The sequence below is a fragment of the Tupaia chinensis genome, unplaced genomic scaffold (assembly GCF_000334495.1).
Source record: "Tupaia chinensis unplaced genomic scaffold, TupChi_1.0 Scaffold000425_1, whole genome shotgun sequence".
In the NCBI taxonomy this organism is placed as follows: domain Eukaryota; kingdom Metazoa; phylum Chordata; class Mammalia; order Scandentia; family Tupaiidae; genus Tupaia; species Tupaia belangeri.
In genome coordinates this window covers 1,081,112-1,153,200 of record NW_006159930.1, presented here as the reverse complement: position 1 = coordinate 1,153,200, position 72,089 = coordinate 1,081,112, and the positions used below count along the sequence as shown (strand labels likewise).

At 37.0% G+C, this 72,089-nt stretch overlaps 1 protein-coding gene and 1 pseudogene across 6 annotated transcripts; both read left to right on the top strand.

Annotated features, from left to right (window-relative positions):
• Window positions 1-3,131: 3,131 nt before the first annotated feature.
• LOC102496438 (elongation factor 1-alpha 1 pseudogene) lies at window positions 3,132-4,597 on the top strand (annotated as a pseudogene).
• Window positions 4,598-14,744: 10,147 nt separating this feature from the next.
• Window positions 14,745-65,094, top strand: MYSM1 (Myb like, SWIRM and MPN domains 1). Of its 6 annotated transcripts, XM_027774365.1 has the most exons (21): window positions 14,745-14,837; window positions 18,670-18,748; window positions 20,869-20,939; window positions 23,664-23,741; window positions 23,832-23,855; window positions 25,095-25,173; window positions 28,207-28,305; window positions 34,464-35,230; window positions 42,090-42,220; window positions 43,537-43,640; window positions 46,033-46,110; window positions 48,487-48,575; window positions 51,626-51,680; window positions 51,916-51,966; window positions 52,786-52,860; window positions 53,619-53,807; window positions 54,998-55,130; window positions 58,905-59,010; window positions 59,189-59,246; window positions 60,285-60,453; window positions 64,355-65,094. In XM_027774365.1, the coding sequence occupies exons 1-20, from the start codon at window positions 14,761-14,763 to the stop codon at window positions 60,441-60,443; spliced, it is 2,502 nt and encodes an 833-aa protein (XP_027630166.1). In that variant the 5' UTR covers window positions 14,745-14,760; the 3' UTR covers window positions 60,444-60,453; window positions 64,355-65,094. The 6 variants fall into 6 exon arrangements, with proteins under 6 accessions (XP_027630166.1, XP_027630169.1, XP_027630167.1 ...); XM_027774368.1 differs by lacking the exon at window positions 60,285-60,453; XM_027774366.1 differs by having other exon boundaries at window positions 59,192-59,246; window positions 60,285-64,726.
• The last annotated feature ends 6,995 nt before the right edge of the window (window positions 65,095-72,089 follow it).

Sequence of the window (72,089 nt, the reverse complement as noted above, 5' to 3'; positions counted from 1 at the left end):
CCAAGGGAAAGGGGGAAGGGAGCCCTTGCTCTGGGGCTAATGAGGTGTAACCACTGCACCCCAGGCACTGGAGCCTTCCAAGGTCTCCGGCTCCTTTTATGCCAGGTCCAGACTAAGGCTGAAAAATCCTCATGGTCATAGTATATTTTCAAAGGCTTAGGAGGATCAGCAAGAAGAATGCCCTGGACTCTTCACTAATGCAGGGAGGTCTGTTTCCAAGACATGGGGCTTAGAAGCCAAGAATCTTACTGAATATCATCTGGGCTGCTTAACAGAGGAAAATCACAGCAAGTTCAAGGTGTCGGTGACTGTGATGGAAATGGGCTTCAGTGAGCATGAAATTAAATCAAATAAAAGCGTGGAAAACCTTGAAAAATCCCTTCCTGTCTTAAATGAAAACCACAGAAATGTATGTGAATAATTCCTTGATGTCCATTTTTTTTTTTCTTCCCAAGTAGATCCTTTAAAAGGGTTAGAATAGTTAAGGACAGCTTGTGGCCTTCCAAACACACCCTCACATGTAAATAATTAAAGTAGTTTCTAAATTATTTTTACTACCACATTTACTTAAACAATTTTTTTAAGAAGTTCTGGCTTTCTTACAAATGCAATGAAGTACAATCCATGGCATGCAAATATACATAAAACACTTTGTGGAAGATCTTCACACACTTTAAGTTCCCAGGTCGGTATGAACAGAAAGATAGTAATGGGAAATGTTTGTTGATGCTGACTATTGGTTGGTCTGTTTTCTTTTTAAGAGAGTATTCAAAAAGTTCATGAAAAATGTATATTATAAAAAACCATGCACGAATTAAAAAAAATTTGTTGCACTCAAATAAACTCATATTTTGAATCCATTTTTCCATCAACTCAATCCTCTCTCACAAATACATAATTAATTTATTATATCTATTGTTTAATTTCTTCCCCCTCTGCCAGCAGGTGAATTTCACCAGAGTAGGGAACTTTGTCTTTTTAACTTGTTGGTGCATCCTAGGCATCCAGGACAGCATCTGACACATAGTAGGTGTTCAGTAAACACTTGCTAAATTGAGTATCTTGAAGTTCTGGAGAGAACACTGCATTCCACAATCTAAAGGACATGTCATGGATCCATTTCGCAAACATTGATTGGACACTGACAAAGAGCCAGTTGTAGATAATATAGTCACTGTCCTTAATGTGCTTCCAGGCTAGTGTAGACACAGGGCCACAGATGACCACAGCCGGAGTGATGAGCACTCTGACACAAGCAAGCACGAGGGCCACAGGGTCGCATAGGAGGGAAGTAGTGGAGACAACATGAAAGCTGACTTTTCATGTGGAAAAGGACTTGCAAAGACAACAAAAAGTAGGAAACCGGTTTAGGTTTTGGGCACACACCATCTATCCTGTGTCAGCTATAGAAATGGAGTCAGCAAAGGCTTATCGTAGGTCTTTGAAAATCCTTTAGTTTCAGTACAGAATGAACTGCTTTTCTAAGTAGAGATACTAGCCTTTTGCTTCCATTCTTTCTTCTCTAAAGTACAGGTTAAATAAATAGGCCGACAGTAGAACTTCATGGCCTCTCCTTTGGTAATGAGAAGGAACTCTGGGACACTATGTAGGTTTATGATTTTTCCCTTCTCTATCAGATTATTATTTTTTTTTTGGTCAAAGTAACACTCAGTTGCTTAAAATCCATATAACTTAAATTTGCCATCTTCACCACTTAAAGTATGCAGTTCAGTCGTATTAAGTACATCAGATTGGGATGCTACCATCCACCCTCAAAACTCTTTTCATCTTACAAAACTGAACCCTGTACCTGTTAAATATTAACTCTCCTTTTCTCTTTTCTACAGCCCCTGGAAAACCACCATTCTCTTTTCTGTCTCCAGGAATTTATGAGTATGGATACCCTATATAAGAGGAATCATACAGTATTTTCCCTTTTGTGACTAATTTATTTCACTTAGGATGATCTAATCAAGGACAGATACCAGAATTTCCTTCCCCTTTATTTATTTTTTTAAAATTTTCTACAGGATGTATATACACGTGCTGAAGAGAAACAGAGAGAGAGAGAGAGAGAGAGGGAAACCGAGAAAGCATCCCCTAAGGGAGATGACCATGCTACAATCCTGTTTTCATTCCCCTCTTGGAATTGAGGGCACATACCAAAATGTACCCAGGAAGTTTCTCGAGCCACTGCATCAAGACTCAAGTTTCAGTCAGCCCTGTGGGATCCAGCCCCCTTAACCACCATGCCATCTGCTGGCCCATCCTTCCTTTTTAAAATTGAGTAATATTCCATTGTACAGGGGGACTTGAAAAAGTTCATGGGAAATGAAATTAACATACGAATTCACTTTGGTGCAAAAATATTTTGAAATCCATGTATCAGGTTTTCATAATATGCACCTTTCCATGAATTTTTGAAGAGTTTTCATATGCATATACCATATTTTGTTTATCCATTCATCTATTAATGGACACTTGGTTGCTTCCACCTTTTGGGTATTGTGGATACCACCGCTAGGAATATTGTATACAAAGTTCCTAATTTCAGTTCTTTTGAGTTTATACCCAGAGGTAGAATTACTGAAACATGTGGCAATTCTATTTTAATTTTTTTTGAGAAACTGCCATGCCGTTTGTCATAGCAGCCACAACATTTTACTTCCCCACATAAGAGTTCCAAATTCTTCTCATCCTTATGAACACTTGTTATTTTTCATTTCTTTCTGTCTTTCTCCATTCCTTTATACCAGAGGGAATGTGTGTGCAATAGAGAAAAGAGAGACAGAGAGAGAAAGTGACTCCCAATGGGACCCAGTAATGCTGCAATCTCTTCCTTCATTTCTCCTTCTTGTCAGGATCCTAGGAACATGTACACATGTCCCTAAACTGTTTTTCAACCCCCCAGGGCTGTGATTGGAACCGTGATGGACCATGTAGGACCCAGCTCCTGTTGCAGAGTGTTTAATCATTGCACTACAGAGCTGGCCCCTCGTTATATATTTTTTTCTAAGTAGCCATTTTAATAGTTGCGAGGTGTCAATTACACATATATATCTCTATATCTATATTAAACTATCCATTGGGCTTCTTTTTTGCAATGGATATGCTGCCAGAGCACAGGTGTCATGAAAACCACCACTAAATCAAAGCCAAAATGGGAAAGGGGAAGACACATCAGCATTGTTGTCATTAGACACCTGGATTCCGGCAAGTCCACCACTACCGGCCATCTGAATGACAAATGTGGGATCGACAAAAGAACCATTGAAAAATTTGAGAAGGAGGCTGCTGAGATGGGAAAGAGCTCCTTCAAGTATGCCTGGGTCTTAGATAAACTGAAAGCTGAATGTGAGTGTGGTAACACCACTGATATCTCCCTGTGGAAATTTGAGACCAGCAAGTATGTCACTATCATTGATAGCCGAGGACACAGAGACTTTATCAAAAACATGATTACTGGCACATCTCAGGCCACCTGTGCTGTCCTGATTGTTGCTGCTAGTGATGGTGAATTTGAAGTTGATATCCTCAAGAACGGGCAGACCCAGGAACATGCCCTTCTGGCTTACACACTGGGTGTGAAACAACTAATTGTTGGTGTTAACAAAATGAATTCTACTAAGCCACCCTACAGTCAGAAGAGATATGAGGAAATTGTTAAGGAACTCAGCACCTACATTAATAAAATTAGCTAAAATCTCAGCACAGTAGTATTTGTGCCTATTTCTGGTTGGGATGGTGACAACATGTTGGAACCAAGTGCTAATATGCCATGGTTCAAGATATGGAAAGTCACCCATAAAATGGCAATGCCAGTGGAACTACACTGCTTAAAGTTCTGGATTGCATCCTACCACCAACTTTTCCAACTGACAAGCCCTTATATCTGCCTTTCCAGGATGTGTACAAAATTGGTGGCATCAGCACTGTCCCACAGGCTGAGTGGAGACTGGTGTGCTTAAACCTGGTATGATGACAACTGAAGTAAAGTTGAAATGTACTATGAAGTTTTCAGTGAAGCACTTCCTAGGGACAGTGTGGGCTCCAGTGTCAAGAACGTGTCTGTCAAAGATGTTTAGCATAGCAATGTTGCTGGTGACAGCAAAAATGACCCACCAATGGAAGCAGCTGGCTTCACTGCTCAGGTGATTATCCTGAACCATCCTGGCCAAATCAGTGCTGGCTGTGCCCCTGTACTAGATTGTCACACAGCTCACATTGCTTATAAATTTGCTGAGCTGAAGGAAAGGATTGATTGCCGTTCTGGTAAAAAGCTGGAAGATGGCCCTAAATTCTTGAAATCTGGTGAAGTTGCCATTGTTGACATGGTTCTTGGCAAGGCCGTGTGTGTTGGGAGCATCTCTGACTATCTGCTGAGTTGTTTTGCTATTCGTGATTTGAGACAGACTGTTGGCATGGATGTCATCAAAGCCATGGGCAAGAAGGCTGCTGGAGCTGGCAAGGTCACAAGTCTGCCCAGAAAACTCAGAAGCCTAAACGACTATCCCTAATTTCTGCCACCACAGTTTTAATCAGTAGTGGAAAAACAGTCTCAGAACTGTCTCAATCGGCCATTTCAGTTTCACAGTAAAAAACTAGTTAATGATAATAATTCATCATAAAACCTTCAGAAGGAAAGGAAAATATTTTGTAGACTATTTTTTATGTGTAACAGTTCTAAGTTATTTGTTTTGAAAATTAGTACTTTTTGATGGAAACAACTTGACCAAAAGTCTGTCACAGAATTTTGAGACGTAAATTTGATACAGAATTTCCTCATAAAACAAAGTTTAATGAGGATAAAAAAAAGCATATATATATATGGTCATATGTTTTGGTCGTATGTTTTCAAGTTTCCTATTCTTGATTTTTTTTTAATATTTAATTTTATTTATTTATTTTTTTAATTTGCTATAGGGCATGTGTGCTCATCAGAGAGAGAGAAAGAGAAAGAAAATGAGAAAGCAAGCTGCCAGGTCCAAGCATCTTAACCACTGTGTGGGAGTCAAGCACCTTAACCACTATGCCACCCGATGGCCCCCATCATTCATTTTTGAAAGTCTGACCTTATTCTTTCCAATTGATTCAGTCCTTCATTCAAGAGACAATTATTAATTACCTACTACATACCAGTTATTGTACAAATGCTGAATATGAAGAAGAGAGGCATATTCCTTGCCCTTAAGAAGCTTATGACAGTGGGACAGGTGGACATGCCAGCAAACCAGATCACTCTGGAATTATTACATGTCGGATAAGGAAAGGATGCAGGCCAAGAGTCACAACCTGCCGGTCAGAGGCAGCCCACATAAGTGCTTGTTTAAGTCATTATGGCTTATTGTTATTATTATTAGAATTAATTTTTAGTAATTAAGCTCAATTTCTGCCTTCTCTCACAAGAAAAAATGAGAGAGCTAGCAACTTTGAGTCAGAGTTCCAGGATGGCAACAGTAGGCCAGAACTGAGTCAGGCCAACTTTTTAAGAAGGAAGGAAAAAGCCAAAGTCCACCTGAGAATGTGAACAGGCTGGGAGTGGGGGGAAAAGGCATGGCTTCCAGGCAGATGGAGTATTTTCATTGTAGTGCATGTTTTCATAACCAGCCAGCTATACATGAACCATGTAAACTTCCACATACCTATCCCCTTGTTTTGCCTATAATAATGTTCAATAAATGTCTATAACATGATTAAATAATTTTATCCTTGGAAGAAATTATTTTATAGATCATTTAACCATCTTCATTTCATGAATGAGGAAGTAGTAGCCTGCCAAGGTTGAATAATTTACTGATGTAAGACTAACATGAGTTGGTGGTAGTTAACAGCGTTAGCTAAAATTCAGGGGAACAGGATTACAACACAAAACAGTGTAGTGAGCATTGGTTATTTTGCCTTCCCAGACACCTTTACCATCTCTCTGAAAATGGCACCCTTATTTTGCTTGGGGAGCCATCACTCCTCTTCTTTTTTTTTTTTTTTTTTTTGGAGAGATTTTTGCTATAGGGCACGTGCGCTCGCCAGACAGACAGAGAGAGACATTAGAGACAGAAAGCAAGAAATCACCCCCCCAGGGGGGATGGTCACGCCGCAATCCCTTCTCCTCCATTTTACTCTCGGGATCTTGGGCACGCATGCACATGCGCCCAACGTGAGTTTTAAGCCACCGGGTCCGGGACGCGAACCGCAGTCGACTATGTGGGAGTCCAGCGCCATAGCCATTACGCTAACTGCTGGTTCCCACTCCTCTTCATTCTATATTGTTAGTGGAACTGAACTCACTTGAGATCAGGAATGGCATGTGACCCAGACCTGGCTAACTACATCCATCCTCCTGGAGCTATTGCGAAAGAGGTAACATCTTTCCTCCTGGGGTTGCGGAGAAGAAAAGATGTAAGTTCAAATAACACTATTGGTATCTAACATAAGATGGCATAATCAAATGAGAAGAAAAGCTTCATTTCCTTGGGTAAGTTCCTTAACTAATCTGAGCCTGGTTTGCCAGATCTATAAACAAAAACAATTCCTAACTAAAAGGACTGTTGTCTGGTATAAAGAAATTGTGTATGTAAAATACCTGGCACATAGTAGGAGCTCATTAATGCTGGCATCTTCCTTTTCCTTCTGAATAATGTCAGATGGATGTAGCATTACTGTCATTAAAATGTAAGAAGCGTATTGGCAGACTTTCCTTACAACATATTGAGAACAGCTTTTTCAGTAGCTACCTTATGTGATTTCAGGGAATTGGGAAGGGAAAGGAAAATAAAATGCAGCTCTCTTTCCTGGAACAATTCAAGTCACATCCAACGCCTGCCAAGTGTAGCCCATAAGCCTATGTCTGCAGCCACCTATTATCTCACCTCTATATAGATAAAGTGGTTTTCTTCCCTGCTCACTAGCTTTTTTTTTCCCCCCTCAAGTGGGAAGTCTTTTGAATCTCTGGCAATCATTTCACAGACAGTTTGGATCATAACATAATAATAATATTAGGAGAAGGTGTATGACACTTTCTGCACTTTAAAGGACTTTACAAATCTGAGCTAATTAACATGGATGTTAACATGCCAGCTTTTTATGGATTAATATTGTAATTATACTTTGCTTTTTTCCAACTAAAATACAGTGATCTCTTTTTACTAGAAATGGGAAGAAACAATAAGTGGGTAAGCTGCCCCCCCCAAAGTATTCAAACACAATGTAGTTGCAATATGAGGCACTTTATTGACTGTCTGTTCTTCTACAAACTTCCATGAGGAGGGCCTGTAAGTGGCATGGTGGTCGAGGGTGCTGGACTCTCACATGGCTGACAGCAGTTTGAGTCCTGGACCTGGCATCTTGCTTTCTCGCTTTCTCGCTTTCTCTTGCTCTCTCACTGTCCCTCTCTGGCCAAAGTAAAAATAAATAAATAAATAAATAAATCTATATAAAACTAATTATTTTTTAAAAATACTTCCATGAGGATTTACAGCTATGGCATCTTCTGCTAATTTTTTTTTTTTTTTTTTTAGAATTAATGAATGAATTAGAGTATATTGATGGTGACTGAAAAGGAATTTGTAAATTGAAGACAAGAGTCCAATCTTCAAAATATACTTTCTACTCATTTCTAGACACATTTTCTCCAGAAAATTAAAACAAAAACATGTCCTCCATAATATAACCAGATATCTATAATACTTCAACTTCCTTTTCCTTGGACATTGCTTTGAAGGCACTGACAGCCTGTATTACTGCAAACTTAAGTGAGTGAGTTTGTTCAGGTCCAAATGTCCTTCCAGTTTTTTGTTTGTTTGTTTGTTTGTTTTTGAGAGTTTTTTTGCTCTGAGGTATGTGCGCTCACCAGAGAGACAGAAAGCAAGAAATCACTCCCCAAAGGGGATGGCCACACCGCAATCCCCTCTTCTCCATTCTCCTCTCCACACGTGCCCCCTTCCAGTTTTTTTTTAAGTGTACCTAGATATCTCTGCTCTGATGAGATAATCCCACTACTTAATTCTCAAGACAATCTGATGCTCTTTATTCACAGGTCTTTGAGAGTCAACTCTCTATAACTCTAGAAACTGAAAATGTGTGTGTGTTGGAACCAGCAGTTGGTGTAATGGCTATGTCGTTGGACTCCCATGTAGCTGACCACGGTTCGAGTCCCAAACCCAGTGGCTTAAACTCACACTGGGCACGTGTGCATGTGTGCCCAAGATCCCATAAGGAGGATGGAGGACAGGGGATCATGGCATGGCCATCATCCCTGGGGCGATGATTTCTTGCTTTCTGTTTCTCTTTCTCTGTCTCTTTGGCGAGCACATGTACCCTATAGCAATAAAACCTTTCCAAAAAGAAAAAAAAAGAAAAATATAATGTGTGTGTGTGTGTGTGTGTGTGTGTGTGTGGTGTATGTGTGTGTGTGGTTTATGTGTGTGTGTGTGTGTGTGTGTGTGGTGTATGTGTGTGTGTGTGTTTCAATTTGAATAATGGTCTATCTTCCAGCCCTTCATGTTTTGGAATTTGGGCTCAGTGGGTGATGACTAAATATGCCCCAGAAATTCATGTATTGGAACTTAATTGTATGGATTGTATTGTAAAAGTGTTAGGTAAAAACTTAATTCCTGGGAACCAGCAGTTAGCATAATGGCTATGTCGCTGGATTCCCCCGTAGTCGACTGTGGTTTGCGTCCCGGACCCGGTGACTTAGAACTCACGCTGGGCACATGTGCGTGTGTGCCCAAGATCCAGAGAGGAGAATGGAGGAGAAGGGATTGCAGTGTGACCATCCCCCCTGGGTGGTGATTTCTCGCTTTCTGTCTCTATGCCTCTATCTGTCTGGCGAGCACACACGCCCTATAGCAAAAACCTAAAAAAAAAAAAAAAACTTAATTCCTTCATGGGGTCCCAAAGTGAGCCTTTAGGTATGATAGTGTCATTAGTATGAGGCCTCCATGTTTGAGTTTAGGTGGGCTCTATAACAGAAGTGAGGCCAGAATGGCAGAGAGAAAAAAGCACATGATACAGACCATGCTCTGTTCTACCTTCCACCATTTGTGAAGCCTTTGGACTTCCCAGTCACCAGAAACATGAGTCAAAATGAAGCCTCTTAAATTCACCCAGTCTCAGATATTTCTGTTAGCAGTGCAATAATGGACTATGGTAGTGTGAATATACGGGGGAGGGAGTCTTCCAAAAATTCATGGAAACTGCTTATTATGAATAAACTATGTGTGGATTTCAAGAGTTCTAGCACCAAAATTAACTCACACTTTAATTCCATTTCTCAATGAACTTAATGAAGTACCCTTATATATATATATATATATTAGAAAGACAGTCTGGCATGGAAAAAAAAATAACATTTGCTATGAAGTTGGCTTTGATTTGAATTCTTGCTCCATTAATTCCTTGTTCTATGTCCTTCACCAAGTTAGCAAGCCATTCGGATTAGCTGCTTTAAAAAATACTTCAAGTTAGGACCAGCAGTCCGCATAATGGCTATGTTGCTTGACTCCCATGTAGTCGACCGTGGTTCAAGTCCCGGACCGGGTGGCTTAAACTTAGCTAAGGTGTGTACATATGTGCCCAAGATCCCAAGAGGAGAATGGAGGAGAAGGGACTGTGGCATGGCCATCCTCCCTGGGGGGTGATTTCTCTCTTTCTTTCTCTCTGCCTCTCTGGGGAGAGCACACACCCAATAGCAAAAAAAAAAAAAAAAAAAAAAACAAAAACAAAACTCTCCCCCCAAAAATACCTCAAGTAATATATTAATTTTTTTATTGTTAACATTAAAATACTTTTGTTATTTTAGTGATTGAATTAAGGTATATATACTATTGGGTTGTTAGAAAAGTCATGATACATCTTTTCTATGTTTTCCTAAGGTTATTTATTTATATAAAGAACAAAGTTCACTCAATAATGTATTGCCCATTTTGCTTAATCATCTTTTGCCGTCTTTCAGTGTGCTTCATAATTTCTCATTCATAGAAGGATCTGTTTTTGTCGGTGAAAAACTGAACAAGGTGCTGATTTACAACCTCATCTGAATTGAATGTTATACCATATTTGAAGAAAGTGAAACAGGGCACATGCATTTGCCAGAAAGATAGATACAGACAGAGAGACAGAAAGCAAGAAATCACTCCTCAGAGGGGATAGCCATGCTGCAATCCCTTCTTCTCCATTCTCCTCTTGGGATCCTGGGCACGCACGCACATGCGCCTGGCATAAGTTTAAGTCACCAGGTCTGGGATTCTAACTGCGATCGACAACAGGGGAGTCCAGTGACATAGCCATTACGCCAACTGCTGGTCCCCAAGCTCCAATAATTTTGACAGGTGATCGAACCTGTGTATTGTCTTGCATTGTCGTGATAGAACAATCAATGAACTCTGGACATTTCTGGATAATGGATTCATTTAAACCATCCAATTGCTGACAGTGTACATTTGAATAGATTGTTTGGTTCCTTGGTAGGAGCTCAAAAAACATGACACATTTAAAACCCCACACACTGAGAGCATAAATTTTCTCTGATGAATGTCCACTTTTGATGTCGTCTGGGGTGAATCATCAAGTCAGGACCAAGACTGCTCACCACATTGCTGTAAACAAATCCACTTCTCACCAGGTTATCAGTAGCTTCTAGAAAGGATCATTGTTCTCACACATAATGAGCATATGTCCGATGTTTACATGCACCATCACATGAACTTCTTTGAATTCATGAGGAACCCAAATATCAAGCTTGCTTATGTATCCCAGTTTCTTCAGGTGACAGTGAACGCTTGAATAATGGACGTTCAATGTTTCAATGGGTTGGAGCCTCCCTGACTGAGGAGCATCGAGATCAAAACCACCAGCATAGAATTTCATGAGCCAGTGTTGGCAAAGACCTTCTTGTAAAGCATTATCACTGCAAACTTCATGAAACATTTCACAAGCTTGTCATGCATTCTTTCCTTTACGGAAGTAAAACAATAAAATATGGTGAAAATGTACAGTTTGGTTTTCCATCTTCAACTTGTAAAATCTTCAAAATTCAACCAAATCACTTAAGTTTTTTTTTCAAGCTAGAACTGTCAGCTGTCAAATGACATAGCAATAACATAGAGGCAAATGACTCTAGTACTTCCAAAAATGAACTAGCACCATCTGTTGCAAAAATGTGTCATGAGTTTTCCAACAACTCAATATACATCTTTAACATATAATAGTAATAGCATATTCAAGTAATGTTATAGAACTTCTCATGTAGTATAAGAACCTTACATATTGTACTTGCATTTCTTCCTTCCTGGATTTTACGTTATCATATATTTTACACAAACATACACACACACACACATATTTTACATACATATACACTACACACACACACAAATATTTTACATACATACACACACACACACACACACACATATATATATATACATATATACTACCTTACTTGTTTTTATCAATTCTTTTTGAAACAGCTTTAAATACTAAGAAGAAAGCCTTATATATGTGCTCATGTATCAACAGTTACCATTCCTTGTGTTATTTTTTTCATGTAGATTCAGACTTCCACTTCATGAAATTTTCTTCTGCTTGGAAGATGTTCTTTAAATGTTTTTTATAGTATAGTTAGGTTGGTAATTTCTTTTTTCAGATTCTGTATACCTTTAAAAAAATCTTTATTTTGCCTTTCTTTTTCAAAGACATTTGTAGTAGTACAGAATTATAGCTATTTATGATTTAGCTATTTATGATTGGTTTTTCTTTCGAAACTTTAAAAGATGTTGCTCTACCATCTTCTTGTATCTCTTGTTACCAACAAGAAATTTGCTATACTTTCTACCTCTGTCCCTTGGCAGGGTACATGTTTTACCCCCTCTGGCAAGGATTTCTCTTTATTACTGTTTTTGAGTAATTTAATTATGAGAAACCTTAGTATATTCTTCTTTATGTATCTTCTGCTCAGGGTTCCTTGAGTTATATGGATCTGTGAGTTTTTAACTTTCCTCAAAGTTTGAACATTTTTTTGTAGTCATTATGTCTTTAAATATTTTTCCTGACTCCCCCATCCTCTACTTTTCCAGTTGCACATATATTAGAAAGCTTATAATTGCCCTACAGTTCAATGATTCTCTGTTCATTTGTAAAATTTTTTTTTCTGTGTTTCATTTTTGTGGTGGTCATGTTCAAGTTCATTAATCCTTCTTTATGCTGTATTTAGTCTGCCTTAATCCCCTCTAAGATAATTTTTCATCTCTGGGATTGTAGTTTTCATCTCTAGACATTTAACTTCATTCAAAAAAATGTTTTCCATGTCCCTACTTAACTTTTCAACATATAAAATACAGTCATAATGACTGTTTTAAAGTGACAATTTTTTTTAAATTTTGTCAGAGGGTATGTGCACAATAGGTTACAAAAACTATTTAAAACTCAAGGAGAAAGAGATGCACAAAGAGAGGGAGAAAGCATCCCACAATGGGGTGTGTTTAAGTGGAAATCCCTTCTCTATTTGGGGCATTCATGCACACATGTCCAGTGAGTTTTTCAAGCAGTTGAGTCTGGGATTCAAACCATGCAGCTGGCCATATGAGATCAAGCTCCCTTAATCAAAAGGTCATGGGGCTGGCCCAACAGAGTGATAATTCTAACATTTGTGTCAGTACTTAGATGTGCTTCAGTCAATTGATTTCTTTTTTCCTTCTTACGAGTTGTATTTTCCTACTTCTTTTTATGTCTGGTAATTAGATTCTAGATATTGTGGATTTTGTTGGTACTGGATATTTTAAAATATTTATACATATTCTTGGGCTTTCACATGGGATACAGTTGATAAAAATAGTTTGATCATTTTAGATCTTGTCTTTAAGATTCGTTGCGCAATACCAGAGCAAGATACCACCTAGAGCTAACCATTCTCCACCATTTAGGTATTACCCTTCAGAATGTCTACCCAATGCTTCATGAATCATGAAATTTTATTGTCTATGAAAGGCACATCAAGTCTACCTTTCTTTTGAATATCTGGCCTATGTACACCTTTCTAGCATATACTATCCTTGCTCTAAATTAAAATCAACAGACATCTTAAAATTCCTACTCTGTGCCAGGCTTGGTTTTACCATCAGGACTGGTCACTGGATAACTCCTTTGGAACACAAGCAGCAACCCCAGAGTAGCCTGAGAATGAACCCTCATAGTATTCAGTTATGGTACACTATGCTCGCCCTCTTTACAAATATCTCCCCCATCTTTTGCCATCACATTCATAGTACATTCCATCTTATACTCTGAGAACAAATGGAGGCAAAATGGGACAAATTGAGAATAGTGTGGGAAGTTAGCTCATTGTATTCACTGCTTGCTTCTACTAGAGAGCCTTTAATAACAATGACTACTCACATTAGTATAATTAATATTTATTGAGCTCCTACTATATAACAGACAACATACTGAATGTTAGTATTAATAGTATATTGGTAGGGGCTGGCAGGTGGCATGGTGGTTAAGAGCACTGGACTCCCAACTGTGGTTCAAATCCCGGACCTGGCGGCTTGCTCTCTCACTTTCTCTCACTCTGTCCCTCTCTGGTCAAATGAAAATAAAGTTAAATAAAATACTTCTTTAAAAAATAGTATATTGGTAGTATAAGGGCTAACAGCCTTTGTTCTTGAGGAAGTCACAGTCCAGCCAGGGGAGCCAGACAAGCAAATAAACAATGACAACATGTAATAGATGTTAATGTAAAGGAATGCATAAGGCAATATCTAATTTCTTGAGAAGCCATAAAGTCTTTGACAGAACCAGTATTTATTCTTCACAGTTCCTAACAACATAACTTGTAGGTAGTGAATACTCAATAGCCTCACAAAGGCTTAGATTCTCTTCTTAGCTGTCTTTAAAGGTATGTGCCCTGGGACAGTCATCTCGCTTTCTAAGCCTAAGTTTCCACAACTGTAAGGTATAACATAATATCTGTCCTGCCCACCTCACTGGGTTATTGTACAAACTAATGGTCACTAGAGTGATTTTTTTAATTGTAAAGATATCTACAGAACAAATTACAAAATCATGTTACTTTGCTTTTTTTTTTCCCTTTACATAAATTAATCCATTTACTGCAGGCCATTAATATCCCAAATGTCTGTGAAGCCTCTACTGGTCTTTCAACTCCTTCAGTTTTACAACGAAAGCCTTCACTGCGACAGGTGCAGTGGTGGTGTAGGTTCAAGCACCACAAACTACCATTTTCATGCAGGAACCACAACGACAGTTCCTACAGCTCCTCTCTTTATCTTGGTTTCACTACAGAAAGAGCAAGTACTCGGCCAGCTGGTTGATTACCATTTTCTTCACCATTTTCCGTAAGGTATGCACCGCGGCCGGCGAGTCCGTATTTACTAGGATTCCGACCTTCTCGGTGCGTTTGGCCAGGTCGACACGAAAGAGGTCCGAGTCCAGAGAACCGTTATATTCTTAAAGAGTTCTTAAATTTCTAAAATTAAAGCAGTAAGGCGCCAAGTAATTTGTCCAAGAGCATCACCTCTTATAAGCCCAGGACTAGATCACTCACTTTCAAAGGCCTTTCCAAGTCAAATTCAAACGGACCTCGCCCCAGGCCTCTGCGGAAGCCTCTCCTACAAGCCCCGCCTCCCGGGCACCGGAGGGCTTGGAGAAGTTGCAACTCCGCCCAATGACGCATCAGCCCCGCCCCGGGCCCTCCACTTCTCGCGAGACTTCTCGGGAGGACTGAGGAGGTCAAGTTCCATCATGGCGGCTGAGGAAGCGGATGTGGATATCGAAGGAGACGTGGTGTTGGCGGCGGCGGCGGTGGCACCGCACAGCGGGTGAGGCGTAGTGACCAAGTCTCTCCGAGGCAGGGAGGGGCACGGATGCGAGGAGAGGGCCCTGGTCTAGCAAGCGACAGAGGAGTACAAGACTTTTCACGGGGCCGGGGTCCTGTCGGTCTGGGAGGCGCCCTGTCCGACCCGCCCTTTTGCTTGTCCTGAGCCCAAGCCCAATGGACGTGTACCTGGGGCGCAGGTACTCTAGAGCCAGGAGACTCTTTCTCTAGGATGCTAGAAGGCCGCCGGTTTCGCCTATCCCGTTGCACTTCCACCAACAATATAATCCTCCTTCCATTGCCTCCGCTCAGAATCACCCCAGCATGTACCTGTCAAGCTACTGGACGGGACCTGAATTCAGGGACCCTTTTTCCATCCCTCGCAAGCCCTTTGACCTTGTGCTAGTCGTTTCGTCTCGTGCACAAACGGATAATTTTGAAAAACTTTCTCTGAGAGTCAGTTTGACGTAAGGGGAAGGGACCGGCTTTTGGAATTGGAGAGTTCTGGGTTTTTCTTCAGTGTTTGCTGGCCCTGCCAGTGTGACCTTGGACAAGACTCCTAACTTGTCTGAGTCTCAGACTGCTTGTGTGTAACCTCAGAGTCATGATATCTTTTAAGGTTGTAGGGAGCAAATGAAATAATTATGGGATATACTTTAGCATATATTAAGTGCTCTGTAAATGAAGCTTATAACTGAACTATTTCGTTAGACTCTTTTGGGCTAAAGCATATGAAATTGCCAATATTTGACCATTTCTGACCTATAAAATAGCAATCCCATGAGATTCAACCCCAATGTTAGGGCCGCTGTGAACTGAGGAGAAGCACCAACCCTGCCATTAATAAGCACCAAGATAGTATGCTTAAAAATTAAAACTGCCTTGTAAAGCATTATAAAAATGTGAAGGGTCATTGAATTCATATAGTTATTCTCCCTTAAATCTTTAGGCGAAGTAGTCCAAAGTAGAGAGCCTTTAATAACGATAACTACTTACATTAGTATAACGTTTAAATACAGACCAAGTGCTTTTGCATGGTTTATTTATTTTTCACAGCAAGTCAATGAGATAGGTGGACAGGTGTACTTATTAGCAGTCCATAAAGTAATCAGTTGGCCTTGGAAATACTCTACTGAATATGCTAAAGGGCATTGGTTTTGTGCCTCTTTTATAGTTTTACTTTTTCTGATTGTGTTTATTTTTTTCTCCCATTTTCTTTCTTATTTCGCTTAATCTTTTGGTCTACTGTTGGTACTTGTGGTCATCTTAGTCTCATACAAGCAGGATTCCAAAGGTTATTGGTTCTTGATGGCCAGTCATTGCCTTACACTACTCCGTAGCAGCGTTAGCATTAAATGCTAGTAAATGGTGCCTCGTAGTGTGGGGGCTCCAATCTTAGGGAATTTATTGTGAAAGGTACTCCCCTGAAGTGTGTAGTTACAGTTGATGGTAGCATTTGTGGAACCCTTGAAGATTAATTAAAAAGATGTATTTTTTTAAATTTTTGCTATAGAGTGTGTGCATTCTCCAGAGGGAGACAGAGAGTCAATGAGAAATCACCCACCCCACCCCCCCAGGGGGGGGCTTGGCCACACTACAATCCCTTCTTCATTCTCCTCTCAGGCCATGGGGAATCCAATGCCTTAACCTCCACACCACTTTTTTTTCTTTTTTTTTTTTACATTTTTTTCTTTCAATATTTTATTTTTAAATTTTTTAAAATTAATTTACAGTCATTCACTGAGCATTGTCACAGCATACAAAATGTGATTTCCCATCCAGAATATGCTGTATAGTGACTTAATCATACATGTTATTGTCAATAATTTTCCATTTCTAGTTTCATATATATGTGCGTATATATATATTTTTTTGTCCAGCTATTTCTCACTCTCTGCCATTTCCCACCCTCCTCCCACACTATCTCAGGTGTCCACAGTTTTTATTCCTTTTTCCCCCCACATTTTATTGTTTCACAAAATTTCTTAAATAATCTACTTATTTTCAATAGCACTTTCAGTTTGAACCATATGAAATTTTGCCAATTTTCAATCACTTTTGACCTGTCTACAAAATGAGTTTCCAAAATTTAACCTAAATAATGCTAACTTCTCCAAATCTGTCACCAGCTCAAATATTCCTTTGTGTGCTTGAGATCCATTTATCCAGCTTTCTGAATCTGTCTGTATGCTTGGATGTCCCACAAGGACCTCATTCTCAGCTTACAAACTTTCGCCACCAAACCTGCCTCTCCAGTGTTTCCTAGTGGAATGAATGGCACTGACATTCTCCCAGTCACCTAAAGCACAGACCTCAACTTCATCCCTTTTCCTTACCTCCCTCATTCCACTGCCCCCATTTTATCATTTAAGGGCCTGTTGATTCTGTGTAAATATTCTCTCAAGTGTATTCATTTCTTCCTGTTGACAGTGCTCGTTTCCTAAGTGTAAGTTACTATCACATTTCTCTAGTATGTTGATAGTCACTCCCTCATTGCTGCTGCTTGTCTCCTTTGCCCTCTTCTGTTCTTCCCTGAAGTTAGAATAGACTTTAGATAGGGAACTATCTCCATTTACTGAGATAGGGAACAATGAAAGAGTAGCAGATTTGGGAAGAAAGGGGATATCAGGATTATATACTAATTTGTGGTACCTCTTTACAAGATTCACATAGGTACTGAGAGGAGAACACGAGAGTGTGGATGTTGCTATCATTGTAGAATACAAAAACGTGAAAAGATGTCTGCAGTGAACTTGAGGTGACAGTAGTTCCCCTTCCTGTATCTGTGGCAGACCTAGTTTTTTAACAGTTTCCCTTTTGCTGACGCAAGTCTCTGGATCCTTTATTCTTGGTATCCTCTTCCAGATCAGAGTTGACAGTTACTGAGTTTAAATGTGTTTGCCTCAACAATTGAGAGAAATTATTGCTTTTAGTTTGTTGTAGAGAATAGTCCATTAGTCCCACAGCTTATTGCAATCATTTCATTAATTAAAGATTCAGATGTATAAACCTATTGATAGATTTTGCAGTCTTAAAGGGACAAATTCTTACCACTGGGTTAGGTCTGGGGAAAGGTCACTTAACTGAAAAACTTTATAACTTCAAAAGCAAAATATTACATTTATTCATATCATGGATTGACCCTTTCCAAAGCTTAACTATTCAACCTTTTTGCACATGAAGTGAATGAACACCGTGATTTTAGAGAACTCATGTTAGGTCAGTGAAAGGAGTGAGAGAATTAACAAATTTGATCCCTCATGGACTCAGAAAATCTCCCAGATAAGCTACTGATACATTTTCTTAATTGCGTTATTAAAATATAACATTAAAAAAATCTCTTCACTGTACTGTCCTTCTGTTTTGGTTCTTCTATTTAGTTATTTCGGTTTGAGAGTGTTGCTGTTGATGGTATTTTTCGTGGTTTAGACATAGCTAAAAGACTTAATTGCAAAGTTGAATTCCTCTATATACTTTTATACGTTTTATATAATCAGCAGAAACCAAAGTCTTGGTCCATGGTCACAGAGCATTCTGTGGTTGTTGCTTTGAGGGTATTTTTTCCCTTATGAAGTTTTTTATTATTCAGAAATAAAAGAAGTTAGCAGTCAGACTCGATGTTTAGCAATTGAGATAGAGTAGTTATAAGCCTCTCTTTATTTTATAGGCCAAGGAGGTAGAGCAGGCATTTCTGCAGTGTTGAATCTGTTTGTTAAGGGGAGAATTGTAAACTAAATATTTGTTTAATACCTATAGCCTACCAGTAACTGTACTATATAGATTACATCCACTAAACGTTATAACAGCTTTTATACCTATTTTCTTAATTATTGTAGAAGCAATGAAAATACAGCATCAGTTTTACACCAAGATCACTATCTTGATTCATCTTGGAGAACTGAGAATGGCCTTATTGTAAGTATTTTATGAAAATATCAAATGCATTAGCTGTTTTCTCTTTGCTCCAGAGTTAATTTCTTCATGTAGCAGTTGTTTATTGAGTAGTTACTGTGTGCTGGACACTAGTCCAGGTTTGGAGAATGCACCTAGCCCAAGTGTATAATCAAGATAGACATGAGCCTGTTTTCAAGGATTTTATCATCTAAAGGGAAGCTGGGTGATATACAAGTATACTAACTAATTAGATTTTAAAAGAAATAAACAAGATATTGACTGAGAATACCAGGGTCAAGTTTCAGTGAGGGAAATTCTGAGAAAATGAATTTAAGTTGAAAAGTAGTGGATAGAAAGGGTAGATAATGTGCAAAGTTCTGGGGGGGTAAATTCTAAGCAGTAGTAATAGCAAGTGCAAAACTGGTTGAAAGCCAGTGTCAAGAATATAGTGAGTAAAGGGGGAATGGCAGCATGTCACAAGGTTGGAGAGCCAGACCAGGATGCATTATTCTAAAGGGCTTAAATTTTATTGTAAGTGAACTGAGAAATAATTGAAATATTTCATACAGATTGTGTGCAGGGGAAAATGAATATTTCATATAGATTTATATGGGGGAGGGAATGAATCTTTATACCAATTTTGGGAACTGTAGTGAAGATCAGATTGGAGGGAAGAAAGAGTGGAATTAATCTTGAAATGGTTATGATAATGAAATCAAGATTTGAAGATGATGAGTTGGTCTGAACAGAACAGATTCAAGTGAATAGATTTAAATTATATTTTGAAGGTAGAATTGTTCAGGAGATTGGATAGGGGTTGAGGGAACAGGTAAGAATCCACAATTATTGATGGGTTTGTAGATGGGCTAGTAGAGTAACTCTTACCAAGTTAGGAATGCAGGGGAAGAAGGAGGTAAAGACGTGTATTGGTGAGTTCTTTTTTGAACATACTAAGTTGAGAAGCCAATTAAATATCCAAGAGGAAATCTTGAGTAGGCGATTAAATATAATGATCTAGAGCAGCAGTCCTCAGACTTTTTGGCTTCAGAAACTGGTTTTGTAGAAGACAGTTTTTCCATGGATGGGGCTGCAGGGGTTGGAAATGGTTATGAGATGATTGAAGCACATTACATTTATTGTGCACTTGTATTTCTTTATTCCTATTATTACATTGGAATATGTAATAACATACAACTCTCCATAATGAAGTATTTGCTCCTACTCCCCCAGCACTGACATCACTGCCTCACTTCCACCTCAGATCATTAGGCATTAGATTCTCAAAAGGAACATGCAATCTAGATCTCTTGCATGTGCAGTTCACAATAGGGTTTGTGCTTCTATGGGAATCTGTTGCCTCCACTGATCTGACAGGAAGCAGAGCTGAGGCGGGAATGTGAGTGATGGAGAGTGGCTATAGCGATGAAGCTGCACTCACTTGTCCCCACTCACCAGCTGTGCAGCCCAGTTCCTAACAGGCCATGAACTGGTACTGGTCCAAGGCCCAGTGGTTGAGGACCCCTGGTCTAGAACTTGCAGATATGAGCTGAACATTTTAAAACTTTGAGAGTTGAAAATGAGTATGATCATCCCAAGAGTTGTGGCTAAGGAATAAAAGAGAATTATATTGAGTTATCAGAAAAGTCATGATGCATTTTTACATAGAAAAACAGAAAAATATGTCTTGACTTTTTCAACAAGCCAATAGTAAGTTCTGAAAATAGATTAAGTATCTTGCAAAATGCAAGATATCTAATAAATAATTCCTTGTGCATGAAACTGTTTTATGCTTCATAATGGGTAGAAACATGAACCTTGAAATCCAACAGACTTGAGAGTAGGGTCTTTCTCCTCCTTTAAAATGCTATCAGTGCTATGGTTTCATCTGTGAGGTATTTATGCCTATCATATTTTGTAGTTGTCAGAAAAGTCATGATGCATTTTTGCATTAAAAAAATAGAAAAATATGTCATAACTTTTCTGACAACCTAGTATGTTGGGTATAATGTTATGATGTCTGTATAATCAGTAAGTGGTAACTTATTTGTAATCATCATATCATTAAGTATTTTTATTTAGCAAATCATAGAATAGCAAAAAGCAGTAAATAAAAAGAAATATATTTTTCTCTTTTTTAATAGCCGTGGACTCTGGATAACACTATCAGCGAAGAGAACAGAGCTGTCATTGAGAAAATGTTGTTGGAAGAAGAGTATCCTTTAATGATCATGAGGAAAGTAAAGGTTTCAGGGTTAAAAACCTCTGAATTCAGGGCTGGATGGTGGTGTAATGGTAAAGCATAATGCTCTGTGAAGCAAACGCACATGGGAACATTCCTGGTTTAAAATACATGTAATTATATCATGGATTGGGCCCTCCAGAACTTAAACTTCTTTGCACATGAAGTATTCATGGAGAGAGAGAGTGAAATTGAGATCCCAGGGGAGATGCCAACTCCTCAATCCTTCTCTTCTATTAGTCTCTTGGGATTTTGGATGCACATACACGTGCCTCTTGTGTTTTTCAAACTGCCAGGTCTGGGACTTGAACCACATGGTCAGCCTTGTGGGATCCAGCATCTTAACTAACTCCATGCCTCCTGCTGTCCACTCATCAGCTTTTTTACTGCTGAGTTGTCTTCCGACTCTTCATGATATCTGAATATTGAGTAAAAATTAAAGAACATGTAAGTCAGAACCTTTAACCAGGTTTTCATTTTCAAAATTATGTAAGATAAAACCTAGAGATGTTAATCTTTCCAAAGACATAGAATTAGATGTGAAAATTCTTCTCACTTCTTACTCTACTAGTTTATAGGTATTATGGGGGAGGAATCTAAGTAAAATAATCAGAAAATACACACTATATGATGCAGATTTTATTTTTCCCCTTCAGAAGTTTTGGAGCGAGCCTAATCCATGATTCGTCCACTGGCTTCTTATTTCTTTTATTTCTGTGTGATGCTGGTGATTTAGCTTCTTGGGGACTTAATTTTCTTACATGTAACTTGAGAAAATTGAAGAAAATGGTTTCTGATGTTACAAGTTCAAATATTGCTAGTAATAGTCTAATAAGTTTGTGTTTTTCCCCCTCTTTTTAAGTTTTTGCCACTGGGTGCAAGTGCTCACCAGAGAGGAGAGAGATGGAGAGAGACAGTGAGAAGGAAAGTGAGAAATCACCCCCAGGGGACATGGCCATACCACAATCCCTTCTCTGTTCTCCTCCTGGGATTTTGGGCATGAGTACACATGCACTCAGTGTGATTTTCAAGCCTCCAGGTCTGGGACTCTAACCATAGTCATCCATGTGAAAGTCCAGCACCGTAACCACTGTACACCTGCTGGACCCAGTACTGGTTTTATTTTTTAATTAGATGAATTTCTTGGATTTCTATCTACTTTTGCAGTCAGAATTTCTTTTTTACCTCTGTTCCTAGTTATTGTTATGTTGGTTTTAGACTAGTGTCTCTATACCTTTAATTTTCATAGGTTATAATCATTTTAAACTTTCTTATTCTCTAATTCTTCTAAAACATTGCAGTTATAGCCTACATCATTGCTTTTCAATGAGAGTCACATATATTATAATTTAAAATTTTCCGGTAGCTTCATTTAAAGCTAACACAGGAGAATCAACTTTAATAATATTTTATTTAACCCAGTATTTAAAATATTGCCATTTTAATAAACTATTAATGAGATATTTTACATTCTTTGTTTTGTACTAAGTCTTTGAAATTCAATGTATAGTTTATACTTAAAGTACATCTCAGTTTGTATTAGCTATGTTTAAGTTCTCCAAAGTCATGCATGTGGCTATTGTCCCCTGTATTTATCAGTAAGTTGTAGACTAATGAACACTTCCATATTTGGAAATGAAAATAATGAGAATAATAGTTACACATAAGCATTTAGAGGACAAGGATAATATTTTCTTATATCTTTTTCTTTTTTATGCAGACGGTATGTGATGGGGATGTGAATGGAGAGAAAAAATACCTTCCTAACAATGCCTAGTCACACCACAGTCCTTTTTCCTCTAGTTATCCATTTCTCAGGATCCTGGGCATATATCATGTGCCCTGCATATATTTCAAGGCTATGGGGCATGAACTCAAAAGCTGTTTGGCTGTGGTTTCTGGCTTCCCCTGCCCAGTACCTAACTACCATGTTTTACATTTTTGTCCTCGGCACCTGGTACCCAGCATAGTGCCTGACATATGGTATAGTCAATAAATATTAGTTAAGACTATTTGAGACTAACAGTATTGCAGTAGGCTAGTTTCAAAAACTTTGAAAGGGAGACTCCATGGTAGGTTTGATTCAGGCGTTATTTTCATTTGGGTAGACAAGAAACTTGAACTCCTTTCTGTTATCTTAGAAATGTAGAAATAAGTATTCCCAGTAATATTGAGGATATATCTTCTCTTAACCACTTATAATATAGAAGATACAAGAATCTATCCTTTATGTGGCATGCATTTTGTATAAGTGCTATGTCATTGTATGATTTCACATGTAATTAACCTATATAACTACCCAATGAGACAATTATTTTTTTTAGAGAGGTTTTTGCTATAGGGCTCGTGTGCTCGCCAGAGAGACAGAGAGACAGAAAGCGAGAAATCACCTCCCAGGGGGGCTGGCCACGCCGCAGTCCCTTCCCCTCCGTTCTCCTCTCGGGATTTTGGGCACGCACGCACACGCGCCCGGTGTGAGTTTTAAGCCACCATGTCCGGGACACGAACCGCAGTTGACTACATGGGAGTCCAGCAACATAGCCATTACACTAACTGCTGGTCCCAGATGAGACAGTTTTATTGTAATTTTTGCAGACCTTGAAAGAGCGTGACTTTCATAAATCTGAGAGTGCCTATATGTCGTGTAAAAATTATGACTTTAATAATTGCTCAAAAATTTTCTTAATAATTACACAGATACTATTTATCTAAAAAACCACTTCCAGAAAAATTCTGGCTTGACCAAAAAGAAGATGATAAAAAATACATGAAGAGGTAAAATCAATTTATAATACTTTTAAAAGTCTGAATTGCATTTTTAGAAACTTCACAAGCTTCCTTATTTTCTTTTTTCATGTGGTGAAGTCTGCAGAAAACAACAAAAATCATGTATGTATTTATGCTTTATATTTTTAAAATCTTTTTTGATTAATTAAAACTTGTGGGAAAACTTTTTAAAAATTTCAGTTCACTGCCCTCCTGACTTTGGATTATAGAAAAACATAAATATAAAAAATGTTTTTTGGGGTCCAGCAGGTGGCATGGTGGTTGGGCTGTTGGACTCTGACATGGGTGGCCATGGTTCAAGTTATGGACCTGGTGGCTTGCTTTCTCACTTTCCTTCTCTCTCTCTCTGTCTCTCTCTGGTCAAATTAAAATAATAATAATAAAATTAAATAAATAGCTTTTCAAAACAAGTTTTTTTTGTATAGATGTTAGAATGCCACAAGTATAATTTTATGACATTATTTTTTTTGCCATAATTTCTTTTATGGCTCAGAATAGAGTTTTATCAGATTATAGAAAAGATGGTTTCCTGGAGGTTTATGGGAAAATTTTAAGATGCTCCTAGGAATTGACTTGATTTCTATTGTTCTTTCAATTGATTTTCAGTTATTTTCAACAAAACTTTAATTTGGATTTGTGGCTTTCAAAAATTATTTAGAGAAATTAACTTTTATAGGTATCCTTTTCTTATAGTTGAAAAAAATTTACCTTATTTAGCATTTATAAACTTACAAATTTATGATCTCTTAAGGATAAATTTATGTATTTGCAATTTTTCAAGAACTGAATTTTGAGGCAGCTATTGGCTTTTCTATTGGCTGTATGAACAATGACAAAAACAGAATGGAAATACTAATGGCTTGCCTAAACTAGTGCACTTCATCACTTTTATTTTTAATTTCTTAATATAGTGAATTTTAAAATCAATAAATGATCTTTCTGGCTTAATACATACATGTGTTTAAACAGAAGCACCAGAGATAGTTATTTGAACTCTTACATGCATTTTAGGATTTGGAAGCTTGCTGCTTTTGTATTCAGTCTAAGAAAGTCTATTTGTTACCACGTTGACTTCCTTTGATGTTTTTTAGTGTGATCCTCACTCAGACTTGAGGATTATGTCTTTTGGGGCTCTTATCATCATCCGGAGCTAGAGATTGGTGATAGGATAAATCCCCCCTCCCCCCCATGTAGAGGCTGCATCCTTCTTTTAAACAAAAAAAAAAAAACATCAACTCAAAGTATTGAACTTAGCCCATGGCTATCTATAACCTTTAGCTGCATAAATATGGAATGTTCCATTTCAGAAAATTTTTTTGCAATTCCTTTTTTTCCCCTCAGGATACACTCTCCTACAAAACCAGCCAGTTACTCAGTAAAGTGGACGGTAGAAGAAAAAGAGCTGTTTGAACAAGGGCTGGTAAATAGAGCAATTTTTAATTTATAGTAAAATAACTCTAGAAGCAAGTGTGTGATACAGTTGTAAGGTTAAATTAATTTGTAGAGACTGGCATTTTCTTTTTAATTATAGTCGTAATACTTTTAGTTTTCCTATTGAGTAATGATGTTTGTAGTGTAGTATAATGGAACTCCTTTTAACTTTCATCTAAGGTATTAAAATACTAAATAGATTTGGATTATATTTTGGATGCTTTTCACACTTTTTTCTTTTAGTATTCATAAAATCCAGGAAACTGAGCTATGCTGTATCTATAACCCAACTACCTGGATTAACAGGCAAACTTATTTAGTTGTCTGATGTTTTCTCTCCAAAAAACAAACAAACCGTTTGTGTATTTTGATAGTGGGTGAATAGTTAAGTTCTTTCTTATTCAGATATTTGGGATTGTGTACACAGTCTAATCATTTCAGTAGCTATAATTGAAGACCAGAATCATTTCTTTTGCATGGATGTTTCACTGAGTTCTATTTAAGTGTCCACAAATTACATAATGGAAAAAAATATTATTTGCCGGTTTCTAATTCTGAAAATATTTCTTAATATGAAAAAAAATTCAGGTTTTTGTTTTGTTTTGTTTTAACATTGAAAGTAGATTATATTAGTTCCTTTAAGGGTATATGTTACTAATATTGTACTGTTAATGTTGAAATTATATATATGTTCCATATATAGGATATAACATTTTTGTAAGATTCATGAGTATTAACTGAAATATTGTTAACATTTCTACAGATGATGACAAATAAAACCTTTTTTTTCCTAGTTAGTCATCCCTGATATGTCTGTACTTTGTGATATTTTTATTTAAACATACAAACTATTTCAACATTTTTATCTTTTGAGTTTTAACCTATACAGCAGATGATGTTTTTTTTTATATTGGTATTTCAGTATATTGTATGAGTATTATCTATATAACCTAATTATAGTCGATTAGTCATCAGTATTTAAGATTGCTGGCAACTTTGGTGTTTTGGCCCTTATCAAAGACTAGATATGGGGACCAGCAGATGGTGTAGCAATAATGTCACTGGACTCCCACATGGCCAACTATGGTTCAAGTCCTGGACCCGGTGACCTAAAACTCACACTGGGCGCTTATGCATGCATGCCTAAGATCCTGGGAAGAGAAGGGACTGCGATGTAGCCATCCCCCTCTGGGGATATTTTTTCCTCACTTGCCCTCTCACTGCCTTCTCTGTGTCTCCAGTGAGCACATATGCCCTATAGTAAAACTCTCTTAAAAAAAAAAAAAAAAGACTACCTATGTATATATGCTTACATATGCAAATGGACTGTGAATTTAAGGTTCACAATTAGGTTATTATTTTTCATATTGGTCGTAGTTATAGGGATTACGTTTGCATGGTTTAAAATTCAAAAGGTACCTAAAGTTAAAGAGTGTTAAGTCTCCTCTCTCCTGTCTTAGCCTTCAGTTTTCTCCCTGAGATAACCAATGTTATCTCTTCTTCGTGTATCCTTCCAGAAGTGTTTGTCTATATATACATGAATATATGTTTGTTTATTTAGAAAGATGTAGATATTTATCTAAGTTAAGAGATATTTTAAATTTATAATGTTTTACCACACAAAAAAAAAAACAGAATTATATTTTGTAATCCCAGTCTTGTTGTTTGTTTGTTTTCTGTGTTTCAGTTTTTGCTATAGGGCATGTACACCTGAGAGAGACATAAAGAGAAAGGGAGGAGGAGAGTGAGAAATCACCCCCTGGGGGATGGCCATACCACAGTCCCCTATCCATTCTCCTTATGGTTTGTTTTTTTTTGTTTTTTTTGTTTGTTTGTTTGTGTGTTTGTTTTTGAGAAGGTTTTGCTATAGGGCGCGTGTGCTCGCCAGAAAGGCAGAGAGAGACAGAGAGACAGAAAACGAGAAATCACCCCGCAGTGGGGCTGGCCATGCCGCAGTCCCTTCTCTATTCTCCTCTCGGGATCTTGGGCACACATGCACACGTGCCCGGTGTGAGTTTAAGTCACCGAGTCCAGGACTCGAACCGCTGTCAACTACATGGAAGTCCAGCGACATAGCCCTTATGCTAACTGCTGGTCCCTCCTCATGGGATTTTGAGCATGCATGCACATATGCCCAACATAATTTTCAAGCCACTAGATCCTGGACTTGAGCCAAGCAGTCAGCCATGTGGGACCTAGCTGCCTTAATTACCATGCCACCTGTTGGGCCCAATCCCAGCCTTGTCAACCCGTTGATATGCTCCGTGTACAGGCTGAATTCTTTCTGACTTAAGAGGAGGGTATTAAGTGGTATAAAATGATAAAGGAAGATTTTTTTCCTTTTCTTGCGCATAGTACTATTCCTTCATTCCCTTTTGAAGTTGGTGAGTGTTTACCTTTGGAGTCAATTCATTTTGATATCTCTGTAGAGTAAAATAAAAGGATCTGGTATAGGACATAACATTATAAAATATGAAATCTGGGTAAAAAATGTTGAAATTAATGCAAAACATTTAGTTGCTTCTCTTTTAGGCACTCATTTCTTGTAAAAAAATTATCTTAGATTTGGAACATCATAATATACGTTATAAATTCATACAGTTAAGTAATAGAAATAATTGATTTTGCTTTCTCCCTTTCTCTCTGTGTTGCTGGTGGTCACACATCCCTACTAGCTAAGAAAGAAAAAGAGAAAGGGAGAAACAAAGAGCGAGAGAAAGGAAGAAAGAAAGAAAGAAAGCTAAGAGAGAAAAAAAGAACAAATTGATCTTCCTTTAGATAGATACAAAGAAAAAATAACAAAATGAATTTCTCAGTCATTTTGGTCAGTTTTCAGGTGTTCCAAGTACCAAAAGAAAAATGTACACTTTGAGTTTTAAGAGCATAGTCACTTCATAATGTGCTTTAGAAAATAAATAGGAATGAGTTGTTCTTTTAGTTTTGATTATTATTGTAGCAGTAACTTGGAATGTTAATAAGTAAGTTAATGAAGAGCCATTTTTTTTTTCATTTGATAACACAGGCTAAATTTGGCCGAAGGTGGACCAAAATTGCAAAGCTGATTGGAAGTCGCACAGTTTTACAAGTGAAGAGTTACGCTAGACAGTACTTTAAAAATAAGGTAAGTAGGATATAAATACCTTAGTTAATAATAAAAAAAAATTAGTAAGCATAAATAGTTTTTTAAATTCATTCATTAAAGTCTTATTGCTAAAAGTTTTTATAGAGAAATTATTTTATACTTATAAAATACTATACATCTGTTTACCTTTAAAAACTAAAGAGCATTTCAGCTTTGAATGTTGCTATTAAATAGGTAGGTATCATATTAGTCCACTTAATTTCATATAGTTAAATAGAATGACAAATAATTATTGCTCAAAAACATCCTGTAAAGCAAATAGTATTCCAGTGAGAAAACCTTGGAGGTCTTATCTTACTGTAAATGATCCTTTCTTTTTTCTTTTCTTTTTTTTTTTTTAAGAGAGATTTTTGTTAGAGAACCTGTGCGCTTGCAGGGAGACAGAGACAGAGAGACAGAAAGTGAGAAATCACCCCTGGAGGGGGATGGCCACGCTGCAAACCCTTCTCCATTCGCCTCTCAGGATTTGGGGCATGTATTTACATGTGCCTGGCAAGTTTTAAAATCACTCGGTCCAGGGCTCAAACAGAAGCCAGCTAAGTGGGAGTCCAGCAATGTAACCATTATACCATCTGCTGGTCCTGATCTTTTATTTTTAAAATATTTGTAGTAGGGAAACTTTTAAAAATTATTAGACCTTAGGCCAGCATTGGCATGGTGGCTAAGGCATTAGACTCCAACATGCCAACTGCAGTTCAAGTCCCAGTCCTGGCAGCTTGCTTTCTCACTTTCCCTTTCTCTCTGTTTCTCTTGAAAATGCATGTGCTCTATAGTCAATTAAATAATAATGATAAATAAATTTTTTTAAAAAAATTAGTCATTAACAAATATGCTAACCTAATTCTGAAATCTGTTTAATAGCAATGACATTTTTACAATTGTAATGAAATATTGTCTGGGGGCTAGCAGGTAGCATAGTGGTTAAGGCACTGAACATGTCAGTTTGAGTCCTGAACCTGGTCAGTTGAGAATTGTGCCAGGTACATGTGTGCATGTACCTAAAATCTAAGGAGGAGAATAGAGAAGGGATTACAACATGACCATCTCCCCTAGAGGATGATTTTTTACTTGCCTTCTCACTGTCTCTTTCTCTGGTGAGCACACATGCCCTATGGCAAAAACCTTTATAAAAATAAAAAGAAGAAAAATATTGCCTGCAAATTGTTGTACGTTACAAGGTTCAGAAAGGTATGGTTATGGTCTAGTTCCTTGATCTTTGAAGTAACTTATGGTATCTTCAGTTGTGTATCTTTGATACTTAAATTTTTAAAATATGAACTCTAGAAATATAAATATACAAAATTTAAAAGTGTTTTAAAGTGAAATTTGATGTTTTCTTTTAATGTAAATCACAGGTTCTACCCTTTATACAAGATTTGTCCAATTTAGTGTTGACTGTGCATAAGTGATAAATAATGAACTGGATTCATCATTTACCAGTGCTTCCTCTTTTAACTGAATCTAAGCATTTTTCAAGGCAGTTTACCAAGATTGAGGTATTAAGGGGACGAGCAGATGGCATAATGGCTACATTGCTAGACAACCATGTAGTTGACCACGATTGGAACCCCAGACTCGGTGACTTAAACTCATGCTGGGCTTGTGCGCGTGTGTGCCCAAGATCCCAAGAGGAGAATGGAAGAGAAGGGGTTGCAGTGTGGCCATCCCCCGGGAGGTGATTTCTTGCTTTCTGTCTCTCTCTGGCTTTCTGGTGAGCACATGTGCCTTATAGCAAAAACTTCTCCAAAAAAAGACCAAGGTATTAAGGAACAGAATAAAAATATTGTTATTCTTATCCCTGTGTGTCACAAACTGTAGCATGTGGTTTATCACTCTCCAGCAACCACATGTGCCCTATAGCAAATTTGAAAAAAGACAGACCGACCCTGAGATAATCTGGGACAGTCCCATATTGGTCCAGTTGTGTTACCATGGCCACCATATAGCCCTTGTAAATAATCTTTTTTTTTATTATTATTTTTAAATTTTTACGGGTTTTTGCTATGGGTATGTGCCCTCACTGTAGAGAAGACAGAGACAGTAAGGGGGAAAGTGAGAAATCACCCTCCCCCCCAGGGGGAATGGCAGTGCCACAGTCTCTTCTCCATTCTCTTGAAATTTTAGGCATGCGCACACACACACACACACACACACAGTGTGATTTTCAAGCCACCAGGTCTGAGACTCAAACTGTGATTCACCATGTGGGAGTATAGCAATGTAACCACTACACCATCTGCTGGCCCCTCAGCAGATTTTAATGTGCAGGCAAGATGGAGAACTCTACCACACAGAGTTTGAGCGGCAGCTACTTCATAGAGAGCACCATGGCAGAGAAAGGAAGATTTTTTTCCTTTTCTTGCGCATAGTACTATTCCTTCATTCCCTTTTGAAGTTGGTGAGTGTTTACCTTTGGAGTCAATTCATTTTGATATCTCTGTAGAGTAAAATAAAAGGATCTGGTATAGGACATAACATTATAAAATATGAAATCTGGGTAAAAAATGTTGAAATTAATGCAAAACATTTAGTTGCTTCTCTTTTAGGCACTCATTTCTTGTAAAAAAATTATCTTAGATTTGGAACATCATAATATACGTTATAAATTCATACAGTTAAGTAATAGAAATAATTGATTTTGCTTTCTCCCTTTCTCTCTGTGTTGCTGGTGGTCACACATCCCTACTAGCTAAGAAAGAAAAAGAGAAAGGGAGAAACAAAGAGCGAGAGAAAGGAAGAAAGAAAGAAAGAAAGCTAAGAGAGAAAAAAAGAACAAATTGATCTTCCTTTAGATAGATACAAAGAAAAAATAACAAAATGAATTTCTCAGTCATTTTGGTCAGTTTTCAGGTGTTCCAAGTACCAAAAGAAAAATGTACACTTTGAGTTTTAAGAGCATAGTCACTTCATAATGTGCTTTAGAAAATAAATAGGAATGAGTTGTTCTTTTAGTTTTGATTATTATTGTAGCAGTAACTTGGAATGTTAATAAGTAAGTTAATGAAGAGCCTTTTTTTTTTTCATTTGATAACACAGGCTAAATTTGGCCGAAGGTGGACCAAAATTGCAAAGCTGATTGGAAGTCGCACAGTTTTACAAGTGAAGAGTTACGCTAGACAGTACTTTAAAAATAAGGTAAGTAGGATATAAATACCTTAGTTAATAATAAAAAAAAATTAGTAAGCATAAATAGTTTTTTAAATTCATTCATTAAAGTCTTATTGCTAAAAGTTTTTATAGAGAAATTATTTTATACTTATAAAATACTATACATCTGTTTACCTTTAAAAACTAAAGAGCATTTCAGCTTTGAATGTTGCTATTAAATAGGTAGGTATCATATTAGTCCACTTAATTTCATATAGTTAAATAGAATGACAAATAATTATTGCTCAAAAACATCCTGTAAAGCAAATAGTATTCCAGTGAGAAAACCTTGGAGGTCTTATCTTACTGTAAATGATCCTTTCTTTTTTCTTTCCTGTGCGCTTGCAGGGAGACAGAGACAGAGAGACAGAAAGTGAGAAATCACCCCTGGAGGGGGATGGCCACGCTGCAAAACCCTTCTCCATTCGCCTCTCAGGATTTGGGGCATGTATTTACATGTGCCTGGCAAGTTTTAAAATCACTCGGTCCAGGGCTCAAACAGAAGCCAGCTAAGTGGGAGTCCAGCAATGTAACCATTATACCATCTGCTGGTCCTGATCTTTTATTTTTAAAATATTTGTAGTAGGGAAACTTTTAAAAATTATTAGACCTTAGGCCAGCATTGGCATGGTGGCTAAGGCATTAGACTCCAACATGCCAACTGCAGTTCAAGTCCCAGTCCTGGCAGCTTGCTTTCTCACTTTCCCTTTCTCTCTGTTTCTCTTGAAAATGCATGTGCTCTATAGTCAATTAAATAATAATGATAAATAAATTTTTTTAAAAAAATTAGTCATTAACAAATATGCTAACCTAATTCTGAAATCTGTTTAATAGCAATGACATTTTTACAATTGTAATGAAATATTGTCTGGGGGCTAGCAGGTAGCATAGTGGTTAAGGCACTGAACATGTCAGTTTGAGTCCTGAACCTGGTCAGTTGAGAATTGTGCCAGGTACATGTGTGCATGTACCTAAAATCTAAGGAGGAGAATAGAGAAGGGATTACAACATGACCATCTCCCCTAGAGGATGATTTTTTACTTGCCTTCTCACTGTCTCTTTCTCTGGTGAGCACACATGCCCTATGGCAAAAACCTTTATAAAAATAAAAAGAAGAAAAATATTGCCTGCAAATTGTTGTACGTTACAAGGTTCAGAAAGGTATGGTTATGGTCTAGTTCCTTGATCTTTGAAGTAACTTATGGTATCTTCAGTTGTGTATCTTTGATACTTAAATTTTTAAAATATGAACTCTAGAAATATAAATATACAAAATTTAAAAGTGTTTTAAAGTGAAATTTGATGTTTTCTTTTAATGTAAATCACAGGTTCTACCCTTTATACAAGATTTGTCCAATTTAGTGTTGACTGTGCATAAGTGATAAATAATGAACTGGATTCATCATTTACCAGTGCTTCCTCTTTTAACTGAATCTAAGCATTTTTCAAGGCAGTTTACCAAGATTGAGGTATTAAGGGGACGAGCAGATGGCATAATGGCTACATTGCTAGACAACCATGTAGTTGACCACGATTGGAACCCCAGACTCGGTGACTTAAACTCATGCTGGGCTTGTGCGCGTGTGTGCCCAAGATCCCAAGAGGAGAATGGAAGAGAAGGGGTTGCAGTGTGGCCATCCCCCGGGAGGTGATTTCTTGCTTTCTGTCTCTCTCTGGCTTTCTGGTGAGCACATGTGCCTTATAGCAAAAACTTCTCCAAAAAAAGACCAAGGTATTAAGGAACAGAATAAAAATATTGTTATTCTTATCCCTGTGTGTCACAAACTGTAGCATGTGGTTTATCACTCTCCAGCAACCACATGTGCCCTATAGCAAATTTGAAAAAAGACAGACCGACCCTGAGATAATCTGGGACAGTCCCATATTGGTCCAGTTGTGTTACCATGGCCACCATATAGCCCTTGTAAATAATCTTTTTTTTTATTATTATTTTTAAATTTTTACGGGTTTTTGCTATGGGTATGTGCCCTCACTGTAGAGAAGACAGAGACAGTAAGGGGGAAAGTGAGAAATCACCCTCCCCCCCAGGGGGAATGGCAGTGCCACAGTCTCTTCTCCATTCTCTTGAAATTTTAGGCATGCGCACACACACACACACACACACACAGTGTGATTTTCAAGCCACCAGGTCTGAGACTCAAACTGTGATTCACCATGTGGGAGTATAGCAATGTAACCACTACACCATCTGCTGGCTTCCTAAATAATCTGTTTCTGAGGGCTGTCATATCCCTTCATAGGTATGTCAGTCATTTCAAGATTTTTAAAAAAAAACTTAGATTTTATTTTGTCACATTTACTCATTGACTTTTATTATTTTTTGTTATATTACCAGTTATTTATGCCCATAATAACATACACAGAAGATAATTTCATGCCTTAATATATAAAGTCTATAATATTGGAGCTGCACTAAATGAACCTATAGAAAAAAAAAAGCAGTTTACTTCTGCTGTCCATTTATTTAAGTAAAAGATTGTTTTTATTTATGTGAGATTCCTGTAAATAAAAGATTTTAGTATTATAAGAAACGATTAGCAGTGGTATCAACTGCCTAAGAAATAAACCTTTATTCTAAGAAATAAACCATATATTAGTGCCTTATAGAACACCTTAGTATGATAGTTATTGGCTCATTCTCTATTGTTGATCTGACCCAGCCCCCTACTTTAAACTTAATGTTGAAAAATTAGTAGTAGTTTTATATAGGTTAGAATTATTTGCTTAGCAAAAAAAAATCACCAGACCATAAATGAGTTATATTTATGGAAATTTAAAATGTTCATCTTTTACATTTCAAATGGAGTTGTAAACTGTTTAAAGAAAAGCATAATTAAAATGTAATGTACCATTAACATTCAGGTACTCAGTTCACTAGTGTTGTACTTATCATAGTTTTCATGCCAGTAATTAAATTTTAAGATTCTAATATTATGGAGATTGTTTCTGATTTTTTTTTTTTTAATAAGGTAAAATGGAGCCCAGAGAAAGAAACACCGAATCAGAAGAACTGCAGTGATCTTCAGATTAAAAATGAAGTTAAAGGGACAAAGGCATGGACACCATCATGTCTAAGAGGACGTGCTGATCCCAACTTAAATGCAGTAAAAATTGAAAAATTATCTGATGATGAAGAAGTAGATATCACAGATGAGATGGATGAATCAACTTCTCATAAACCTCAGAAGTTTAGTGGTGGTCAGTCTTTAGACATTCCTAATAGCAAAATGTGTGAAGCTGGTCAAGGAGAATTCATTGCTTCTGACAACCAAGTGGATCCCTTTTCAAAATCTTCTGTAGAATATCTTCAGAATATAAAGCAAAATGAAATGGAAACTATTTCGCGCTCGGAAATCACATTATGGACTGAAAAACACAGCAACAGTGACAAGAAATCAGTTGAATTAAATGATCAGGAATGTAATAACTTGATTAAAAACTGTAACATACATGATGGAAATAGAATAGTTGATAATGCCAGGCAGTTGCCTTCTCCAGAACCTTGTGAAAGTCAGAACGATTTGAGTGATAATGATATGCTTTTTCACTCTTCTTGCCAAATGGTAGAGGAAAGCCATGAAGAAGAAGAGCTTAAGCCACCAGAACAAGAAGTAGAAATAGATAGAAACGTCATTCAAGAAGAAGAAAAACAAGCAATTCCTGAATTTTTTGAAGGGCGCCAAGCTAAAACACCAGAACGCTATTTGAAAATTAGAAATTACATTTTGGATCAGTGGTAAGAAAGTATTTTAACTAGGCTGTGCAGAATTTAGAATTTTGCTAGCGATCCAGAGAGCTTTCACATGCATTATCATTTTAGTAGAACAATATTTAAAATTTCTCTTAGTGAAACTTTTTTGAAGTTTGTTTTCCACATGGTTGGTAAACATCCTATTGCCAGAATGTTTGGGCCTGGAGGAAATAAAAAGGGATAGATGATTGTTTTAAGAAGTAAGCCTGGCTGGCCTTATGGCCTAATATTTAAGGGAACTTGTTCCCTCATGGCCAACCAAGGTATGAATCCTGGTCCTGGTGGCTTGAACAACATGCCAGGCACATGTATGTGTATGCCCCCAGCCCTAACAGGATGGAGAAACAGAAGGAATTTGGCATGATCGTGTTCCCGTAAGTGTAGGGGTGGGGAGAGGTGTCTCTCTCTCTCTCTCTCTCTCTCTCTCTCTCTGCGAGCACATGCACTTTTTGGCAGTTCAAACAAACAAATAAAAAGAAATAACCTCTTGGAACAATATTGGCAAGATATAGCTAGAGACCACTACTACTATTCAGAAAGGGAAGGGTTTACATTCAGTATAAACAAAAGTTTGGTGACAGGAATAGTGTTATTAATTGTGGCTAGATTGTAGTAACTGTTCTCCTAAAGCTTTTAACTTTAAACTTATGGTATAAGGTGCTAATAATTTCTTCATTCAAGCTTCATCGGAATACAGGAATTTTCTGATGTTTATTCTCTTAAATTGTCAGTTTTTTTATTTGAACTATTTAATGAGTAGTGGGGGCAAACCAAAAAATTTCCTACCATGTTAACCCAAATACTCTAAGTAATTTGAATTTTTCTTAATGGCTTATCTAAGCCATCATTAAATATTCATAATTGCTACTAGTGTTTTAGGAACTATCAAACTGTATAGGGTCATCTTTGTAGAGTCTTCCACTTGCTTGAATAGGAATTCTGCTATGTTCCTTGTTTTTCTCTTCCCTTACTTTTCTCTCCTGTTGCATTAAAGGTCTTTCTATTCTGTTACAATACCTTTCTGCAATAACCTAGGGTGGTTACCAGAGAAAACATACTTGCTAAATCAATAGTCTTTTTACCCATACAATATTGTGGCTTTTAAATCACTATTTAGGCTAGCCAATGGTATGGTAAGTAGGTAGAACAGCTGGATCCCCACAGCCGACTAAGTAATTCAACTTCTGTCTCCATCCAGTGGCTTGAGAAACATGCTAGCTACTTGTGCGTGAATGTATGCCCAAAATCCTGACAGGAAGGAGAAATGGAGAAGGGATAATGGCATGATCATTCCTTCTGGGAAGGTGCTTTCTCTGTCTCCCTCCTTCTATCTTTTCTTCTGCAGGGGAAAAAGAAAAAGGGTTGCTATATTCTAAAAGAAGGATTTATTTTTGTCTACATTCCATCATTGCATATCTCTATAGCACAAAATATGATTTTTTCAGAATATGCATGTAGTACGTGACAATTAAATCGAGGATATTACCATATATTGGGTTGGAAAAGTCATGGCATGTTTTTCTATGCAAAAATGCGTCACGACTTTACTGACGACCCAATACATCATTTTCAACAGAGAATCTTACATTCGCTTGTGTTAAGTGTTTTTTTCCCTTTTTCCTCCCACGTACCCTCTATAATCCATGCCCCTCCTATGGGTTCTGGTACCTATATTCACCTATATTCATCCTCCTTACTATCATATCTTCAAATATTTCCATTTCTGCCATAAGAGTGTAGACATTCAGTGTATATTGAGTGGGGGTATATAGTATGTATCCTTCAGAGTCTGATTTACTTCAGTTAGCATTAAGTCTTCTATATTCGACCACTTTGAATCAAATGACAGGGTCTTATTGTTCCTTATGGCTGGTAGTATTCCATGGTATATATGTGCCACATTTTTTTCAATCTAGTCTTCAGTTCTTAGGCACATAGTTTGGTTCTGTATCTTAGTGATTATGAATAATGCTGCAATAGACATGGATATCCAGGTGTTTCTCCAACTGAGTATTTTCTTATCCTTTGGGTAAATACCTAGGATTACTAGGTCATATGGTAGTTCTTTTTGTAGGTTTTTAAGGGACCTCCATATTGTTTTTCAAAATCATTGTACTAATTTATATCTCTACCAGTAGTGTAGGAGGGTTCCCTTTTGACCACAGCCTCATCAGCACTTGTCTTATTTTTTTTTTCTATAGCCATTCTAACAGGTTAAAGGGTATCATTGTGGTTTTAATTGGAATTTCCCTTATGATAAGAGATAGTGTACATTTTTTCATATGCATTTTGTTAATCTTCCTCGGAAAGTTCAGCTCACTTAACCGTTTTTAAAATTGAATTATTCATTTTTTGCAGGTTAGCTGCTTGAATTCCCTGTATATTTTGGTTATCAATCTCTTGTCTGAAGCATAATTTGCAATTATTTTCTCCCATTCTGAGGGTTGTCTCTTTGCTCTGATTGTAGTTTCCTTTGCTGTGTAGAAGCTTTTTAGCTTGATGTAATTCACTTGTCTGTTTTTGGGATTGCCTGTGCCTTAGGAGACTTATTGAAGAAATTTTTGCAACTCCAATGTCTAAAAGAGTTTCCTAAGTTTCAGTGATCTTGCAAATTGTTGAGGTGCTAAAAGCACAACTTTTGGATAAGGAAGCCATTATAATGAATACTTTAAAAGGAACAACTCCTGACCTTTACATAATGTTTTATAGTTTACACACAGCTCTCCTATGCTATCTCACCTAATTCCTCACAACAGTCCTGTGAGATAGGCAGATATTATTCCTGTTAGAGAATAATTCTGAGATCAAGAAAGGTTTAGCGATCTTTCTTTAATTATATAACCAGCTACTTGATACATAAAGGGCTTTAGTGTAAATCTTAACTCTCTAAGTCACTCCTGTTATTTAACATTGCCTAGTTCATACAATTTAAAAAGACTATTTAAATTAGATCTGCTTTGGTATGTAATTTCATTTTTGGAAATTAGGGAATGAACAGCCAAGGACTTGAAAATACTAGTAACTAAAAAATGTTTGTATGAATGATTGGTGTTTACTTAGTGTTATTTTAAACAGATTCCATTAGTTACTATAAAGTTTGGATTCTAAATAAGGCAGAATAATTCTTATAAGTATTACAAATTTTATGGCAACAGTTTCCTAATCAGTTCATGAAACTGATTAGCTATTGCTGTTTAAGTATGGTGATTTAATATGGTGAAAGCAAAAAGAAACCTTTTAAATGGGAACTCAAATCTGTTCTCTTACAAAAGTAGAAGAGAGAATAGTTAGAGACTAGGGGTGGTATCAGAAAAAAAATAGAGGAGTGGGCCAACAGGTGGGACAGAGGTTAAGTGAGGCAGATCCCACATGGCCTACTGTATGATTTGAGTCCCAGACCCAGGTCCATGTGTGCATGTTCCCATAATTCTGAGAGAAAGAAGGAGAAGGAGTTATGGTTTGGCCATCCCCCCCTAGATGGCAGTTTCTCATTTTTCCCCTCTTATCTTTGTCTCTCTCAGGAAAGAGCTTGCATCTTATAGCAAACTTAAAGAGAGTTAAGTTTTAAAAGTACAAACAGATTGGGAACCAGCAGTTAGCGTAATGGCTATGTCGCTGGACTCCCACGTAGTCAACCGTGGTTTGTGTCCCGGACCCGGTGGCTTAAAAAAAACTCACGCCGGGCGCGTGTGCGTGCGTGCCCAAGATCCCGAGAGGAGAATGGAGGAGAAGGGATTGCGGCGTGACCATCCCCCCTGGGGGGTGATTTCTCGCTTTCTGTCTCTATGTCTCTCTCTGTCTGTCTGGCGAGCGCACGCGCCCTACAGTGAAAATCTTTCAAAAAAAAAAAAAAAGTACAAACAGATTTATTTGTAGATAAAAGATCTCTTTTTTCCTTTAGATACTTTTTTAGTTGACTCCCTGTTTAGGGAAATATTTTTATTAAACTAGTTACTAGTACCATTATTCATTGCCTACCAAATGCTATGCATTGTGTTTAAATCATCTTTAGTCCTCTCAGTAAGTTTGTCCTTATTTTACAGATAAGAAAAATGAGATTCACAGAGAAAAGGAATGTGTTCTAAATCATACTGGGTAAAAGTATTTTCATAGTCTTCAGTCTTAGCTCATTAGAGTTGAACTTTGAATAGCATGGCTTTTGAACTCTGGGTCCACTCAAGCTGGCAATTTTTTCAATAAATATATTGAAAAATGCAATGCAATACTATAAGTTATTTTTTCTTATTTAAGATTTTCTTAATATTTTTGTTTTCTCTATCTTACTTTAAGAACACAGTATGTATATAATACATATAGCATATAAAAAATGTGTTACTCAGTAATTTATGTTATCAGTAAGGCTTCTTGTCAACAGTAGGCCATAAGTAGTTAAGTTTTGGGGAAGTCAGATGTTGTATGTGGGGCCAACAGATGGCGTAGCAGTTAAGTCACTGGACTCCCACATGGCCGAACGTGTTTCTAGTCTTGGACCCAGTGCCTTGAAAATCACACCTGCTGTATTTGCATGTGTGCCCAAGATCCTGGGAGGATCCTGGGAAGAAAATGGAGGAGAATGGGTTGTAGTGTGGCCATCCACTCTGGGGGTGATTTCTCATTTTCCCTCTCACTGTCTTTGTCTCTCTCCCCAGTGAGCACATGGGATGAAGGCAAGAACTAAAAAAAAAAAAAAAAAAAAAAAAAGTTGTATGTGTTTTTTTTACTTCCAGGTGTCAGCGCCCCCAACCCCCCATGCTGTTTAAGGGTCAAGTATATTTTCACACTTCCATTTCAGGGCATTGACCCTATTTTTTTTTTTCTTTTTTTTAATTCGCTATAGCACATGAGAGAAACAGAATGAGAAAGAGAGAAGCACCACCTGGCCGGAGGCCACATTGCAATCCCTGCTCCATTTTCTCAGGATTTGGGGCACGCACACATGTGCACATGCCTGACATGTTTCTCAAGGCACTAGGTCTAGGACTCAAACTACGCAGTTGGCCACATGAGATCCAGCCACTTTAACCACCACACCACCAGATGGCCTGACCCTAACTTTTTACTCTGCCTTAAAGGATCTTTCTCCCAGCTATTGACAAATGTTGCTTCCTCATCTTCAGGTCTGCACAAGGGAAGTTAGAGGCCTTTGACCATCCTATCTTAAGTAGCACATATACCTCCTCCCTCTCATTCTTTGTTCTCTAACCCTACTTTTTATTTTTTTCATAGAACTTATTACCACTGAAAATTACTGTTTTTCATTTGTGTATTGTCTCCTGTACTTCCCATCCACATGGTAATGCAGGCCACATGAGGGCAGATTTTTGTCTAGCTGGTTAATTGTTAAATCGCTTGTGCTTAGAACAATACTGGGAATACAGATGACACTCTATTGAGGGAGAGGATTGAACATATGAATCATCACTTTTTTATGAATCGTTATTTTTAGAGTTGTTCACTGTACTAGATTGCTGAGTTCCTTTTAAAACCATTTAATTTGGGTAATCTTGAATTATATCACCCTCGTTTTCAGACTACTATGGTTTTTTTGGTAGTTGTACTCTTTCCTTCTTTTTTGCGTTCATTTGTCCAGTTTGTTTTCTCTCAGGATACACGGAGATCTCAAGTTATGATACTGTTCCATATTACAATTACTTTGTACTTCTCTAGACTTCTACAGAATTTATGACTTTAAATTAGATCTCTGGGCCAGATAGGTATATTAAATGCATTTCTAGTTAAGATTTTTTAAAAGTTGGTTTCTACTTAGAAAGGCATTCTGTAAACTGTCTGAAATAGTCTCTGCGTCTTTGTTTCACTAGTTCTTTATCCTTCACATTTACTTAGTATATTGCAATCTGACAATACAATATGTATTATTCATCGAGTTTTTGACAGTCTTCCCCATTAGAATGTAAGGTCTGTGAGGTCAGGTACTTCATATTGTTCATTTCTATATGCCTAGTGCCTAGAACAATGTCTCATGTGTAGGACACAAAATAGGTATTTGTAGAATAAAACGATTAAATAAATACCTATGTTATTCGATATATCTGAATACTTAATTTATATCTGTACTGAATCCTGATTCTGTCACTTATGTGCTTCATCACTCTGATCCTTTTGTTTCCTCACTGCTAACATGAGAATAATAAGTCTCCCTTGCAGAATTATTGTGAAAAATTGAGGATGTTTAATTCATAGTAGAGCATCCAGCATGAGCACATAGTATTTGGTTTCTACTATTTTCAGTTGTTCTATAACTCTTAAGTTTTTTATTGTGTCATGCAACATGGTATATTAAGTATATTTATTCATCAAAGGTGTGTTTTATTACCTAAACCTTTCATATCGTGGTATTTGAGAGTTTCTTGATTCCTGTGGAATCTTCTATAATATCTATGTCTGTTTTCCACTAAAAGTTTTACAATATTTAATACTGGCATCATGACTAAAGTGAATTTAAAACTTGCAATATAGTATCAAAACACTCTTTTTATTCAGTCAGGCTTGAATTTGGATCTGTACATAAATAAGCTTCTAACTTTGAGGTCCTGGGATAACTGGAATCTGTTTAATATTGGGGAAGAAATAATGCATTTAGAAGTCATACTGTATTTATAAGTTATTGTGTCAATTAAAAATCATTTATTTAAGAAAGCAGTATACTTGGGTATTTTAGAAAGGAGTACACTTGGGCATTATGTATTAGTATTGTATTAAACATTTTACATATTTAGAGGGAATAAATTTTTAAGCTATTTCAAATATTAATTTTTTTCCCCAGAAATATTTTTTCATGTTTTTATTTTTATCCAAAATAATTGTACTTCCATTTCTTAATTAGGGAGATATGCAAACCGAAATACTTAAATAAGACCTCAGTACGTCCTGGCCTGAAGAACTGTGGGGATGTTAATTGTATTGGACGGATTCATACATACCTCGAATTGATAGGAGCAATCAATTTTGGATGTGGTAAAAATAAAAATCCAGCAACATCTTTCACTCAACATTTTTTAACCTTACAGGACCCATTATTTACTCTGATGGTTAGAATTCAAGTAGATTTAGGTAGATAGAATTCAGAGAGATGTAATAACATTTATAGAATAAATGTGTTAAGATTTTTCTGTAAATCAGATTTCTGTTTATTAAATTGTTTCCCATTGATCCAGAATGAAAATTCAAGGTGTGATTTAAAGGAAAAAAATACCCAAGTTAATAATAGAAGTAATTTGAGAATATGGTTTTAAGGTAAAAGTGAAATTATTTTATGAAAAGCCTAATAACACCTTTGTTTTCTAAATAAAGTATTCATCCTAGAAATGTTGTCTAGCAATTTTATAGGAAATTATGAACTATATTTAAATGTAAAAAGGTACAAAAAAACTTGTCATGGAAGAGTTTCACCCTAGTTTTTTTCACATTTACAGTTGATAAATATGCATATTTTTAAGTGTGTCCTACCCTTTTATTGAATTAACATGAGTTAAAATATTGGAAAAAGCTATTACTACCATTACAAAGTGATAAGGTAATCAGAACCCTTGTAACCCATAGTTTAAGAAGATTATATTACTGGGCCAGCCTGCGGTGTTGCGTTAAGGTGGCTAGAGCCCATGTGACCGACTCTGCGGTTTAAGTCCCAACCCAGCAGCTTGAAAAACACCCCAGGCCCACGTGCATGCTTTCCTAAGATCCTGAAAGGAGGGAGAAATGGAGGAGAAGGGATTTTAATGTGACTATCCTTGATGGAGTACTTTCTCACTTTCCTTTTCTGTTAGTCCATCTCTAGTGAGTACACGTACCCTCTTGCAAATTAAGAAAAAAGAGTGTGTACTGTACCCTTTATGAAAGTGAGATAACTATTCAGAATGCTTCTAGTCAGAAATTTCATTTTATATAGAGCAAGACTTCATAGTCTGCCTTGGGGGCTATCCTTCATTTTAGTGTCTTTGTCCAAAGCCCTATATAAATTGAGTCAAGATTTTTAAGAACAGTGAGGTATTTTAACTTACTTAGCCAATGAAAGAAAACATGATTTGCCAAAGTTAGCAAAATGGGCTTAGCACTCATTTAATTAGAAATTAAGCAAATTACCCATTTCCTTACTATTCCTTCTTACTGAGATTTTTATATAATAACATTACTTTTGAGAACTGCTAAGTAACTCATCACATGTATGATGTAGAATAAGATAGACTCATAGAAGCTTATAGTCATTGTAGACATTTACAGTTTAACAAGTGAGTATCCCTAGATAATAGTTTGTTTTTCCTGAATTCCAATAGAACAGGCTGTATATAATAGGCCACAACCAGTTGATAAAGTACGGATGAGAGACAGAAAAGATGCAGTAGAAGCATACCAACTCGCCCAGCGTCTGCAGTCTATGGTAAGCAGTCATCTCTAAATGATTGTCCACGTTGCTCTTTATCCCGTCTCAGTAGAGTATGCCTACTTCTCTAAGCTAGTTAGCAAGTGGGCATTTAGTGAAAGAGGATGTTTTCTCTTGAATTTCACCTTAGCTGTTCACTTTTCTGGCTTCCATTTAATTCCTTGTTGGTTTTTGAGGCAAAAACAAACGAAAAAACTCTTAAAATTCACTGACAAACTTGATGTAGAAGTATAACGTTAAAGTAGGCATGGCTTCTTAGTTTTGCTTGATAGATGTAATAGGTCTTTTTTTTTTTTTTGAGAGGTTTTCACTATAGGGCGCGTGCGCTCGCCAGACAGACAGACAGACATAGAGACAGAAAGCGAGAAATCACCCCCCAGGGGGGATGGTCACGCCACAATCCCTTCTCCTCCATTCTCCTCTCGGGATCTTGGGCACGTACGCACACGCGCCTGGCGTGAGTTCCAAGCCACCGGGTCCAGGATGCGAACCACGGTCAACTATGTGGGAATCCAGCGACATAGCCATTACGCTAACTGCTGGTTCCCATAATATGTCTTTTTTAAATGATACAGTTTTTTTCCTTTCAATTATTTTCGTTCTTTTAAAATTCTCACCTTAAAAATCAACTTGTGGCCCTAGTGGGTGGTGTGATGGTTAAGGTGCCAGACTCCCACTTGGGTAATCACAGTTCGAATCCTGGACCCAGCAACTTGAAAATCAACACCAGGCATGCATGCCCTATGACAGTGACCTAAAAAAACAAATCAGTAAGATTCAGCTTTTTAAAATAACTAACTTTATTTTTTAATTCTTGGAATCAGTGAGTTTTACAATTTTTTTTTTCCTTTTTTTAGTTTTTGCCATAGGGTGCATACACTTGCCAGAGACAGATAAAAATAGAGATAGAGGGAAAGTGAATAATCACCCGCTATGGGGGATGGCCACGCCACAATCCTTTCTCCTCCATTCTTCTTTTGGAATTTTGGGCACACACGCACATGTGCCTGGCTTGAACTGTGTAGTCAGCCATGTGGAATCTAATGCCTTAACCTTCATGCCACCTATTGGCCCACAATATTTTAAAACTTTGAGTCTCATTTTATAAATAAAATGACCCAATAAGTGTTCTCTATGACAGTATCATGATGTGATCTTGTTAGTTTTACTAATAAGTTAGTAACAATAAAGATGTACATTTTTTTAAAGTGTAGATGAGGGACGAGCAGATGGCATAATGGTTACTTCGCTGGATTCCCACATAGTTGACTGTGGTTTGAGTCTCAGACCCAGCCATTTAAAACTCACACTGGGTGCTTGGGTGTGCAAAGGAGATTGGAAGAGAAGGAATTGCAGTGTAGCTATCCCCCCAGGGGGTGGTTTCTCACTTCTGTCTCTCTGGCGAGCACATGCACCCTATAACAGAAATCTCTCTTAAAAAAAAAAAAAAGGATAGATGATAAGAGTAGCTGTTTTTCTCAACATATTTGAGCTGTAAACTATATTTAGATTTACTATCTTAAAGAATATATTCAAATAGAATTGCTGGTAATAGCGTTAGTCATACACTGTCCTTTGGCATCTGGTCCATCCTAAAAGCCCCAGTATTTAGGTTTGCAGAACTGGGTATTAGTAACATAGTCAACCAATGTTGTAATTTTTCAGTATTTGTGTTAACCAGGTAATCTTTCTAAAGCTGAGATATGACCCAATTCTGGTAGTGTAACAGTTGCACAATGCCCTGCAAGGTTGGAAGTCATAGAGACCATCTGGGCTGGATCCCAGCCTGACCCCTGCATGCTGGGCTTGCGTGCATGCCTGCGGTCCTAGTGAGCTAGAAAAGGCCAAGGGTTGCACAGGGAGACCCTGCTGAAGGTGCTTGTCTCCCTCTCTCCCTCTCAAATAAATAAACTTTTCTTAAAAAAATAAAGCTGAGATAGAAAAATTTTGCTTCTAGTTTTCAATATTGTATTTCTTGCCTTGTGTCTGCACATCGTATACCATAAGTAGTTAAGGGAAGCCATTTTCTGTTGCTACTTTTCATTCTTAAAATTGTTTTGACCTAGTATTTAGTTTCTACATAGTGAAAGGAAGTGACCATTAAAGAAGAAATACAAATAAAATACAGAACATTTTCATTCATTCATTCATTCATTCATTCATTTATTTTAAACATGACTTCTAGACCATGACCACCACCTGGTTCACACCCTGCCCATTACTGCCAGTGTTCACGCTTAGCTCATCATCACCAATTCATTTCTAAGCACAGTTCTAACTATTCAATATAAATTATTAAAATGAAATTTAGTCGGACAATATGTGTTAAAGTGTTGTGATTTTTTTCAAGTTGATCTGGCTATCTCTTGCTTTATTTTATTTGTCACAGCGTACAAGGAGACGTAGGGTGCGAGACCCATGGGGAAATTGGTGTGATGCAAAAGACCTGGAAGGACAAACATTTGAGGTAACTTTGACTTTTCAAATATCTCACCCATAAAAAATTTTATCAGTGTATATTTACTTTTATTTTTTTTTTTTAGAAGTTTTTGCTATTGAGCACATGCACTCACCACTTTATTTCATAAAGAATTTCACAGTTTTTTTGGACAGATTTTTGCTATAGGGTGCATCCGCTCGCCAGAGAGACAGAGACAGAAAGTGAGAAATCACTCCCCCCCCAGGAGGAATGGCCACACTGCAATCCCTTCTCCATTTTCCTCTCTGGATCTTGGGCATGCACACATACGTGCCTGGCGTGAGCTTAAGCCACTGGGTCTGGTACTCAAAGCACAGTCAACTACGTGGGAGTCTAGCAACATAGCCATTATGCCAACTGCCAGTCCCTATATTTACATATTTTAATGCCATATGTTTTGCTTTTGGTTCATATATTTACATATTTATGTCTTTATTCCAAGGTTAATTTGTTTGTCTAGAAGTTACCAGTACACAACAAAGTAGACGTTGGTGGTAATGCGGTTAACTAGAAGTTTGATGCATTTTTAGAACTTTGATTCTCTATCTCCACATTCTTGTCCCTAGCTTAGAAATATCTGCCAAGGTATCAAGAAGTTGGTGCACCCAATTCATTTCATTAAATATTGAATGATATTCTGATACTTCATTTAAAATACTGTTGCAAACATTAAGCATAAATTGATTTAGAATTACTGAAGTATTATTTTTACTAATAAAAACTATGCTTCTAAAAGAAAACGTGAACAATGAATAGGTGTGTATTCACACACACAGACATAAACTAAGTACATAATTGTAAGCAACTGGTACAGTAGAATGGAAAGAATGTATGACTGTTTTTTTTCTCTTTGGTTACCTTGTGCAACTACTTAGAAGTATGGATAATAATAACTTCCTGAAAGAATTGTTGTAAGAAATAAATGAAATAAACTATATAAAGGTCCTAGTACCAGCTACCCAGTAAACCTTGCATGTACAAGGTATTAAATAAATTTTAGCCTATTTTCCCTCTTCCACATTCCCTGCCCTCAGCCTCACATCCAAGCACTCCTCTAGGCATAATTAGTAATCTATGGCTCCTTCCCATAAGGAGCTTATACTTCTAGTAAGAAAGACAAAAGCTATTGTAAGTTCTAAAGTGTTTGGTCCCAAGAATTATAAAGGACTCCTACTGGTGTAATTTGGGGAAGTTTCAGAGGATGTAATGTTTAATCTGAAGAATTAGCCAAAGAATTTTGAAAAGTAGATGAAAGCAGTTAGTGCTGAAGGAATGGCGTAAGCAAAGGTACAGACATGGGAGAGTACTACATAGAGTCTTGAAAAGGAGTAAAGTCATTTGGCCTAGAGTGTAAAGTTGGTAGTAGAAATGGAATAAGAAATAGAGATTTGCTGTATTTCATAAATACTTGCATAGGGCGTACTATGAGTCAGACAGTAGTGTCAGTATTTTATAAACATTAACTCATTTCATCTCCACAGTAACATGAGGTCATTATCTTTATTACTGTTATTGTTCCCACTTGTAAAGATGAGGAAACTAGAGCCCAAAACCTTCAGAACTTGCCGAATATCACCTACTTAGTAAATATCACAGTTGGGTGTTCTATCAGGTCATCGGGAAAGTCAAGACATATCTTTCTGTGTTTTTCTATCTAAAAATGCGTCTTGACTTTCCTTACAACCCAATAGCTCCAGAACCCTTGTTCTTTAATTTTTATGCTGCAGTGTCGCAGTGTCTCTCAGTTGTGGGGGGGGAAAAAAAAAAAAAACAAAAAACCTCAATAGAGTAAGACTTAATAACTAGAAATAGGAAATAACAGACTCAGGTGGTTCTGAGGTTTTCGAATTTGAGTGACTGATACCACTAATTGAAATGAGCAAGTACAGAGAAGGAGTGAATTTTATGTTTGGTATTGCTGCATATTTTGAAACAATTTTTTAAAACTAACCATTGGGGCCAACAGATGGCATAGTGGTTACGTCTCTGGACTCCCACATTGCTGACTGAAGTTCCAGTCTTGGATCCAGTGTCTTGAAACTCAACACTGCATACATGCCCAAGATCCCAAGAGGAGAATGGAGGAGAAGGGATTGCGGTGTGGCCATTCCCCCTGGGGGATGATTTCTCACTTTCCCTCTCCCTGTCTCTCTCTCTCTCTGGCAAGTGCATGTGCCCTATGGCAGAATAACCTCTAAAACAATTCATCATCATTTCTGTTTGTCAGTAATGAAAAGATGACATATCTATACCAGATTAGTCTGTCTTTGTATCACATGCTCTAAAGTTTGGGTTTTAGAGGACTCTTTATTAATTCTGTCTCAATGATTAATGGACTCTTTGATTAATGGTATTTAATTTTAGCATCTCTCTGCTGAGGAGTTGGCAAAAAGAAGAGAAGGAGAAAAACTCAAACCTGTCAAATCTTCAAAAGTGCCAAGACCAACAAAAAGGTAGTGTTATGTTATATAAATGAGTTTTTTTTTTCACTTACACAAGTGGTTAGATAGTTTATAAATATCTAAAAGCTGCATTATATTGTTTATAGTATGTTATTTAAGCTTAAGCTTAAAAATTCTGAAAATTTTTTAGTTCATTATTGATTTTAGAGACCTTGAACAAAAGTTTTAAATGTGTTCAGGTCCAGTGAATATAGGATCCAACATATTTTATAAAGGGGCCTTATTTGTAACAGATGGTCATTCAGTTCATTAGAGACATTATGGACGAGTACCCTCATGAAATGACTGGTTCTTTCTTTGGGTGGTGCTGATTGTTAGCAATTTGTAAGGTATTTTGCTGTTATCATTGCTTTTTTAAATGTATTTAATAAGCTCAGTTTGAAAACTATAAAAATAAGAGTCACCAAATAAGTTAAATTTGATCTTGATATCCTAGAATTGTCACTTCGTGCACATACCTCATTAAAGAGACAATATAGCTTTGTCACTGTCTCTTTTAAAATGATGTATCCAAGAATACTACCAGGTCATTTTCTTATCAGTTGTATGGGCTTGGTAAGTTACTTAAAGCCTCAGCAAGCTTTGAATGCTCATTTATAAATTAAAATAGTTGATACCACAGGCTAGTGTTTTAAGAACTTCATACATAAAGGGGCTTTAGAAAGTTCATGGAAAATAGATAATATAAAAATGTGGATTTCAAAAAAAATTGCCCCCAAAAAACCTCATGCTTTAACTCCATTTTCTATGAATTTTTTTGAAGTCCCCTCATATACTATCTCATTTAATCCATGTAACAACCCATATGCAGTTAAAAGTTATATTTCACTCCCATTTCACAGGTGAGAAAATAGACATAGAAAGGTCTAGTAAGGCGCTCAAGTTTTTTATGTTGAAGCTGTGATTTTAATTCAGGCATTAAGACTTAAGAATCCATACTTCAACATTATATATATTACCTCCCTATAGTAGAAATTAAAGTTTACACAGTTGTTCTGAGAATCAACTAAACTAGATAAATCATGTAAAAAATATGATCTATGTGAGCCAGGACTTTTTCAGTCCAGACAGTTGATTTTCTGAGTCTGTTATGTCAGACTTACATTTGTTAGGATTTTCATGTTCTTATTCCAGCTTGTCAGGATCTTTTTGAATCCAGACCCACTTCTCATTTTAGCCTTCATAACATTGAATCATCAACTTTCAATACACTTGCTTTTTCTTTCTTTAACCACTGATTAAAAATGTTTAACTGGAATAAACAAATCTCAATTTATTGTTTAGTCAGCTGCATAAGACCTCAGTTAATTCATATTTCTTCACATTATGCAAGATAATCATGGAAAATATCTTACTTAAATTTAGATAAAATACATTTGAATCTTTATGTCATCTGCTAGTTTCTGGCAGATCACTCCTATCCGAATGCCTGTAATAAAGTCTGCTTATAATAACTTCTATTTTCAGGAGCCCATTATTGTTTTAGGCTCTTCACTTGGGAAAGGCTCACAAATCAGTATTTGATAATCTCTGCTAGATTTTTTGCCATTTTAGCTCTGTTCTGGAAGGCCATTCTTCTGTGTTTTGAAAATAAGTCCAATAATTGCCTATCCTCAGCCCTCCAGTAACTTTGCCATTCACTGCAACTCCTCATAAAACACTGATAGCAATTCCATAGCCATAGTTCTTAAAAGTGCTGTAGGGCATTTTTCCTCTCTCTGTTTTCTTTCAATTTTCTTATCTGTGTTAGCCTTTAGTTTCTACTTATTTGTGTTGATTATGCTTTTTCTAATTTAAAGGTCTTTCTTTGTTCAACAGATATTTTTTGAATGACTACTGTGCAGCAGGTTCTTGGGACATAGTACTGAGCAAAACCACATGTCTGATCTCATGGAATTAATAGTCTCTTTGGTAGGACAGATACTGAATAGTCCTGTTCTTTTCCAGTTTTGTTATAATAATGTGAATATATTCCTATTTGTCTTTCTCTCAGCATCGCCTAAAAAAAATTTTTTAGAGGTTTTTGCCTTAGGATGTGTGAGCTTTCTGGAAAGGGATAAGAGACAGAGACAGTGAGAGGGAAAGAAAGAAACCACCCTCCAGGGGATGGCCACACCCCTTCTCCATTCTTCTCTTGAGATCTTGGGCATACACACACATGTGGCTGGTGTGATTTTCAAGCCACCAGGTCCAGGACTTGAACCACAGTTGGCCACATGGGAATCCAGCAATATAACTTGCTTAAGTTCTCCCTCTTCCTCTCTCTCTCTCTCTCTGTCTGTCTTTCTTTTTTAGGTTTTTGCCATAGGATATGTGAGCTCTCTGGAGAGAGACAGTGAAAGGGAAAGTGAGAAATCACTCCCTAAGGGGGATGGCCAGGCTGCTATCCCTTCTTCTCCATTCTTGCTCGGGATTTTGTGCATGCATACACACATACCTGGTGTGACTTTCAGGCCTGGACTCCAACCATGGTCAGCCACATGGGAGTCTAGCACCTTAACTACCATACCACCTGCTAGCCCTCTTTTTCATTTTTAAATAAGAGTTTATTGTAGGACTTTCTATGCATTTTGATTTCTTTAACAGAATTGTTTGTTATTCATTCATTCAAAAAATATTTATTGAATCCTTGCTCTGGTAGACCCATTATTATACCAACAGAAGTATTTTTGAGAAACTTTGATCTTCTTATCTTTCAGGAATTAATTATGTTTTCAATGAACTTTTTGAAATTTGCTATTAGTATAGGACACACCTGTATGATGGTTTGTAGTATTCTCTTTGGATGATAAAGGACATTAAGACAACAAAATTACTTTCTCCAAAAGTTTCTGGGGTTTTGTTGTTGTTGTTGTTGTCAAATATAAAAGAAAAATCTATTTTCCAAAAGGGTTATATGAAATGTCCTAAGACATTCTCCTAGTTTTTTATTCACACAGAATTTGGGGCTCTATTACTGATACACATTTTCAGGTTTGCAAAGAAATATTGTATTTCTAATATTGAATTTATATTAAAAATCAATTTCTTTTCTTTTTCAGCTCATTTGATCCTTTTCAACTTATACCTTGTCATTTTTTCAGTGAGGAAAAACAGGTACTAATTGTGCATCAATGAATGACCATCAATAATATGTTCCTGTCAGACAGGAAATACTCTTTTATGTGTGTGAGGCATATGTGTGTTAAAAGATTGGATAAGGTTTATTCTGAGTCTTGACTAGTAGTGAGAACTTGATGGAATAGGTAAAGGAGGAAAGGGTGGACATTTCATTTGGGGAGAACAAAATCTCTATTTTTATGCTCCCCATTTTTTTTTTTTTATATTTCAGGAGCCATTTCAGGTGAAAGTAGCTTCAGAAGCACTTTTAATAATGGATTTGGTAAGGATAACCTATTGTGTTTACTTAGTCATTCTGATTTCTATTCTTGTGTATTTTTATTGCAGGCATAAGAGAGAGTTTGGAAGACGTGTATTTTGGATCTTAACTATCCTCTTTTACAAGGAATCTAAAAATAAGTCTTTTCTTTTGGAGAAAAGCCAAACAATTGCATGTTTCCATATTTTAGAGAAAATAAATTAATGTGAGTTTTGCAGACTTTACCGTCATTACCTTATTTTCACTTCCTGATATCCTGTGTCTGCTGACTTTTAAATCACTAAAACAAAGCACAACTGTAATTTAGAGGTTCCTTGTTTGCACTCAACTATTGATACATCCAACAGTTGTGTGTTTGTGGTGGTTGGGTTTTTTAAAGAGACAAGGTCTTGCTGTGTCACCAAGGTGGCCTCCGATTTGAGATCTTCCTGTCTCAGCCACCCTAGTAGCTGGGATTATAGGCTCACATAACCATGCCCATTGGTGATCTTTTTCTTTAAAAGGATCAGGAGTGACTTTTACTCTGTATCCTTATAATACTTTTCTTAAATAGGGAGAGCAAAGGGCATCTTATTATAATTTTTTAGTGAAAAAATCTTAGATTGTTTAAGTGTTTGTTTTAAAGTTTCTCAGCCAGTGGTTAAGTCAGCTTAAACCTAAGTCTGTGCTCTGAGCCTAGCATCTAGTTCCCCGACTATGCTACTATAGTTCAGAGAAGTGTAATTACCACACGTATGCAACTCTCCTATGATAAGTGAGTTTTATTCTGATTTTTGTCAGGTTTGTGTACTTGGGCTAAGTATGTCTTGTGTTTTCTTTTAGCATGCTCATGTTTCTATGGCAGAAGTGATTGGACTTTTAGGAGGAAGATACTCAGAAGTTGATAAGATAGTTGAAGTAAGTTCTGTCTTTTAAAAAAATGTTTTAACTACTAATTAGTCCTGCCTCCTTACCAAATACTTTTGTAGAATTCAGTGAATAGAAGTAAAATATACACTTTACCTATGATATATGTGAGAATATGCATATGTAGAAGGTTATATATTCCCAGAAGTGATTTAACATTCCATATATTGAGCACCTGTTTCCTTTTACCAATAAGAAAGAGAACAATGCCAGACCTTGACTTCTCATTACCTGCACAAATAAAAAGTTACAAGTCCTGGGACCAGCAATTGGTGTAATGGCTATGTTGCTGGACTCCCATGAAGTTGACGGCAGTTCAAGTCCTGGACCCGGTGGCTTAAACTCATGCTGGGTGTGTGTGTGTGTGCGTGCCCAAGATCCTAAGAGAATGGAGGAGAAGGGATTGTAACATGGCAATCCCCCGGGGGGTGATTTCTCACTTTCTGTCTCTCTGTCTGGTGATTGCATGTACCCTATAGCAAAAACCACTCCCCCCCACCAAAAAAAGAGGTTACAAGTCCTAAGAGGCCAGAAGTATGTTCTAACACTTGTAGTTGAAAGCTGGTATGCATTGTTCTGTTGAAATGTATTATCATTAAGTAACAGGAGTCATGATGAAAGAATATCTTTGCTCTGGTTGACCTGGAAAATTAACCATTATTATGATCTTCCTTGAGTAGAAAAGTGCACGCTGTTTGAATATAGTCCTACTTTTGAAGTATAATCAGAGGAGGATTGATCCTTTACAGGTCTGTGCAGCAGAACCATGTAATAGTCTGAGTACAGGACTACAGTGTGAGATGGACCCAGTATCACAAACACAGGCCTCAGAAGCCTTGGCTGTCAGAGGCTACAGTGTTATCGGGTGGTATCATTCTCATCCTGCATTTGATCCTAATCCTTCCTTACGAGATATTGACACGCAAGCCAAATACCAGGTGTGTATGTAAATATTATGTATATATATATTTTGTAAATGATTGCACTTCCCTTCCTCCCTCATTGCCTTGTTTTAGATTTACATTTCTAATATTCTCTACATCTGGGGTGATTTACATTTCTAATATTCTCTACATCTGGGGTTTTGAAATAACTTGCATTGTTTTTTTCTGATTAGAAGAGTAGTATATGTTTAGGATTTGGAAAGTCAGTTACATCGCTTAGTATACACAGACATGAAAGTAACAGTCATAGTGGCCGGCAGATGGTGTGGTGGTGAAGGTGCTAGACTCCCACATGACCATCCAAGATTTGAGTCCTGGAACTGACGACTTGAAACTCATGCGGGTGTGTGTGTGCCCATCCCCAAAATCCACATAAGAGAATGGAAGGGATTGCGGCATCACCATGCCTCCTGGGAGTGATTTCTCACTTTCCCTCTCTTTATCTGGTGAGCACACGTACCCCTATGGCAAGAAACCTTAAAAAAAAAAAAAGAAAGAAAGAAAGAAAAGAAAAGAACAGTGATAAATATTCCCAGAGCTTAAACTGAAAATGGGTGGGAACAGCTAGGACAGGGACTGAGTATAATTGAAGTAATCAGAAACAGTATATTTTGCGTCTCTGAAAAAAATAAAGCTTTGTTTTGTTTTGCAGTTTTATGTTTGATATATGAATGTTTTTTCTGTAGACAGCTATTTGTAAATTATTACCATATCGATAAGGATTACAACTGAAGGGTAGTCATAATCATATAATTAGTAAATATATTCATGGCAAATGTGGATTTTTTTAGGCCACGTGATTTTTAAAGGGTTGTTCCAGATTGGGTTGAATACTTTTTGGCCTGAAAAATTTATAGTGTGAAATGAATATGTTTGCTGTTCAGATAAGTTTTTTTTAAAAATAATTGATAATTTAATTTTATTTATTCGTTCATTTATTTTAATTTGACCAGAGAGGAAAAGAGAGAAACTGAGAAAGCAAGCCACAAGGTCTGGGACTTGAACCATGGTTACCCATGTGGGAGTGTCCAGTGCCTTAACCACGATGCCATCTGCTAGTCCCTGGATATGAAGTTTTCAATGAAAATTTCTATCTCTCTTTTACCAATTACATATTTTAAATGTTAATATAAATATTAATTATTATGTAATTGAAACTAATTTTATTTTTCTTATAATTGTAGAGTTACTTCTCCAGAGGAGGTGCAAAGTTCATTGGAATGATCGTTAGTCCCTATAATCGAAACAATCCTTTACCTTATTCCCAGATTACCTGTCTGGTTATAAGTGAGGAAATTAGCCCAGACGGCTCGTATCGTAAGTATTCTGCTTTCATTGCTTTGGATCCTACACATCAAAGAATTATAATGCAAAACTGATGGAAAAGTTTATCTATCGACTAATAATGGCATAGCTTTATTTTGAACTTAGTACACAATATATATCATTCTTTGGTTCAGTATAATTTTACAAAAAGTTGCAAAAGAAGCAATCACAATTAATTTGTTCTCAATTTAAATCATTTTTTTTTAAGAAAGGTTTTTTTTGCTATAGGATGCCACATACACTTGCCAGACAGACAGAGACAGAAAGACAGAAAGCGAGAAATCACCCCCCAGGGAGGATGGCCACACCACAATCCCTTCTCCTCCATTCTCCTCTTGGGATCTTGGGCATGCACACACACGTGCCCAGCGTGCGTTTAAGCCACCGGGTCCGGGACGCAAACCGCAGTCGACTACGTGGGAGTCCAGCAACGTAGCCATTACGCTAACTGCTGGTCCCCAATTTAAATCATTTCTTAATCTCAGTCTACCAGATTTTAGTAGTGAAGCTTCTGTTCCCTTGCTGTCCAATAAAGTAGCTACTAGGCACATATGACTGTTTAAATTATTAGAATTAAATGAAACTTTAGAATTCAGTTTGTGGAATTCTACTTCTGGCCAAAAGGAAACAACAAGGACTTGTGTGTAATAACCAAACAAACGGGACAAAAATGTGTAAAACAGTAGAGTTTAGGACACAGCATCAAACAATGAATGAATATGATTGTTGAGAGTTGAGAAACAGAGTGACCCCCAACACAAAATTACCCTCACCTGCTGACTTAGAAGGATTTCCGCATGTAGCTCAGGTGGGAGAAACTCACCCAGAACTGGCAGACTGTTGAGCTGATGAAGGTGAGGAGACCACTGTAGCTAAGTCCTGTTCCTTAGGACAGAGTTGCAGTAGAGGCAGGTCTTCAATGTTCCCCTCACTACAGAAAGTTCTCTTGTACAGAGCTGCCCCACAAATGATTGGACACTGCATATTATTAGATCTTTTGTCCCTTTGCTTTGCTCCTCTTAGAAACTTTCTTTGATGTGAAATTAGAATTTTCCTGAAGCTATGGAATATCTTATACTGTAGTACTTTAAAACATCTCTGAATGACAAAGAATTTTTTGTAATGGGCAGGAAATATACTTAGTAACTAGTTTTCTACTGATATCTTAATATAATTTATTCATTTAGTGAGTTCTGTTAAACCAAGTACCCAGATAAAAATATACTACAAAAGGTGCCCACAGGTAGTATGGTGGTTAAGCCACTACATTCCCACATAACCAGCCACAGTTCTTGTCCCATACCTGGCAGCTTGCTTTCTCAGTTTCCCACTCTCTCTCTTTGGTGAGTGCATATGCCCTATAGAAAATTTAAAAATAGTAATAATATGAAATAATTCTTTAAAAAAAATACAAAGAATGTTTTAACTGACTTCAGTGTCTTTTTTTTAACTTAGCAAAATATTATTTTTTTGTTTTTTAAGGATTATTTTTAATTTTGACCACAGAGAAACAGAAAGAGAAAGAGAGAGGAAAAGTGAGAAAGCAAGCCACCGGGTCCAGGACTTAAACCATATTCTGCCATGTGAGAGTCCGGCGCCTTCACCACCTTGCCACAGGCTGGCACTGCGAAACATTATTAACACCAAATAAAACTGCACATAGTTTGTGGATGCACGCATGCACGTGTGCACATTTGTGTTTTTCTATCAGCACAGACTGGAAATGCATTATTCACCTCTTTTTAATCCCTTTATTGGCTTTCATTAAGAGCAGGAGTTTTCCTTCTGGTAATTTATTGGTTACTTGAGCATTTTATTTAACCTCTCTCATTCTCTTCTGTAAAATGAGACAAAAATCATTACCTTACTTATAGGGTCGATTGCTGTAAAATATTTTGGTAATAGATTTCAAGCGTTTAAATAATAATAGGCTTTTAATAGTTATGATTTTCTGTGCTTAGAAGGTAATCAAAGCACATCAAGTAAATGACTTGCCATCAAAAGGAGTTTACTTACTAGTTCTTACCCTGTAATGTGTTGGTCTTCTTAAGTTTTTGGAAAGGAGAAATAAAACAAAAGGGAGAACTGAGAAATGAAAAAAAAATAATTGAGCCAGCAGATGGTGTGGAGATTAAGGCAGTTGGGTCCCATATGGCTGACTGCACAATTTGAGCCCAATATCCAGAGGCTCAAAAGACATGCCAGGTGCACATGCGTGCATGCCGAAAATCTTAAAGGAGACATAGAAGAGAAGGGATTGCAGCATGCCCATCCCCCTTGGGTGGTGCTTTTTCACTTTTCCTCTCTTTCTCTTTCTCTGTCTCCAGAGACCACAGGCTCCTTAGAGCAAAGAAATTATCAATCATCTTCAGATTTATTGTCCCTTTTCCTCTTTGCAGATACCTGAAAAATGGGGGGAAAAATTCTTTTTAAGAGGATTGATAGTTAAGCTATGCTTTGGTTGTGAGGAAGTATACAAGGAAACTTCAAAAAGTTCCTAGAAAGGTGGAATTAAAATACAAGTTTATTTCAGTGTAAACAATTTTGGAATCCATGCATGGTTCTTTCATAATATGCATTTTCCACTTTTGAAGACCCCTCACATTCATGTTTTTCTTTGTTGTTTTTTTTTTTTCCATGCCTTTTGATTTGCTGACATTTTATGTCCTTGAAAAGCCTTATCACAGCAAAAACCCAACTGAGAAGCATTGTAATAGAAAAGCTAAGAACATATGCTCTTGAGCTAGACTTCAGGGTTCAAATCCTTTATCTTTAATGTACAACCATAAATAGCTTATCTAACTTTTCTGTGACTGTCCTCATCAAAAAGTGGGAGCAATAACGGTAGCTTCTTCATTTATGTGACTTTGCATACATATATAAAGCAGTGAAAGTTTGGTGCATAGTAAGCATTATGTGTTACTTGTATTATGATGGTATCGGCCTTTGGTACTGAATCAATTCAGGCTTTCTTTCAGGACATTGTAGATATGTTTACATGGCGGTTTTGAAGGGTATGCAAGAAATTGCTAAGATGGCTCATCATTTGGTCTTTTTTCTTTCTAACTCTACTGTATACATAAGGTCCATTCCACAGGCTCCTTCCAGAGTTGAGCATGACAGCTTTGACTCAAGTGCAGTTGCTGCCTCCCCGTAGTTTATCCTATTCCCTTTTTGTGTTAGATTAGTATCTTTAGGGACATGGAATGAGTAGGCTCAGAAGTCTCTGCTAAGGTTTCCAAATCCAGGGTCTGCCACATTGCTAACCTGTGTTTCAGCCTGTTTCCTTATCATAAAATATGAATAATGCCACCTTACTGCTTGTTGTAAGCATAATAGCCTATGTTTAAAAAATAAAAGCTGTCACTAGAATGGCAACATGCCTTGATTTGCTTAGGACAGGCCCGATTTAAGCCTATGTTTCTGGCATTCTTATTGAGTGTCCCCTTTTACTGAAAAAGCCTCTTGGTTTGGGTGATAAATTGTGTAATCATTCTCCTTCTCACAGTGCCGTACATAGAATTTTCAGGCAAATGGTTCTTTTACTTTTCTGTATTATTATTAATAGCTTGGCATTAATATGCTTGGTGGACCAAGTACAGTCAGGCAATAAATGTTTAATGAATGCCTACAATGTTTAAAGTGCTATTCAGCTGATCTTTCAAGCTGTGGCTGTAAAAACACTGAAGGGAATTTCAAGTAATTAAAAGGAGATTGGAGATTTTAAAAATTGTTGATGAAAATGTGCTTCTTTATGCTTTCTAGGTTTACCTTACAAATTTGAAGTACAACAGATGTTAGAAGAGCCTCGGTGGGGATTAGTGTTTGAAAAGACAAGATGGATAATAGAAAAGTACAGGATGTCCCATAGGTATGTGCTGTGGTTTGGAATGGTTGCACATCTGCAGTATTGCTCATTAAATTATATTTCAAAGGAAGCCCAAGTTAAATATAAAATTGTGATGTATGGCATCAGTGATAGTTTATTACACAACTGATTAGTTTATCGAATTTGTTTCATTGGTTGGTTTCCATATTTCTTCTTACAGCAGTGTCCCCATGGATAAACTCTTTCGCCGAGATTCTGACCTGACTTGTTTGCAGAAAGTAAGCTGCCTTCATTATAATTGGTTCCATTGTTCACAGATTCTAAAGCTATTCATCTCAATGTGTTTTCCCATGATGCCTAGTGCTTTGTGGATACATTTCCTGTATGTTTCCTTTATTACTTTTTCCTTTCTGAAATTAATTTCTAAGAGATAATTAGAGATGTGTTTTGTTGCCCAAGCTTGCACATAGAAATAATGCTATTTTAGAATAAATTTGTCAGTGATGGCTTATAAATTTCTTAGCAGATTTTTATTGTACACAATGGAGAACATTTTTCTCATTTTATTTAATTCAAAACACCATGTTTCCATTTTAGTCTTAACAATTGATTATTTTTAGCCTAACAATTGATCATTTTTAAGAATGATAGTGTAACTCTAACAATTAAATTTAAATGGTCATTTTATTTAACACTCCAGTAGAAATTAAGAGTTTTGAATTCCTTTATTTCACTTCTAGTTTTATTTTTATGAGTTAAGACTGGTAGACTACTAGTATTTGGGGAAGGGGGTTTGGTAGCAGTTTAGGACTAAAAAATTTAAACATACTACATTTCTTTTTAATTTGTTTTACTCCTTTCTGTTATACTGCTTTTTCTGTGTGCTGTTGAAAGATTAATATACACATTTTTGAGAAAATAGACTCTAGTATCCTATTTTGAAATGGTAGAGTCCTGCGTTTATACGTACATAGATTTTTTTTTCTTAATAATTACAGAATTACTTTGCTCTGTAAGTATAAGTACTAACAAAGGAGCAAAGTTCCAGATGTGTATGAAGTGGAAAGAAAGCCTCACATATTTTTAAAATTATAAAGGAACTAATAATAAGCTAAGTGATCCTCAACAGAAGTTTCCCACATTCCAGCTGTACAATTACTGAATACAGGTTAATCCTCAACCATATTTCAGGAGAGAGTTTCTCATTTGAGCTTGAGGAAATCTGAGATTTAGAAATAGATAAAACAGTGATACTATGCAAATCCTCTTTTTATACTTTTTATGTATTTGAATATAAAACATTTCTTTTCAACTAGCTTTTGGAGTGTCTGAGAAAAACTCTGAGCAAAGTAACCAATTGCTTCATTGCTGAAGAATTCTTGACTCGAATAGAAAATTTGTTCCTTTCCGATTATAAAAGCAAGCAAGAAAATGGAGTGACTGAAGAGAATTGTACACAGAAATTGTTAATGTAATTATGTTAAAGTAAGACATTTTGATCTTGACATGAGAAACCCTACTTTCAGAGTTATAACCTTGAAATTACTGTGATTTGGTTAACAATGGCACAACTGTGGTGTTTCTACTCTCATTCACAAAACCCAAACTTGACCACATAAATCCTGTGGAAGGGAAGAGATTAGTATTTATTTTCATACAGTGATTAGCAGAGTGCTGTGTAAACCAGAGGTCGCTGCAGTGGTCTTCTCTTTTAATAGGCAATGTGTAGTAGATGGCAAAAACTTTGAAGGGTGGTCTGCTTTATTGTTTCATATTGATGAGTGGAATAATTTTTATTCTTCCTGGACTACTCATTTAGTGTGTTCCCTTTTGATACCTCATACTCATTAGAAGCACTTCCATATTTTCCATATGTTCTGGTGAGATTTGTTTATGGTTGCAAATGAGATATGAATAGTGGTCACTAAGGTAATAAACATGGTTGAGAACTACCTATTAATAAAGCTAACAACATGCCTAGAGAGGCATGAGGAGAAAAATCTAAAAACAGATCAGCTAGAGGAGAGACCCAGAAGAGTCAGTTTATCAGTGTTTAGTTGTTGATCTCTGCTTTCATTTTATTTTGTAACTACCATACTATGAGATACACCATTTTCTTGGCTATCTGAAAAGGTTTTTATGGATTTCAGACACATAATTAGCTTCAACTATATGTCCACTTAATTAGTGTCTGCAATAAAACCTTATTTAACTGTCACTGGTAATGACAACCCTCAAACTAGATTTTTTTCACACTGTTCTCTATCAGAAGAAAGAGGCAAAGTACTATGTAGCTTGAATAAATCAGAGATTAATTCCATGTCTAGCCCAGTTTCACATACTTTCTAAATCTAAAATGGAGGTCAGAAAACTTTTTATGTAAAAGACCAGTAAGTAAATCATTTTAGCTTTTTGGCCACATATAGTCTCTATCAGACATTCTTTGTATTTTTCAACCCTTTAAAAATGTAAAAACCATTCTTAGTTCATGGGCCACACCACAGGCTACTGGCCATTATTTTCTGATGCTTGATCTAGAGAATTGCAAACATTAGGATTTAATTTTATTCTAAGCCTGAGATACCAACCAATCTTGCATCATTTTCTAATGACAGCCAAATTCAGAATTATGATCCATATGTAAGTATATTTTCAAATAAAAATAAATGACCATGCTGCCTTAATTACAGAAATTTAATCGATTTTAGTGTATTTCTATCAACCAGAGAATTGACCTATACCAATTCTCCAAGCTCTTTTATTAACACATTTCTCTCTCATTATCTGTAGGGACTGGTAACCCACTGGGCATTCAACGTTGGCTCTTCATATGTGAGGGGCTCCTGTTGAATGAATGGAGTTGACCAAGCCCACAGATGCAGACCCTATGAAGGGCTGACTATAATAATTTTATTATATCTGAACTAGATATGACTGTTAGGTCTTTGGGAAAGTCATGATGTGTTTTCTATGTTTTTTAATGCAAAAATATGTCATAACTTTCCTGATGACCCAATATATTTTTGCTCTATTTAGTCATAATCCAATAGGCAGAGAAAAATAAGGCAGTAGTGGAAGTAGTAGTCAGCCTGGTTTAGGTGACTTGGTTCTTGTCACCAATCCCTCTTCATGATTTGGGGAGATATAATCTATCTCTGGGCCTAAATTCTTGATGTATCCTTGCAGGGACAAAATTCTATGGCTCTTTCTAATTTGTTGGACTGCTTGCTCATTTTGAAGTTTACATTTTAAGATAATACAGTTTTAAATGAACATATATTTTTTAAGAAAACTGGTAGCATTTTCCATCTCTTGGTGTATTTGGGATAAACAATGAAGCATAGCTTATAAAGTAATTTATTTTATGGTTAGGAGCATAAAGACTCATGAAAACTAAGAAACCTGAGCTCTTCTGATTCTGCCTGCCAGTTTTGCAGTGTGACCTTGATGAAATTACCTACCCTTTTTGAACCTCAGACTCCTCTCTCGTAATTCAAGGGTCTGCACAAAATGACTTGGTGTTCCTCTCAAGCACAGGTCTGTGGTTCTGTGGCTGACAGTAATTCATTCCTTTGTACTCTTCTTAGACTTCTTTCTATATTGTGTGTTGGGGAACAGGCACTATATTTATTTGCTTTCTTTATTCATATTTCACTGTAATATTTATGAATTTGGGTGGTGATGTTCAGTAATGGAAATTGTTAAAAGTTCTGTTTTCTTTGCATGCCAATGCTTAACGATATTTATTAGTGTAAGCCATACTATAAGGAACTCAAAGATAGTAATGTTAGTACTTGGGTCTTTGAGAGCACAATTTTTAAAATATCTTCTGAGTATTTTTTTTTCTGACTATAAAGTATAATCTACCTTATAAAATATTTTTGTAAATACAGAGAAGTATACAGTACAGATGTCTCAATTCTGTATAGAAAACCACAATTAAGAAATTACTATAAATCTTTCCTCATTTTTTTTGACAGTATAATTTTAGAGTATTAAAATGTGTTGGTTTGGTTTTGTTTTGTTTTGTTTTCCTTTCTTCCTCCCTATTTAATCTCTCTGCTTCCTTATTTTCTGGTCACATTCTTAAAACGTTTTTGCAACCACAGGTGCCCACATTCCTGGAACTGCCAATGTTGGGCTACAGAGGGTAGTAGTTGGAGCCAGGGCCTTGGAAAAGCACAGAAAGGTGGAACTCAGTAGGAGTGTAATACAGGGAGTTTAGGAAGCAGAGTCACAAGGAAAAATCTACCTCAAATAATGTTTGCAGAAGTGGAGAAAGGACTTGAAAACATCCACGTCCCGGTATCCCAATTCTGTTCTTGTTATTGCACAACGACTATAAAATAGTGAGCTTAATTTTTTTCTGTCTTGGCTGATAGAAACTGACACTAGTAGTACCTAATATTAGATTTAGCTTTCTTTAAAAATAATTCCAAAGTAATCATCAGAAAAAAAGAAAAGAAAAACCAGGCCGAACAAGATCAGCAAGATCAGATTCTCTTTCCCTCTTTATTATTTCAGACTTGAACCATTTGGTTCTCTAATCCTTTTTTAAACGATCTTCAATTTCCTTTTCTATAATTGGTTTGACCCTATATTCAGAACTACATTATGATTTTTGTGGGCCTTAGGCACTTTTGCCTTTTTGGACCCCTTCCATACAAAACTTAAAATTATATTTTATAATTGCATTTTTATAAGATGAATTTATTAATATTTTAGATTAAAACATTTCCTTTCATCTAAAAGTTCATTTTTTCCTTACGAAGTTAAAAGAATTAAATATTTCTATGGGCCTCTAAAAATATTGCAGGCCTGAGGCTCTGTGCTTAATGGATATGTTGTCCCTGTCTGTAATCTGAAGGATAGCAATGAAAAACCAGCTAACGGTACTTTCTCCTCTACTTCCACCACCAACACAAACCCTAATGTAGCCTTTGCCATCACATCTGAGAGCACTGTAATTCCCACTATTATGGCTATGGACTTGAACTTCATTCCTTCCTCACCTGACCAAAACTCAGGAGTGTTGCTTGGATTCATCCCTCCTCTAAAAAGATGAGAAGCACAGTTCAGTTTTAAACTTCAGGTAGATATTTTTGTTCTGCTTCTTAATCTATACTTTTGGAACTGGTACCACCCTTCAAAGAGAAATATTCTACTGCTTTTCCCTCGAATCCCTTCCTTCAGCCTCACTCCTACTTCTTACCTTTCAGCATAGAGGTGCAAGATCATTCATCTTGTTGTTTATTGAAAGCTAGGCCTGTACATTAGGCCCATCTATTTCCCTGAATGATCAGAAGCCACTGGCGTTTCCCTGAGTTCGTATTTCCATATTTCAGCTGTTTAATGCTGCCTAACTTTCTCCTTACATTCTTCCTAGGAGTATGCTGAGGTCTGTGCCATGTAGGCTGTATGCACAGTCAGAGCCTCTGCAACTCTGGTAGCAGAGCAGACTGGCTTCAACATGCCAGCACGAGCACACTTATGTGTACTTTACTGTGCTGGGTCCAGATGAGGTGAGTGGAGGGTCTGGAGGCAATGGTATACTCAGGATGCCCTAGGATTGATGTTCTGTCTTATGCTGACGAAGGGACCACATAACACCTGACCACCTGAATTATAACCACCATATGCAAGTCATCAACAGACATCTCATTGAAGAATTTCTCTGCAGAAATTAAATCAGGGTACCCCAATTTTTTTTTCAACTATACTTTTAGCTAGAGACTAAATCCAGAATCACGTATTAATGGCATTTAGGAAAACTTACTTTACTGAAGCACAAAGAAAAGGATATGCATTTTTTAATCATCTAGCTTATCAGAGTTAATGAAAAATTTTAACAAAGAAAATTGATCTGCACCTCTAGTTTACTAGTACTTTAATAGTTTTCTTACAAACTAGTGTATTTTGCAGTATTCCCAGAAAATCACTGTGGGAGAATAATGTAATATACTTTAGGTTATTCTTTGCTTACCTTCTTAAAAAATGATTTTATGTGTACTGTTTTCCCAAAATCTCTTTTCCTTTCTTTTTTTGTTTTTCATTTAGTGTATAATTGTGCTTTCTGATATTTTCTGAATGTGTCTTCTAAGCCACCTTACATCCTTCCTAGAACAAGGGACTGGGATAAGTATGTTGCCCCATACTTATGTTGCCATAGTTATGGGGAGAAAATAAAAATATCCCAGAGAAGCTGTGATTATGTCAAGGGTTCTATATGAAAATAAATTTGAGAATGTAAAATTAATTTTATTAATTATTTTTATTTTCTTCCTTTGGTGTTTATGAATGTTTTCATAAGGACTTTAATTTCAAGGGAAATGCCTGATTTGCTATCCTGAGATGTCTTAGTATAGTCTTTTAGGAATTAAGTCTTAAATTCATTTTTATAGATTGTATTTCTGTTTCATGAGATACCACAAAACAGTTGTTTAAATCTATGAATTAATTATAAAATAGTATTGAAATTCTAGCATGATTTAAATAGATAGGTCATATAGCTCTAAATGTGTGGATTTTACATGTAAATTATGTGTTGTATGTAAGTTTACTAACTAGTGCATGATTATTGATAAACTTGTTGCTGTTGTTTTTCCAAATGTTATCAGTTTGTGGACTTTTTTTATTAGTTTGAATTTTGGAATGTTCTGGAATAAAAAGATTTAAACTATTTTGTATATCTAAATCTAATGCCATATTGTATATATTAAAAATACTGTACATAGCAGTGTTTGTAGAATTATGAAAGAGTTTCCTCAAAAATGATTGAACTCTCTCCTTCCATACTTAATTGTGAAATATAAAATATCTGATTATAGGTGTTGAGATTTTATCTTGTAAAAATCAAAAGGAAACATGCTGAAGATTCCATATAAATAAAATTTTGAAACTAAAGTGATCATCTTGATTTCTTCTAAATTATTAGCAGTATATATTTGGAATTGCAAAAAAAAAATTGCATTAATTCAACTAACATTTGTTGGATTTTATTATGTTGAGCAGTATAGGAGACATAAGGAGGGTAAGTCTTGGTTTTGTCCCACAAGGCATCTATTACCCAGTGAGAAAACAGATAAGTCCTAACATGAATGGCTAAGATGCAAACTGAAATTGATAATAAGCGGCTTAGAGACTTCAAAGGTAACAGATGGTTAGACAAATGACAGAACATTCTTTGGAATGTGAGCAGTGAGATCAACTTCTTCAAAGAAATTGCCTGTCAGGATTTGGTTAGATGGCCTTTGAGGGGAAGATGTTCCAGAAAGAGCCGACCTTTAGCATGCGTGTAGGGGTACAGAAGAAGCATTATAGAGAATGGTGAGTCTTGGTCAGAGGATAGGGCATATGAAGATGTTAGTTATGAAAGCAACACATAGTCAGCAACATTAAGGCTATAGAAAGTATTAAATGAAAATCTCATCTTAAAATCTGTCTTAACTTGAGGCTAGCAGGTGGCGTGGTGGTTAAGGAGCTGGACTCCTACATGACTAACCACTGTTCAAGTCCTGGACTTGGCAGTTTGCTTCCTCTCTCTGTCTCTGTCTCTCTCTCTCTCTCAGTCTCGTGAGTGCAAATACCCTATAGCAAATTTTAAAATAACAATAGATACAATTAAATAATTCTTTTTAAAAATATGTCTTGACTCATTAACTGATCAATATCTTTCTAGTCTTTTTTCCCCTAGAATATACAAAACCTGTAAATATATAAAACAACAGAATCATACTGTATATCTTCAACTTCTATACTTCTCATTGAGGACATGTTTTCACATTGGCTCATAAAGATCTATTCATTCTTTGACACAGTATGTCGCATTCTACAAGTACAGAATTGTCATAGTTGATCTGATCAGTTTTTAGTTGAATTTGAAATTGTTCTTATTTTTATATGAAAAATAATTCTACTTTTTTCCCCACTCTTTTTTCTCAGAATCGATTTTTACGAGCTTAGTTGCTAAATGAATAGTTATGTATCATTTACATTTTGTTAGTATCTGCAGAAAAAAATTTAATAGTAGTACAGGTTTATGTTTATCTTGTTTATGCAACCAGTTTTAACTCAGGTAGCTAAGCAGTGATAATTTATGTGGCAAAGTGGGGGAGGTCTTCAAAAGTTCATGAAAATTTATATTATGAAAAAAAAAATGCACTGATTTCAAAACATTTTTTGTACCAAAGTAAACATGTACGTGCATTTCATTTTACAGTGAACTGTTTGAAGTCCACTTCTGCAATGAAATCCTGGGAGTTCTAATTCTGTGAGGCACTGATTTCACTGGAAGTTTATTCTTCTGTAGAGTTGTTATGGATTCTTGGTAATTAAGCATTTGAGTTAATTTTCTGATTGTGACCAGCATTATACTAAGACTGTGCTTCGAGGCCAGCATTGTTCCATAATTCTGTTTGTATTATGATGATTTTTCTTACTCTTGCTGATTTTCTTTTTCACTGAGTCTCAATTACTTTCCCATAGAAGGCTAACTTAAAGTAATTTCCATTTGCAGAGAGAGATAGCTAAATAGAATACTACTTGACTTTCAGTTTTTCCTGCTGTTAAAAAGACTTATCAGTTAACAAATCTAATTGCTGTTACTGCATGTGATCAATAATTCCCCTCCCATCCATCCTTTCCCCATTAACAAAATCACCTCAAAATACAGAAGAATAGAAAAGCTGTAGAAAACAAGCATCCACTTATTTTATCTAGATCAGTGATTACTGAACTCTGCTCCCATTCCAACACATCTGATAGAACTGGGCAGTGATTGTGACTTCTCTTTCTACTGATAACCAGAAGATTCTTTACATCAGATTCCTTTTGTATAATGAAAAAGTAAAGAAAATCTTTTGACAAGATTTCTTTCTTTCAGGATAGAACTATTTTCCTAAGCACAAAACAATGACTGGATTAATCTTTTCTACTTTCCCTCCTTCCCTTTCCTCCTCTTTTCCTGTACTCCTCACAGAATTTGTTTTTATATGAGGTCAGTTGAGAGATCAGTTAGTTTTCTTTTCTGCAGTGCCTTAAATTGGATTCCAGCACCATGAGGTGGGCTAGATTATGATAATTACAGCTAGCTGCTATAACCAACCAACCCTAATTTTCAGTGCCTTTGCTCATAGTAAACCCAAAACAGATATTCTGATTGGGTGACTCCTGGATGTCAAGTACCCAGGTTCCTTTCACTTAAGTGTCATCTATTTGAGGATAAGGTGAAAGAGGAAGCATGGAGGATCCATACACCTGACACTTCACTACTTTGGCTTGGGAGCCCATGTCGATTTTGCTCACAGTACTTTGGCAAGGACTAGTCATATGATCCCACCTGTATGCAATGCAAATGGGGCTGCTAAATGGAGTCCTGATGGAACAGCTGCTTTCTCAACAAAATTCTACACTAGAGAAGAGAACATGACTTCGTTAATTACTCACCATCTTGAGTACAGGAGACTTTTTTTTAATGTTATAAATTTATCTTTAAGTGGCCTTTAAACGACTGTGCTTAAGGATTCCAAGATTGTAAAGAAAAGATGATGTTGAGTTTCTCTGAAGCCAGGGCCCAACAATGAAAGAAAATGGATAACTTATCCCCTTCAAAATAATGTTAGAACTGGACAAGACCTTAGAAATGTACAGGCTTAGGTTTTGTTTTCCTTTTAGCTTGCTATAGGGTGTGGGTGCTCGCTGGCGAGAAAGTAAGAAAGCTCCCCTGGGGGGATGACTATGCCACAGACCCTTCTCCACTCTCCTCTCAGGGTTTTGGGCATGCACTTGTACGCCCAGCATGTTTTTCAAGCCCCCGGTCCCAGGACTTAAACCATGCCAACTGGTCGTATGACAAGGTTTTGTGACAAGATCCATATGGATGCAGCCACCTTAACCACCACACCACCTGGTTGTCCCAAGTATTGTATTTTAATATGAGGAAACAGGTCCATAGAAATGAAGTACCTTGCCCAAATTCACATAGCCAACTTGGTAGCATGGTCACCTCTAGAAAGACCCTACTTCTGCTACCCAAGTACAATTAAACCATCCTTTTGAGTGATGATTCTCAACTGAGTGACATGAAGAATTACTCTGAAGACTGTGCAGAGCAAACATTTAGTATAATTTGTTTTAATTTACAATGTGATTTTGTCTTTAAAACACCAGTATCTTTCTTATAAATGTCTAGAACATGACTTTTATGAAAAATTTGGCTATGGAATCATTATTAGAAGTGGTGTAATTAATGGGCTTTTTACTAGCATTATCTAAGATTAGCTTTATGAGCTTTAGCTAAGATTGATGAACCCCCCACATCTTCCATGTTCGCTTATATATCCACAAAGCCGTATTTGTTCTTCAGTCATAATGAAAATGTTAATGTCTGAAGCCACTAGAGGGTGCTCTGTCACAGTATATTAGTGTGACAAGCAGCCCTGTAAGGTTGGTTGGCCTAACAAAGTAAAAAAATTGCACATGTGATTGTATTTGTAAACATGGTATATTTCCTTTTCTAATTCCTTGACATTGTGTGTCCTCCTTGACATTGTGTGTCCTAGGGGCGAGTCTCCTTGTTCCATTGTCTCTCCAGTTTAACCAGCTTCACTTTTGAATGTATTTTATTTTAATAGCATCCACCCATTTATAGATACAGTTGTAAATGTTTTCATTTATTTATTTAATGAGTGAAAGAAAAAGCCAGCACAAGGGGTGGTGTAAAAGGGGGATAGGTATTCGTTGGGTTTTTTTTCTTAGGTTTTTTAATAGGGCACGTACACTCATGGAGAGACGAGAAAGTCAGAGAGAGGGAAAATAAGAGATCATCTCCCCAGGGGCCATGGCCACACCAAAATCCTTTCTCCTCCATTCTCTTCTCATGATTTTAGGCACATGCATGTGCACCCAGTGTGATTTTTCAAGCCACCAGGTCCCGGACTCAAATTGGTCGGCCATGTGGGAATCTAGCATCTTAATCACCATGCCACCTACTGATCTGAGGGATAGGTATTTTGATTGAGTCTCTCATGGTGCGCTCCTCCTACTCCAGCCTCCCAGTTAGCTAGGACTGCACGTGTGTGCCACTGTGCCCGGGCTGTTTAAATTGATGGGGGCACCAAACATCCCAGGCGCCACTGCCTAGTGACACCTTCCTATTTGCATTACTATGGCTGGGTTGCCAAATAATATATAGTGTTGTATTTAATCCCCACAACCTTGCCAGAAAGGTTTTACTCCCTCTCATTTAAAACTTACGGTTTAAATAACTTAGCCAAGGTCATGCAAGCAGAAATAGAATTCAAACAAATCCATATGATTCTAAAGCCAGCTCGCTAACTTATTGTCGTAGTGACTTTGCAGCTGGAAAAACCCTCAGGAACCTAGTTCAATCTCATTTATAGATTAGGACTGATACCCAGAGATGAGAAGTGACTTGTGCAGGTCACAGATCCAGTCTGTGGCTAGACTGGAAAGTCAGGGTCCAACACTGCTGGATCACACCTTGTAATCCCTGCCTCACTTGAGCAACCAGAGAAAGCCATTGCTGTGCTAATAGGTCTTACGTGCTTTACCCTGGCACAGCAGATGGAGCCAAGGGTAGTTTGTTACCTAGACAATAGAAGACATGGACCTTGTGGATAGAAATCGTACTCCAACATGGCTATCCCCATTATGGTCAAGCCTGGGGGGGAAGTGAATTCATGAGAACATCTGGAATTTTGAAAAGCAGCTGAGCTCCCTGACTTTGGTGGAGTCCTCCTTCTTTTACACTGTAACAAGAGGGACTTTTTTTTTTTTTAAGAGCTTTTTGCCTTAGGGCCTGTGCACTCCTGGGAGGGACAAAGACAGAGGAAAAGTGAGAAATTACCTCCAAGTGGGTATGGCCATGCTGCAATCCTTTTCCTCCATTCTCCTAGGTTCTTTGACATGCACATACATGCGCCCAGCGTGATTTTCAAGCCACTGAGTCCGGGACTCATACTGTAGTTGGCCATGTGGGAGTCCAGTGGTGTAACCACCATGCCACCTGCTGGCCCCAGAGGGATTTTTTAAATGTAGCACAAATCTGAGCATGTCACTTCTCTGCTTAGAACTTTTCAGTGGCTCAGAGCTTTCTGCACCATGCCCAACACAGCAGCATAAAAGACTCTTACAGTGTGCCCTGTCCAACTCTGTAGTCTCACCTCTTGCCACCCCTCTGCCCCCTTCCAGACACACTCTCACTGACACTCTGCTCTAGCCATTCTGAACAGTGTGGCAAATACTGTTTACCACACCTCCCTGGTCCTGCCACTTTCCTATGCAACCTTCAAAGTTCAGCTCAAACATCGCTCCTACCTAGAAGTCTGGCTCAGCTCTTCACTCCTGACTGTAGACTGGGTTAGATCTTTGCCATTGGGCCTTTCTGATACCCTGGTCTTATCTCTCACACAGCCCTGGTCACATTGGCTTTTACTTGTCTCTATTTGTCTGCTGTTCCTTCCTCCCCACTAATAGGAGCTTCTGAAAGGCATAGACCTGTTCTTTTTAACTCTGTAGGCCCAGTGCCTAATATAACATCTAGCACAACTTAAAAGGCACTTAATAGCAGTGTGATGAATTAATACATCATTGAATGAGTACAAAAAACAAAAAGAATAGAAGTCAGATCCTTAGGGAAACAAGTCAGGTCTAGTAAACTCACATGCCAGATTTTCTTGTTTGTTACTAAAAGATGAAGAACAGAACTGAGGCAGAAGCGTTTGTTCTGAGAAATGAGCCCCAGAGTCTGGGTGGGAGCTGAGACACGGAGCAGCAGCATCTCTTCATTAGCGTAAGTGCAATGAGAGCTTCAGCAGACATGAATCAGCTGATTAGCAAGGGCAACTCACTCCAGAAGATGTATTCTCTTGCAATTTCTGCAAAAACATAAAGGCAGGTGAGATTCTAACATGATAAACGTAATTACGTTTTCCAATCAAAAGTGCAACGTAACTTGGGTAATGATGAGGCTCTAGTAGCTTCCCCACTTGACATCTTGAGTATTTCTATCACTGTGAGCTTGAAGGGGAGGAAAGACTGTGCAGACGTTTTCATCCATCACCTCATGTGCTTTTCTCTGGGGTTTATATGTGGAGAAAATG

Coding starts and splice junctions, on each gene's coding strand:
- MYSM1 (XM_027774365.1), top strand. CDS start 14,761: ATGGCGGCTGAGGAAGCGGATGTGGATATCGAAGGAGACGTGGTGTTG. Junction 18,749..20,868: donor GAACTGAGAATGGCCTTATT/GTAAGTATTTTA, acceptor CTTTTTTAATAG/CCGTGGACTCTGGATAACAC. Junction 23,856..25,094: donor CAGAAAACAACAAAAATCAT/GTATGTATTTAT, acceptor TTTTCCCCTCAG/GATACACTCTCCTACAAAAC.